At 46.2% G+C, this 70,906-nt stretch overlaps 4 protein-coding genes across 6 annotated transcripts; 1 reads left to right on the forward strand and 3 right to left on the reverse strand.

Moving 5' to 3' along the window:
- Positions 1-11,940: 11,940 nt before the first annotated feature.
- Positions 11,941-17,410, reverse strand: LOC123060142 (probable inactive receptor kinase At5g58300). 2 transcript variants are annotated; one of them, XM_044482718.1, is made up of 3 exons: positions 17,046-17,410; positions 13,572-14,924; positions 11,941-12,817 (listed from the first exon to the last, which is right to left on the reverse strand). In XM_044482718.1, the coding sequence occupies exons 2-3, from the start codon at positions 14,857-14,859 to the stop codon at positions 12,183-12,185; spliced, it is 1,923 nt and encodes a 640-aa protein (XP_044338653.1). In that variant the 5' UTR covers positions 14,860-14,924; positions 17,046-17,410; the 3' UTR covers positions 11,941-12,182. The 2 variants fall into 2 exon arrangements, with proteins under 2 accessions (XP_044338653.1, XP_044338660.1); XM_044482725.1 differs by having other exon boundaries at positions 13,572-14,927.
- Positions 17,411-24,919: 7,509 nt separating this feature from the next.
- LOC123060156 (uncharacterized) lies at positions 24,920-30,830 on the forward strand. 2 transcript variants are annotated; one of them, XM_044482736.1, is made up of 13 exons: positions 24,920-25,194; positions 26,256-26,480; positions 26,611-27,046; positions 27,163-27,330; positions 27,474-27,770; positions 27,919-28,723; positions 28,808-29,057; positions 29,175-29,352; positions 29,488-29,586; positions 29,692-29,814; positions 30,038-30,144; positions 30,253-30,325; positions 30,424-30,830. In XM_044482736.1, exons 2-11 carry the CDS (start codon positions 26,260-26,262, stop codon positions 30,134-30,136), a joined length of 2,676 nt encoding a protein of 891 aa, XP_044338671.1. In that variant the 5' UTR covers positions 24,920-25,194; positions 26,256-26,259; the 3' UTR covers positions 30,137-30,144; positions 30,253-30,325; positions 30,424-30,830. The 2 variants fall into 2 exon arrangements, with proteins under 2 accessions (XP_044338671.1, XP_044338678.1); XM_044482743.1 differs by having other exon boundaries at positions 26,611-27,019.
- Positions 30,831-39,198: 8,368 nt separating this feature from the next.
- Positions 39,199-43,548, reverse strand: LOC123060173 (translation initiation factor IF-2). The gene is made up of 4 exons (XM_044482754.1): positions 43,168-43,548; positions 42,185-42,308; positions 40,493-41,800; positions 39,199-39,908 (listed from the first exon to the last, which is right to left on the reverse strand). Exons 1-4 carry the CDS (start codon positions 43,212-43,214, stop codon positions 39,474-39,476), a joined length of 1,914 nt encoding a protein of 637 aa, XP_044338689.1. The 5' UTR covers positions 43,215-43,548; the 3' UTR covers positions 39,199-39,473.
- A 12,893-nt stretch (positions 43,549-56,441) lies between these two features.
- Positions 56,442-57,732, reverse strand: LOC123060182 (cytosolic sulfotransferase 13). The gene has a single exon (XM_044482766.1). The coding sequence runs from the start codon at positions 57,687-57,689 to the stop codon at positions 56,637-56,639; it is 1,053 nt and encodes a 350-aa protein (XP_044338701.1). The 5' UTR covers positions 57,690-57,732; the 3' UTR covers positions 56,442-56,636.
- Between the last annotated feature and the right edge of the window lie 13,174 nt (positions 57,733-70,906).

Here is a 70,906-nt window from a genome sequence, read left to right on the forward strand (position 1 = left end):
TCTGATGCTCGATACTGTAAAGATGATATGCTCCGTTGTGGAGAACTTTGGTGACGATGAAGGGGCCTTCCCAAGTTGGAGCGAGCTTGTGTGGTTTCTGCTGATCCACTCGAAGAACCAAGTCTCCTTCTTGAAAGGCCCGACCCCTCACATTCCTGGCGTGGAATCGACGCAAATCTTGCTGATAAATGGTCGAGCGGATCAAGGCCATCTCTCTTTCCTCCTCTAAGAGATCGACTGAATCTTGCCGGGCCTGCTCTGCTTCTGCTTCGGAGAAGAGTTCAACTCGGGGTGCGTTGTGGAGCAAGTCACTTGGCAGAACAACTTCGGCTCCATAGACTAAGAAGAAAGGGGTTCTTCCAGTCGACCGATTAGGAGTTGTCCTTAAACCCCACAGAACTGACGGAAGTTCATCAACCCAAGCACCTGCTGCGTGTTTAAGATCACGCATCAGTCGGGGCTACAGTCCTTTGAGAATTAGGCCATTGGCTCTTTCTGCTTGTCCGTTCGACTGCGGGTGAGCAACAGAAGCGTAGTCGACTCGAGTGCCCTGAGAGGCGCAGAAAATTCTGAACTCATCCCAATCGAAGTTTGATCCATTGTCCGTGATGATGCTGTGTGGGACTCCATATCTGAATGTCAATTCTCTGATAAAACTGACAGCGGTGCTAGCGTCAAGGTTCTTGATAGGTTTGGCTTCGATCCATTTGGTAAACTTGTCGACTGCAACGAGCACGTGAGTGAAGCCGCTTTTGCCGGTCCTCAGCGGTCCAACCATATCCAGTCCCCAAAAAGCGAAGGGCCAGACGAGGGGAATGGTCTTTAGGGCTGACGCTGGCTTGTGAGACATATCGGAGTAAAATTGACAGCCTTCACATCTGTCGACTATATCTTTCGCCATCTCATTTTCTCGTGGCCAATAGAATCCAGCTCGGTATGCTTTAGCCACGATGGCCTGAGAGGACGCATGGTGGTCACAGTTCCCCGAGTGGATGTCATTGAGGATCATTCGACCTTCTTCTGGTGTTATGCACTTCTGACCGACTCCAGTCACACTTTCTCTGAACAGCTGCCCTCTTATCACAGTAAAAGCTTTAGATCGGCGGACGATCTGTCGAGCTTCTTCTTCATCCTCTGGGAGCTCTTTCATGAGGATGTACGCAATGTAGGGCACCGTCCAGTCGGGAGTAATGGCCAGAACCTCCATGATTAGGTTGACCATAGCTGGGACCTCGACTTCAATCGGATCCGTGGCGCTCTTGGGTTGTGGGGGCTCTTCAGTGAAAGGGTCTTCCTGAACTGTCGGCGTGTGAATATGCTCCAAGAACACATTGCTGGGAATGGCTTCTCTCTTGGAACCTATCTTTGCCAATTCATCGGCTGCTTGATTTTTCAATCGGGGGATGTGGTGGAGTTCTAACCCCTCGAACTTCTTCTCAAGCTTTCTCACCGCGTTGCAGTAACCAGTCATGGCTGGGCTTCTAACGTCCCACTCCTTCATCACTTGATTAATTACCAAATCTAAGTCGCCATAGACCATGAGGCGACGGACGCCGAGTGAGATGGCCATGCGCAACCCATACATGAGTGCTTCATACTCTGCTTCATTGTTGGAGGAATCAAAGTGAATCTGGAGGACATATCTGAGCTTGTCTCCTCGGGGGGATACCAGAACTACTCCAGCACCAGAACCGTTCAACATCTTGGATCCGTCAAAGAACATGGTCCAGTGCTCAGAGTGAACTTGAGTCGGCAGTTGCTGTTCGATCCACTCGGCGAGGAAATCTGCTATTGCTTGGGACTTGATAGCTTTCTTTGCCTCAAACTTGATATCCAAGGGAAGGAGTTCAATCGCCCATTTTGCCACTCGACCAGTTGCATCCCTGTTGTGCAGAATCTCTGACAATGGAGCGTCGCTGACGACTATAACAGAGTGATCTGAGAAGTAGTGTGCAACCTTCTTCGTGGTCATGTAAATTCCATAGACAAGCTTCTGATAGTGAGGATATCTCTGCTTTGACAGGGTCAGGACTTCAGAAATATAATAAACTGGGCGTTGAACTTTGTACGCTTTTCCTTCTTCTTCCCGCTCGACCGTAAGTACTGTACTAACGACTTGTCCAGTGGCTGCTATATAAAGCAAAAGAGGCTCTTTGCTGATTGGAGTAGCAAGCACCGGCTGGGTGGAAAGCAGGGCTTTTAGCTCTACAAATGCTGTATCAGCTTCTGGAGTCCACTCGAACTTATCTGATTTCTTCATCAGTCCGTAAAGAGGCAGCGCCTTTTCACCGAGGCGAGAAATGAATCGACTTAGGGCGGCCAAGCAACCAGTAAGCTTCTGGACATCATGCACACGCACAGGGCGTTTCATTCAGAGTATAGCGCCTACTTTCTCTGGGTTAGCATCGATTCCTTGTTCGGAAACAAGAAAACCGAGCAACTTTCCGCCAGGAACTCCAAACGTGCACTTTGATAGATTGAGCTTGATATCATACCTTCTGAGGTTGGCAAAGGTTTCGGCGAGGTCGGTCAGCAGGTCGGAACCTTTACGTGACTTGACCACAATGTCATCCATGTATGCTTCCACATTCCGACTGATCTGAGTGAGCAGGCACTTCTGAATCATTCGCATAAATGTGGCTCCGGCGTTCTTCAAGCCGAATGGCATTGTGACATAACAGAAGCACCCGAACGGGGTGATAAAATCTATCTTTATTTCATCGGGTCCTTACAGACGGATCTAGTGGTACCCGGAGTAGGCATCCAAAAAGGACAAACGCTCGCATCCAGCAGTCGAGTCGACTATCTGATCGATGCGAGGGAGAGGGAAGTGATCTTTCGGGCAGGCCTGATTGATATGCTTGAAATCGATGCACATGCAGAGTGAGTCATCTTTCTTTGGGACCATGACAACATTGGCTAACCACTCGGAGTGGTAAATCTCTCGGATAAACTCAGCTGCCAAAAGCCGAGCCACCTCTTCGCCGATTGCTTTTCTTTTCTGGACGGCGGACCGTCGAAGATGCTCTTTGACTGGTTTCACTTTCGGGTCGACTCGCAAACGATGCTCAGCCAGTCCCCTGGGAACACCTGGCATGTCAGAAGGCTTCCATGCAAAGATGTCCCAGTTCTCACGGAGGAACTGGATGAGCGCTTCTTCCTATTTGGAGTCGAGTGTGGTCGAAATGTGGGTCGGAGCTGCATTGGGGTCCGTCGGGTGGATGTGAACAGACTTCGTCTCGCCAGACGACTGGAATGCTGAATCCGTGGCTGGCTTCTTGGCTCGCAACAAGGCACTCAGGTCTGCATTTTTCTGGTATTCTTGCAATTCTGCCATGGCCATCTGGGCATTGGCGATCTTTGAGCCCTTCTGGAAACACTCTTCCGCCTTTTTCCGGTTACCAGAGATAGTGATCACTCCTCTGGGACCAGGCATCTTCAGTTTGAGGTACACGTAACAAGGTCGAGCCATGAATCGTGCATAAGCCGGCCTGCCCAGAATTGCATGATATGCACTCTGAAAATCCACGACTTCAAGCGTCAACTTTTCTTTGCGGTAATTTTTGGCATCACCGAAAACCACGTCGAGTGCAATCTGACTGAGGGACGCAACCTTCTTGCCTGGGATGACCCCATGGAAACTCATATGGATTTCACTGAGTCTGGACATCGGAATGCCCATTCCTTTCAACGTTTCTGCATACAGAATGTTCAGGCCACTGCCACCGTCCATCGGGACCTTTGTTAGTCGAGTGCCTTCGACCACCGGGTCGACCACCAGCGCTTGCCTCCCAGGGGTGGCGATGTGCGCTGGATGATCAGACTGGTCGAATGTAATGGCAGTATGCGACCATTTCAAGTAACTGGGTGTCGTCGGAGCGACCATGTTCACTTCTCTGTTGATGACTTTCAATCGACTCTTGTTTTCAACATCAGCAAAAATCATCAGAGTGGAATTGACGTGAGGATAACCATCATCATCTTCCCCTTCACTCTCAGCCTTGTCTACCTCCTTCTCCTTTTCCTTGGGATGTTTCTCTCGGAACTGCTGGATCAGGAGCCGACACTGTCGAGGGGTATGCTTCGGGTAAATGAAATTACCTTCTTCGTCTTTTTTGGTGTGTATATGACACGGCAGATCCAACACGTCATTTCCATCCTGATATTTTACTTTCTTGGGGTTCCACGGCCCTTTGGGCTTCCCCTTGAACTTTCCTTGAACCACAGCCAAGGCCTCACCCGGAGCAGCTGGTTCGGCCTTGCATTTTTGTTTCCGACTGGAGTTTCCTCCTCCAGCTTCGTGGGCGACTGCTTTGTGCTTGCCGCTCCGCAGTTGCTCCTCCTCTTCACCATTGGCATACTTGGTGGCGATTTCCATCATCCGAGTCTGAGTCATGTTTCCTGTCCGACCGAATTTCAGGTTCAACTCCCGGTACCTGACGCCTTCCTTGAAAGCACAAATTTCCTGATGATCAGACACATCTTCCACCGTGTGGTGCAGGGTGATCCACCTCTGGATATAATCTCTCAAAGTTTCATTTGGTTTCTGGACGCAACACTGTAATTCTATCAAACCTGTTGGCCGCTTGCAAGTACCCTCAAAGATTCTGGCAAACACTCGGGCGAGATCTTCCCAAGTATAGATGCTGCCAGGTGCCAATTGATTCAGCCACGCCCTAGCCGAGCCCTCCAACATCAGAGGAAGGTGTTTCATGGTCACCTCATCATTGCCGCCACCAATCTGGACAGCCACTCGGTAGTCTTCGAGCCAGGTGTCAGGCTTGGACTCTCCGGTGAACTTACTCACTCCAGTCGCCAACCTGAAGTTGGGGGGAATCACTGCAGCTCTGATAGCTCTGCTGAAGCACTCTGGGCCAGAGACATGCACCCTATTGCTGGTTTGCGGGCCTCTGTCATGGCCATCTCGGTGAGCTCTGTTCCTGTCGACCAAGCCTTGTACGAGAATAGATCTCTTATCAAAGCCTGGCTCCCTGTGGTCGACTGGAATACCTCTTTCGACGCTGTTAGGGCGCCTGTACTCATGTGGCCGCGGCACGTATGACCCACTCCTTGGAGGAGGCGTGGGCACTCGACGGCGACCATCGCGATCGGCTCGACGATCATACTGCTCCTGGTTTCTGTACTAATCACGCCGCTCTCCACGTCCCTCACGCCTCGGGGGCAATCTCGGGCTATGGGCCGACTGGACCGTATCTGCGACCACAGATCTGCTATGGATCCTATCCCGTGACTGAGACACGGCCGTATTCTGCTCTCCTGCTGCCCGTAGTAAGGCCTTGATCTAGGCCAGACCTCGGCCAGCTTCTGACTGGGAAGGTTGAATCAACTCTACTATCCGGACAGCAGATGCTAGGTTTTGGATCAGTGTCTGGTATACCTGAGCCGAAGGTGGAAAAAGTTGGTGTCGGCTGGACTCAGGAGCACGTTGACGAGCGCGATCATCGAGTGCGCGCTGTAGGTTCTCCAGCCGAGTGCGCTCAGCCAGATTGGCCAAGCGAGCCTGTTCCAAGGCCTGGGCCTCGGGCGTTTCTCCATCTATAGGAGTATGCAGGGCATCCATGTTTCAGCGACGAAGTTCTTCTCTCTGCTGCGAGGAGAGAGGCTCGGGGCGGTACTCCTCGTGAACGCGCGACGGATCGCCGTTCCCGTCACCTCCGTCTTCACGATCGAAGCCAGGAGGACCGTGTGGTCCATTGACCATCAGGACTTCCACTGCCGAGTCATTGCTGCCGCACTCGGATGCAGTCTCTACAGAGCCAGTCGACAGATCGAACAGGCCGTAGAGAGACTCGTCAGGCTCGAGCGCCGCGACTTGAGGGGTGGCCGACTGGCGGGCCACCGCATGCTTCACCCACCGTTGAATCCTCGACCGGCCGGTGCGCTTGCTCCGGCGGGTCGCAGGGAGGGGGAAAGCCGTTGGAGTCTACTGGTACTGGGTCGACGGTTGCCGCAAGAGGACGCCACGGACGCACGCGTGAAAGTGCGTTACCCCGCGGGCGGGGAGCGCGTCGACGTCGAGTGGTGCCTCCTGAAGCCAAGCGGAGTCGTTGGCGACAAACACGAGCGCGCCGAGACGGATCTCGCGGCCCTTAGCCAAACCTCCGCCTGGAACCATGATGATGGGGATCGGAAAAATTGCAACTTCTCCAATAAGTCGCTAAGACACCTGCCCCACGGTGGGCGCCAACTGTCGTGGATCTAAGACTGACAGTAGAATGGGGGTAGGTATGAGGAGGCAAGATCCTAGCTATGGAGTAGTTGTACACACGAGTTTTACAAGTTCAGGCCCTTCTCGGAGGAAGTAACAGCCCTACGTCTCGGTGCCCTAAGGCGGTCGACTGGATTATGTGTGTGTGTGTGTGTGTGTGTGTGTGTGTGTGTGTGTGTGTGTGTGTGTGTGTGTGTGTGTGTGTTTACAAAGTGCGAACCCTTGTCCCAGAGGAGGGAGGTGGCTTATATAGAGTGCGCCAGGACCCCACCTCCCCTTTGTTACACAGGGTTCAATGCTCATAAAGGAAAGGCGTTACTGGTAACGTCTACAGTAAAATGTCATAAATGCTCATAATGCTATGGTTTAAGGCCTAACCGTTGCGGAGTGGAGGGTTCCTCATCTTCTGGTGGTCGAGTGTCTTCAAGGTGGTCGAGTGAGCGCATCTCCGCGGTCGAGTGGATGATGATTTCTCTTCGACTGCTTCTGATTCCTTGTAAAGATGTCCTTGGGGAGGGTATGCTGGACGGGTCCATGACCCTACCCTAGGTACATAGCTTCATCAGGCGGCGCCCCCTCCTTCCTTCTCTTCTCTTTTCCCTTTCCTTCTCTCCTACTCCTACTACATGGAAGGGGGGAATCCTTCTCCCGGTGGGAGTAGGACTCCCCAGGGCGCGCCATAGGAGGGCCGGCCCTCCCCCCTCCTCCACTCCTTTATATACGTGGCCAGGGACACCCCATAGACACACAAGTTGATCATTGATCCCTTAGCCATGTGCGGTGCCCCCTCCACCATAATTCACCTCGATCATATCGTAGTAGTGCTTAGGCGAAGCCCTGCGTCAGTAGAAACATCATCACCGTCATCACGCCGTCATGCTAACGGAACTCTCCCGTGAAGCTCTTCTGGATCGGAGTTCGTGGGACATCATCGAGCTGAACATGTGCTGAACTCGGAGCTGTCGTACATTCGGTACTTGGATCGGTCGGATCGTGAAGACGTTCGACTACATCAACCGCGTTCTCATAACGTTTCCGCTTAATGGTCTACAAGGGTACGTGGACGACACTCTCCCCTCTAGTTGCTATGCATCACCATGATCTTGCGTGTGCGTAGGAAATTTTGTGAAATTACTACGTTCCCCAACACCCACAAAGGATAATGAGACTACTCCCTATGAGCAATGGGAAAAGAAAAAAACTACACTCTCTTACCTACGCACTTGGGGCTGTTTGGTGAAAGTCAACGTGCCGATAACCAAAAAGCGCAAGTTGGGACCAAAGACCGTGGACTGCGTTTTTCTTAGCTATGCCAAGCATAGCGTTGGCTATAGATTTCTAGTGGTGAAATCTGATGTACACGACGTGAAGGTCGGTATGATCATGGAGTCTAGGGATGCTACATCCTTTGAGGATATTTTCCCCATGAGAGATATGCAAAGCAACTCTAGACTGGAATCTGGTGAGACTCCTGAACCTGCTATTCCAATGGAATATTATGAACATAAAAGTGATAAGGGTTCCACGGAGGATGGCGAGGAAGCTCCTGTTAGGAGCAAGAGACAAAGGACTGCAAAGTCTTTTGGTGATGATTTCCTTGTGTACCTCGTGGATGATGACACTCCCAGCTCCATTTCAGAAGCTTATGCATCTCCTGATGCTGACTACTGGAAGGATGCATCCCGTAGCGACATGGATTCCATCTTGGCTAATGGGACATGGGAAATCACTGATCGTCCTTATGGTTGTCAACCATTGGGATGTAAGTGGGTGTTCAAGAAGAAGCTTAGGCCCGATGGTACTGTTGAGAAGTACAAGGCTAGGCTTGTGGCCAAGGGTTATACTCAGAAAGAAGAAGATGATTTCTTCGACACTTATTCACATGTGGCTAGACTGACAACCATTCGAGTGTTACTCGCTTTGGCTGCCTCGCATGGTCTTCTCGTTCACCAGATGGACGTTAAGACGGCCTTCCTTAATGGAGAGCTAGACGAGGAAATTTACATGCAACGGCCAGATGGCTTTGTAGTAAATGGTCAGGAAAGAAAGGTGTGCAAGCTAGTGAAATCCTTGTATGGCCTGAAACAAGCGCCTAAGCAATGGCATGAGAAGTTCAACACTACTCTGACATCTGTTGGCTTTGTTGTGAACGAAGCCGACAAATGTGTCTACTATCGCTATGGTGGGGGCGAAGGAGTTATACTGTGTCTGTATGTCGATGACATACTGATATTTGGGACCCACCTCAAGGTCATAGAGGAGGTCAAGGCTTTTCTATCTCATAACTTTGAGATGAAAGACTTGGGAGTGGATGATGTTATCTTGAACATCAAGCTACTGAGAAATTCTGAGGGTGGAATTACACTTTTGCAATCCCACTGTGTTGAGAAGATTTTGAGCCATTTTGGATATTCAGAATGCAAACCTTCTGCAACACCATATGATCCTAGCGTGTGGATTCAAAAGTTCGAAGGCACGGCTGTAGATCAATTGAGATATTCTCAAGTGGTTGGTTCACTGATGTACCTAGCATGTGCTACTCATCCTGACATCTCATTTGTTGTATGCAAACTGAGCCGGTTTGTTTCCAATCCGGGAGATGTGCATTGGCATGCTGTTGAGTGAGTGATGTGTTACTTGCAAGGTACTGCGAACTATGGAATTCACTATTCTGGGTACCCGACGGTACTTGAGGGGTATAGTGATTCGAATTGGATATCTGATGCTGATGAGATGAAAGCCACAAGTGGACATGTCTTCACACTTGGTGGTGGTGCTGTTTCCTGGAAGTCTTGCAAGCAGACGATCTTAACCAGATTGACTATGGAAGCAGAACTCACAGCATTAGACACATCATGCGTCGAAGCAGAATGGCTTCGAGAGCTATTGATGGATTTGCCGGTGGTTTACAAACCAATGCCAGCTGTCCTTATGAACTGTGACAATCAAACGGTGATTGCCAAGGCTAAGAGTTCAAAGGACAACATGAAATCCACAAAGCACATAAGAAGAAGATTGAAATCTATCAGAAAATCAAGAAACTCCGGAGTAATAGCGTTGGATTATATCCAGACGGCTAAGAATCTGGCAGACCCTTTTATGAAAGGGCTATCACGGGTTGTGATAGAAAATGCATCGAGGGAGATGGGTATGAGACCCACGTAAGTTGCCATGGGGGTAACCCAACCTATGTGATCGGAAATCCCGTGAATTAGGACCTGGGAAAACAATCCAACGGTCAACTGAGGAGAGTATCCTTAATTAACCCACTCCGTTGGAGATGCATAATACTCTCAATTCTGTAAGGCAGGTTGACTTTTGTATTAATGTGTTCTAAAGCTTATGTAAGCAAGATGCTAATCTACAGAGCATTCTTCGGAGGAACACACCTATGTGAGCCCGACTGCTGGTCACAGTCTATGAGATTGGGTAATCTCTAGTAAGCTCATGAGAAGGTACGGAGTATGACTAATAAGCTCCACCCATGGGGTTTAGCCTTCGGCAACCACGTATCAGCTAACAACAGGTGAAACTTCTGCACGCCAAACTGACAATTCAAGGCATAGTCCATTGTTCAGTTATGAAGAAGTCGAATCCTGTTGCTCTAGGTGGAAGTTCAACTTAACAGTCTCCACTGAAAATTCTGGTATATCAAACATTGTTTGGAACAGTTGACAAACTTATGTGCCTCGAGATCTAGTGGGGGATTGTTGGATTATGGATGGGCTTAGGCCCATATAAGATACTAATCCCTGGTTAATCTTGAGGCACATGTATGAGATGGCAGGTGGTGGGAAGTTTAGTCCCACCTTGCTAGTTGAGGAGAGTTGAGACCCCTTTATATGGGTTGCTCCACCACTTGCCATTGGGAGCTTGGGAAGAGGAGTGGTACACGCACGCTCCTCCGCCGCCGCCGCCCGCCCCGTTCGCGGGTGTTTGACCCTTCCTAGGAACGACGATTCCCTTCCCGGGAGTGCATCGACTCGGTCGTGGGCCTCCGCCCAGGCCCACAACTTCCTACCCAACGGCCTATATAAGAAGGCTCTGCCCAATGGAATGACCTAGTTCAATTCACTCCCTCCCTCTCACATAACCTAGCTGTCATCTACTGTTCCTCACTCTGTGCTATCTCCGGCGACCCCATCCCGACGACTGCGTGCACGGCTGGTCGGGAGAGCAGGTGCCTCCGGAACCCTGTCGTTCGAGATCCTGCCCGGGAGAACGGCAATAAGGTTTTGGGGGAGCGTCTCGACGCGACTGCTCCCGATCCGTCCCCAACACCGTCCGCCTCTGCTTCCACTACTTCCCCTGCATCGACACCATGGCCGCCGCCGCCGCCAAGAAAGAGGCCACAGACGACGCCGAGGCTGCTGCTGCCGCCGCCGCGTTGGCGTGGCCAACCGGAGGGTATGATCTGTTCATCCCTCGTTTACTCATACTTGTACTAGCCGTATTTGTGCTGCTCATAGAAGGTTCGCGCTTCTATGTTCTATATGTGCTAGTATGCTTAGGTATATCTATGAGATGCATACCTTTTATGCCATGCTTACTGTTTACTCGTGGATTAGTCTAATCAAAAAAGTGCTAATATTTCCAGCAGGCTATGCGCGAGGGGCTAGTATTTGCTAATACCTTGGGTTTTTCTCGAGTTGAAGCATAGTCTGATTCCCTCATGGTGATTGATTCCTGCACTGGACAAACAAGATGGTAGGACACTGCAGCGGCAATTTTTGTGGAGTGTGTGGATGCGGCTATGTCTATTGGGAAGGTCACTTTTAATCATTGCTCTCGGTCATGTAATGATGCGGCACATGTGCTAGCTAAACATAGTTTCTGTAATAAGATTTCTAGTAGTTGGACGGACGAGCCCCCGGGCTGTCTTGTCTCCAGACTTGTGGATGACGTTTTACCTTTCTAAATTGCAATAAAGCTAGTCATGATGGTCTTTCCAAATAAACAAATTCCCTATAGAAATGGCTCTCCCGGATTACACCGCTGCCTCTATGCACCCTTTGCTCCTCCTGATAGCGTTTTAGATTGAAATCCCAAGGCGACGGCGCGACCGGCTTAACCTACAGACTGCACCCGTCAATTCTTCAATCAGAACAACGAAATAGCAGGGTTAGTAGTAGTACTATTGATTATTGTTTTATCTTTCTCAGTTCTCGTCTTATATATTTCGAAATTATACATTAGATTTTAATTTTTTAGATAAAGATTTTAGTTCTTTTTTTTTTTGAGGGGAAGATTTTAGTTCTTCTGGTTGCTTGTTATGTGATGCCAATTCTAAAACTTGCAGTTATGCTATTATGATGACAAAATCGGTAAACAAACACTATAAAGATTTATTCATCTTGATCATCGCTTTAATGGGAGATAACTTTGCTAGAGCATTGCGTGATAATCCACATTGAATCGAAATAAGCTGCTTAGTTCTCTTTGGAGGGAGTATTAAGATAGTTATATATCAACTTGGCTTGGTCCCTCCATTTCGAAATTTTGGCTCCCCTATCCCCCCGCGCCCGATGCCCACGTTTTGGTTCCGGAGACCACCTCCGTTAACAAAGGCAGCGGCAACATGACTCGACTTGCAGTATCAGTAACTGTCACCAGATCCTCTTTCTTTCTGCCTAAATAACAGCAGTGACTAACTGAACCAAGCATAGTTTCAGTCGGAGAAAATATCGGTAACAGGCAAGTGACATACCAGATTGCTCATTCAGTGAATCAATATCAACCATTCTCTAATGAAAAATATCAACCATACTCTAAAGAGTCACACCACAACACCCTACGATACGATCAGCAGAGCTACCACTGAGAATCTGAAACCAATAACGGGAAGCAAATTTACTTACTGCTAGTAAAAGAATGGTATCAGTAAACAAAATGGCCATCAACTTAGTTTGCAGGCAGACGGGACGCTATCAGTATCAGACCTATTGTTTTCGCCTCAGGTGATCTGGATGTGCTCTTCCCTCGGCTTGTCCTCGGGAGACGTCCTCGTCGTCGTCCCGGAGCCGGAGCTCCGGATCTCCTCGATCCTCCTGACGACCTGCTCCATCCTCGGCCGCTGGTCCGGATGAACGGCGACGCACGCCATGGCGACTTGGAGCAGCTGCACCATCTCGTCCTCGGTGTTGGGGTGCCTCTGCAGGTCGACGTCGAAAACCTCTGACGTCCACTCCTCCCGGACCACAGACTGCACCCACCTCGGGAGGTGCTCGATGGAGTCGTCGCGGCCGGGGGACCGGAGGGGGGCCTTCCCGGTAAGCATCTCCAAGAGCAGCACGCCGAAGCTGTACACGTCAGACTTTTGCGTCGGCTTCTTGGCCTCCAGGACCTCCGGCGCGCGGTACCCGACAAGCCGCGGGTGGAAGTGAGGGGTGGCCATGAGCTGCGCAAGGCCAAAGTCCGAGGCGCACGCGCTCAGCTCCCGCGAGAGGATGATGTTGTTCGACTTGATGTTGCCGTGGATGAACTTGCCGCCTGCTCCGGTGTGAAGATGAGCGATCGCTCGTGCGGCGCCGAGCGATATCTTCACTCTCGTCTCCCAGTCCAGTGGTGCTCTTCCAGCAGATTTGTTCCCTGTGTGTTCACAATGGATGGTAAGTCTGTGATCATGTAACTTCGGCGTTTCAATACATATGTGGTATTACAAAGATGCAAGTTAACTATACAGGTGAAGAAAATCGGCACCTATTCTTTTCTACACATTTCAGCATCCATAGAACAACAGTAGCTCAAAAGCATACAAATTTTAGCTACAAAACTACAACAGTAACTCCCGCAGAGTGTTCATCAGAACTTCAGAAAAGAAGTAAAAATTCTAAAATAAACAAATAAATTAGTGAGGAAGCAACTTGTTGACATCAGCTTGCACTGCCTTAATCTATCTTCCATTTTTCTTCCGCACGACTATGGCCGAGGGTCGAAAAGCAGTACATAAGGCATGTGTATAATTTTACTGTTTAATACATCTTGTATTTATCGAATTCATAATAACCAACTCGGAGTTTCATATATCTACGGAATTGTTCATCGTCCAGTTTGAGATTTCAAAAGATTAGCTTAAAGGCAACCTCAGTCCTCACCATGCCAGAATGCATAATTCGCACACTTACTTAGATTGCATTGAACAAACTGCAGGTTCCTAATTATTTCAGGAACAATTTCACAGTGCTACATGTTTAAAGGCAATTTCTACCATAGAATTGCATGTACTTGTCATCTAAGTAAGTGATGAAAAACTAGGTCAAAACAAGTTTCAAAATTCAAACAGGTAAATGAAATGCATACTTGCATAGTGGTTCAAATCAAAGACTTGAGATAAAGAGCATACCATGCAAAGCAGCTGAAAGGCTACCCGGTGTAACATAGTCATAGACCAAGAGCTTCTCGTCCTTGGAGTAATAGAAAGCACGCAAGGGAACAACACCCTGGTGCTGGCCAAGCCTGTCAATTATCTCCATTTGCTGTTCAAATTCCTTCTTTCCCGCCACCACCTCCTTCAGCCTCTTGACCACCACTGTCGTGCCATCCTCAAGAACAGCTTTGTAGGTCGTGCCGTAGCTTCCTTTTCCAAGGACTTCAGCTGAAGCCCTCAACAGATCCTCCAAGTCAAAATTATATGAACAGCCCTCAAAGAAAACTAATTTGTTCCTCTCTGCTTCTTGAACACCACTGCTGTATTCTGGCTTGGATTTGTCTCCTCTTCCACCCGCAACACCCTTCCCTTTGGATGAGGATGAGGCTGCGCGAGGCTCTCCATCTCTCTTTCTCTTGCAGATGCATATCACGAGTATGATAATCAAAATCAACAATATTGCCGCTCCTCCAGCAAGTATTGCAATTATGATAATTTTGTGATGCTTTCCCCAAAACTTTTCCAAATTACTTTCCTGGGAAGGTGGTGCATTCGGAGAAGGAGAAGGTGTGGTCCCTGGACATGGTTCCAGGGGAAACCCACATAGAAAAGCATTCCCCAAGAAAGAACTGGCTGGATACTTCTGCAGAGAAGCCGGAATGGGCCCACTGAGGTTATTATAGCTCAAGTTCAAATATCTCAGTTTGGGAAGGTGAAGATCAGGGATGGGTCCAGAAAGAGAGTTGTTCTGGAGAGACAACCCAGTAAGCTCAGTCATATTTTGCACTTTCAATGGGATTTCTCCAACAAATGTATTGTACGACAGGTCGAGGTATGCTAGATTTGAGGATAGTGATGTAGGTATTATGCCCGACAAGTTGTTGCGCTGAAGGTAAAGAGAGTGCAGAGAAGGAATGGATGCTACATCAGGGGGTAGGCTAACAGTAAGACGATTGGACCGAAGGCTTAACACCTCTAAGGCATCAAGCTTGCCAAGTATGTTCGAGGGCATAGGACCAAATAGTCCTACTGCAGGTAGTCGCAGCATACGCACACGCTTCCCATCTGGTGTGCATGTAACCCCAACCCAAGATGTGCAGACCTGCGTTGTGAGGGTCCAGTTGATCTTTCTTGCATGAGGCAGAGACGAAGCAAATGCAAGAAGGGCTTGCTTGTCAGAGTTCAGATCAGCCCCTTTGGCACAAGGAGGGTAAGGAAGGAACAGAGAAGCAGAAAGAAAAGCTATGAGCAAAAGATGTTGCATTGTTAGGATGGCTAGAGAACAAGGAGAAGAAGAATTATAATCGGACGGTCATCAACGCTTCACTCCTGCTACACAAAAGGAAAAAGAAAGCCATGAGTAAGTGAGATTGGTTCTTATAACATCAAGAGTCTAAATCATAGTGGGTGTATAATATGCAGTTCATAATTGGAAAAACATAGTAGAAGTGCAAGGGATTTTGGATACAAAAAATGAAGTGATGAAGCATAGGAGTTTCCCAATGTAGATAGTTACTTCATGATTAAGCAACCAACAAAACATCATTGCTTTAGAGACCATAAGAAAAGGCAAAAGAGAATTAACTATTTCCTTCTGTAATTGCAATAAAGGACCAATAATGTAGAACTGCCAAGAGAGTTGTGCAGTTGGATGGAAAAAATGCTTTCATCCATTAACAGTTTACAAGATGAATGTTCACTCATGTTTGCAATGGAAAATGTAATATCAGATTCCTAGTCTTGCCAAAGAATAACAAATTTGATGACCAGAAAGGAGCCTATTGTGAGATTAATAAGATTTGACACAAGGTGTGTCAGACTATCAATCAACCACAGTTTCTAATGGCAAAGGAGACTACTTACACAGACAGTAAAAATGCAACTATGTTCAATAGTGCCAACATTACTTAAGATCCAAGGAACCTAGATCCAGTATCTCCCAGTGTTACAAACACCAACACCTTTCCACGCTTTGCGTCATAATTGATCCTCGTTAGTGGCATCGAAAGCCGGAGGAAAGCTCATCATTGGAACAAAAACACAAACCCATAACAAAATGACAAAGTGCTACCACCCATCGACATGTACAGGGGTCCATCAGATTTTCTCAACTGCTACATACCAACCTCCCCTCCCAGAGGAACATTACAACGAATGACACCCTTGTCTTTCCTTTAGACTAACCAATCCAAAGCCCCACCCCCGTAGTTAATCAGTGCATGCAGCTCTGAGCTTTATATTTCTGAGATGGGGCAGGTCTGATCATGTGCTACAATAAAACGAAACCTACATAGGGCAGGTCTGATCTTTTAATAAAGCATCTCAGCGCTCCTCTTTAGCCTTTTCTGTACTGTACAGGACACCCCAGTTTCCTTAACGCCTAAACAAGGCGCTCGCTCGGTCCTTACCAGAGAGGAGGCAGGGATAGTGACAAGGCGGGGTTCCAATAGGACTTGCAATAGATAAAGGAAAGGCACAGCACACTGGTGAACTCCTTGCCTGCACTAATGGAACGGAACATGCACAAAAGCAACAACGCAGAGCACCTAACCACCGAGGCTTGATTACTGTCTACATGTAATTTTCTCAAGGACCAAGCTAGCGCTTTGAAAGAAAGCAGCAGCACCGAACCAAAAGTCCAGCACATAAAGCAGGTGGTCTCAGATGCGAGCGGGGATGAGGATTCCTTTTTTTTCATGGGTTCGGGGGGCGGCGTGGGGCTCCCTGCGGATTAATGGCCGGATGCGCCATGTGAGTGTGTGATCATGGGCAGCACGGCACACGAGCTGGCACGATGGTAGAGCAGGGCATCCATGGGACAAATGGGCAGGGCAAGAGATATCACTGTCTGCGCACTACGTACAAACAGTCTCCTAAAAAACGGTACATACAAACAATCCACAGTTGTAGCTGTAGACCTCTAGTAATGTAGTGCAGTGAAGTACTTTTCTCGCAGCAGTAAGATTGTAATTTATAGGAGAGTTCATGCTTCCATGTTGTCCTAGAGCATTTAAGCTTGGAAACTGTACAGGTAAATTTGCTCCTTGCACAGGCCTGGCTGGCTATTTTACAGTTTCAGGATTTTTTTACAGGTGCAGCAATGGTCAGTGGAAGCAAGATAAAAGATTAAAGCGCCCACCAAATCTGCACACCAAAGCAGAAATGGCATCGGTTGATCACGGTGAAACACTCCATGGCGGGTTGTTCAGCTCCTGAATTTAACACTTTTTTAAAAGCAAGCCCCCAAATTAATATCACTAGGAAACGAACGTTGCCCATACATTCTAGTAGTATCTTTGCTTTTACTTTCTTTTTAATGAAAAAAGTGCACGAAATCGCCTGATTAGCCGCAACAGAATTGAGGGGAATGAACCTTTTTTTCTTTTTTTGGCAGGAAATGAGAGGAACGAACTGCATTGTATGTGCTCAGGCACGAGGTCGAATACATACCTCGCGAAAATCCCAGCCTCGGCGTGCTCGTGAGCGCAGACCAGCGCAGCAAGAAGACCCAGCGCGCGCGAACGCCCGGCCCCGAAGGAAGAAAACTCCGGCCTCCTCCGCGGCCGCTCGAATCGACCAACCGCCGCCGCCCGCCGATTAGGGCCAAGAAGCGCGGAATCACGCGCCACGAATTCTGCTCCAGGGACAAACGACGGCCCGCAGCATTCCGCCGGCGCCTCCCCCTCCGGCCGGACCCGCCGTGAGCAGCCGACCTGCGTCGTCTCCCCCCTCCCTCCAATGAGTCTGAGGTAGTGCAGTACAGTGCGGTTGTGCGGGAGAAGTGTGCGGTCAGGTCAGGTGCGCGCGCCTGTGTGTGTGCAAACTCGCTGTGGATTTAAGAGAAGGGAGGCGTGCGTTGGCCAAGAGGCTGCCGAGGGCTTCTTCCTGCCTCTGACCCGTGGGCCCGGGCAACGCTTTTTCTTTGACGTACGGCCAGTATCCGAATCAAATATGAAAAAAAATTGAAGGGCCATGTAAAACATTTATATTTAAAACATACTCCTACATATTAATAAAAACATAATTAAACATATTAAAACATCCGCTAAAGTCCAATTCAAACATAATTAAATATAAAATGTTAATAAAAAGTAGAAAAAGAAAAGGCAGCCGCCTAGCCGTCCTAGCATGCAGACCTAGGCGTCAGCGTCGGCGGAGCGAGCGTGGTCGAAGAACTCCAGCCGCGCAGCCGGGTGCGTTTGGTTTGAGGGCTATCCCTCGTGTGGCTAGGGATAGCCACTTTTTAAATGGCTGCCAGGCGTTTGGTTTGAAGTTTAGCGTGGCTGAGGATAGCCAGATTCGCAGAATATTCCATCAAAATCGGGCTGAGCGGAGCCGCCGAAAAGTGGCGGACATGGCCAACCACTCTGTGCCTGCGCACTCGCCTCGCCGTTTTCCCCTCGTTCTCGCCTCTTCCACCCGCCCCTTGATAAGAAAAAAACCCTCTCCGTATCTCTTGCGAATTTGCGGCGGCGGCCGCCGCCGCCGAACCCCGCGGGGCGTGGTGCTGCAGCGGATTTAGGGGCGTGAAGGTGAGGGAAGCAGGCGCGGTAGTTCATGCCGACAAGGGGAAGCAGGGGATCTGGAGAGCTGCCGGTCGAGGTGGTCGGCGGCGGATCTGGAGAGCTGCCGATCGAGGTTGTCGGCGGCGGATCTGGATCGAGAACTGATGTACATGTGTGGGTCGTGTGGTTCGCGACTACCCATGCGTGGCTTGCGGCGAAGCGTCGTGTGCATGCGGCGGAGTGGTGTACGTGCTGGGCTCCGGCCGGCCGCGCGTGCGTTGATTGTTGTTGCTCTGGTCGGCTGCGCCATGTCCTGTTCCTTTCGTTGATTTTTTCTACTCAAATCTGATGTTATCACAACAGCATATATCCTCTTTCCATCCCTTCAAGCAAACACAACAATGGCTATCTTCAACCACCTGACTTTCTATCTAACCAAACAAAAAAAGTGGCTATCCCTAACCAGGTGGATGAGGATACCCATAACCACCTTAGCCCATCCCCTGAACCAAACGCACCCAAGGGAAGCCCGCTGGTAGGACACCAACGTCGCCTGCTCTGGCGTCTGCTGCTACGACGGCTCTGACTGACATAGTGCGCGCCTCCTCGTCCTCCTCATACTGCCACTCCTCCTTCTCCTCGCGCACACAACGCTGCCAGCGCTCCTCCTCCTCGCCCCCAGCTGCATGTGGTCCTCCTCGTCCTCTCACTCCTCCTCCGGCACGCGCCCCATCCACTGCTTGAGGTAGGCCGCCTCCTCCTCTGTCGTCGCGCCCAGCCAAATGAGCGGCGTAGACACCCACTCCCGCACGACAACCACCCAAGGACGGCATTGTCGGTGGTGGTGGCGGGTAGACGCAGTTGCCTGTCGCCGACAGCTGGAGCACCTCCTCAAGGCCAGGCTAGCGAGCGTCTTCCTCGCGCTTCAACTCCTCGATAGCACGTTCCAAGGCCTCCTCCGATGTCGTCTGGTACGTGGCCTCAGCCTCCTCGTCCTCCTGCCTCACCACCAGTGGCGACGGTGAAGAGTGTGCCTCGATCTGGACGGCGCCGCAACGGCGAATGTTGTGCTCGATGGCGAACCAGACATCCCGGTTCAGGGAGTCTAGTGCGTACGCCGGGTTGCGGCGCTGCTCTGGCGTGTGGAGTGTACGTTGCCTGCGGATCTCCTCCGCAAGCACCCGCTCAGACTGCGGCACGGCCGGCACCGAAACACGGTGGGGGTCGAGGTGTGAGCCGTGCGGGAGGTTGACATCGGCCACAGCAGCAGGATGTGGTAATCCCATTGGCATTGTGTGTTGTGCACCGGTCGCGTGGCTGGCGAGCACCACCCCCCCCCCCCCCCCCCCCCCCCCTGCCCTACCCCCCGGCACGAAAGTGAACATGGCTGGCCCGCGCGATGAGCCGGCCTCGTTGTCGTGGTTGGCCTTGCCCTTACCCTTCACTGCAAGTAGCATTACCACGTACAGTATATACCTGCATCTTTCTTTCCCGTTGCTGTATTATACTCGATCTCCAGTTGTACTTGATCCTAGTAATTATTGATCCATCACAGGTTGTAATAATTATCTTAGTGATGCGGCGGTACAACAACTGCTCTCTCCCTGGCTGGTAGTGTAGCATCATGTAGACTTAATAACACTAGCGATTGATTGATTAATCAAGCGGCCGGTGCGTGCATTGACTACTCATCAGCTCAAGTAGTGTACGTTGGTGCCCAACGTCTACAAGGTAAGCAAGGGGCAGATAAAATTGAAATACGGCGGGGCTGGTGCTCTAGTTTATCATTTCCTTTGGTTGTCCACGCAGAACATCCTCTCTGGTCTGCCATGGTGGAATCGTGTGGGCGTACGTGGTACGGACAGAAACCACTCTGGTCTGAGCGGTCCGGGACGCAAGAGCTTTACGATTCTGTTAAAGTAAAAGTAGATTGGAAGGAAGTGAACAAATGGTCCTTGATTGTATTGATCTCAAGAAGATACAGGGGGTGTTTGGTTTCAGGGACTTTTTTGTTGGGACTAGAAAAAGTTCCTGGTAAACCAAACAGGTGGGACTTTTTTGGATTTTTTGCTAAAAGTCCTTAGAAGCACCTCCTTGAAAGTCTTTTTTAAAAAGTCCCAGGATGCAACATATAATGATTACACATATTCACATATTCAGGGATGCCTTCAAAAGACAGCAGTTACAAGATTAAGAGAGAGAGAGAGGGGGAAGAATTACAAAAAGCCACCGTGCTCACTGTCGAGGGAGGAAGTTTTTTCACGGAGGAGGGGAGGTTTTGGTAAAAATACCATTACGCCGTGTCAGCAAATGGTGGGCTCCATCTGTCATAATCCTCATCAAATGGACCAAAACCGTCAACTAGTGTTTCTTGCAAAAAAAAATCAGGCCGAGAATTAGTGTTTTTTGGCAGAAATTCGTAAACCGGTGTTTTCTGCAAACCTAAACGTCATTGTGGTAGTTTTTTGCAATTCACTCCGTCTGTATGGACACATGGGCCGTACGAGACATCTACTCGGGGTTGGACACGCCCCTTTGCTAATGATGTTTTACTAATGATGGTTCACTAATTAACACATGTCAATTAGCTATACAGAAGTGAGAAACTATTCCTAACACTCCCCCTTGTACAACATTGCTTCTTGAATGGTTCATCTTTGAAGACTTATTGAATATTCATCATTATAGGCCTATTGTGCATTTATCTTGAAAAATCCTTTGTATAATCTTGAGAGTCTGCCCCAAAAATCACGTGGAAAAAATATGAGGAGAATAGTGCAGATATGCTGCTAAGACTTTTTAAAACCCTATGGAAAAAATAATAAGAAAAAAGTGATGCAACATATAATGATTATTGTCTCCTTGGTAACTCAAATGAGAAAAACCTTTGAGAAGGAAGAAAACTCATTGGTGAGTTTAGAGAACAATAAATATGTCTTACGTACTTTCTTTAAAACCCAATGGAAAAAATAGAAAATATGACATATGATCTATAAGAAGATATTACCTCATTAAAAACCGTTTTGAGAAACTTCAAGAGAAACTCATAAGGAAAAGAGTGTGATTTGATTGCCATCGAAAACTTCTTTAAAACCTAGTGAGAAAATATAAGAAGAAAATGATATGGCGTATACGCACACTTGTGTTTATATTGTCTCGTTAAAAACCTTTATGAGAAATCGTTAGAGAAAACTCATGAAGGAAAAAAGAGTATAACATGTGCAATCTGATGACTGTTAACAGGTTATAGGTTTGGGACATTACTCACCCTCCCATGAACTTTGCAAATGTGGATGATGTGGCATACCAATTCAATTGACATGATTATGACATTGTGAACAATCTATTGGATTTTCACAATATTTTGTTTGCAAATTGTTTTCTCACTCTTTATAATTTGTGAGGATAAGTAAATTCAGAGCAATGTGCTTTTGCTTTTAGGATTGAAAGGAAGTGGACGATTAGTCCTTTAATTGTATTGATCTCAAGATATATATACATGTTCAAGGGATGCCTCCAAAAGGCAGCAGTTACAAGATTAAAAGAGAGGGGGAAGAGTCGCGTCTGTATGGACACATTTTTTTGTTTTCAAAAAGGGGAAGAGTCATTTTATTAATTATTCACAAAGACATTACAAGGTAATACATTAATAAGTCTGAAGCCATTATCTTGACAACATCTGTCACTACTCATAACCACTTGACGACGGGTTGCCGATTGTCCAAGCCGAATACCAAATAGACCTCGCACCAAAGATTAACATCTAAAGCCGGAGGCCCCAGCCAAGCCTCATACCGGGTCTGGGACACATACCGGTCCGATGCACTCTTAGAGGTCGCCGCCGCCGACTTCCACCGATCCATCTTCATAGCAGGTACTGAAGCATCGACCTTGCTAGTCTGCCGTTGACGTCATCATGACGCCAGACAGCACCGCCACCCTGCCCTTGTCCATCACTACGCGTTCACCGTTGAGACCCCATTGCTTCATGCCGCCGAGAGACACCGCTGTCTGTATGGACACATGTGTCCGTACGAGACGTCTATTCGGGGTTGGACACACCGCTTCGCTAATGTTGTTTTACTAATGATGAATTGTTAGCTAGCACGTGTCAATTAAACTATTCCTAACGGATTTCATCCAAAGTTGGATCACAGTAACTCATGCATGTCGACTAACTACGACTAGATTAACCAGTCAATCTGTCCTCGGCTAACATGCGGGTAATCGAATTGAATATTATAGACGTTGCGCGTAAGTAACCGAGGAGCTCAACGGCACTACTACGTCCTACTACCCCGATGGAAAGGTCCACGGATCATGCGCCAATTATGATCTACTGTATGCCAGTACATCCACCTACAACAAGAGCTTCGCAATCACATCACCCAACTAAGTACGCGCAAAGCGACGCCGGTGATCACTTACAGCGGTGGCAAAATCGGTCGACCAGCGTGCACATGGACGCCATCACATCGGTCCCTGGATCCATCCGCTCCTTTTCCCGATTCAGTTTCCGGCACGGCTGGCTGCCTTTTGGAGTGGGCGCCCAGCGTACCGACCTCCTACCCGGGGTACGCAAATGGCCGATGCCCTGTACCGCGTACGTACAAGAGCAAAGTTCAGAGCGCGAGAGACATAAAAAAGACGAGACGATCCAGTGGCTCTGGCTTTTGTTTTGGCCTTTTGCTTCCGTGCTTTGCTAATGGCATGGGTAATGGCGACCCATACGGATGATGAGGATGCATGTGATGGATGGATCCGCCGAGTGGTTGCAACGCAAAGCTGCTGCATCCGTGGATGGACATGGACTCGGTCGGATCTGGTCGACGTCCGCGGGGCGGCACGCACCGATGCATGACCACGAGTGATGTGTTGAGCACATGCCATGGCGGTCGTGGCCTGCGTTTGCCAAGGCCCAAGGGGGTGAGGCGTAGGTAGGGTCCGATTGGGTGTGTATCCAACTGACGGGGAGCCATCAGTACGCATGCATACGTAGATCACAGCTTGCAATTCATCGAAAGAATTGCTTTTTCCCGCAAAAAGGAGGATAGCAGCATCCACGCACACACAATAATACAGATTATGCACACCTTGGCGGGGTCGGCGTCAATGGCCTTGGCAGCAGGCAGGAGGTGCTGCCGCGGCGAGGTCCGCGGCATCCGTCACCACCGGCCCTGGTATTGGCTGCTCGCCCCATCCCTGCTTGGCTGTATGGCAGATGCTGCAGATGCCTTGCTCCTGGGCATTGTGCGGCTGTTTGCAGAGATCCATTTAGATGCTCCCGATGTTTGCAGAATGGTTACCTTGCACGCGGGTGCCGTAACCCCTGGCGTCCTCTCAGCTAGCTGGCATGCCTTGCCATGCCGCGTCTCGGCATCGAGCATCGTCAAGCTCCAGCTTCCTGTGAAGGTTCAATGAAGTTCATGCTCCCCTCCGAGGCGCTTCGTCGTGGGTCCTAAGCGTCTATCGTCCCTGGTACTGCTGTCTCAGCTACCTTGTCTGATGTGGAGCTACAGTTCAAGATGCTGCAAGGCTTGATGGCACGTGTTGAGAGCTTTTTGGAGCGGGCGGAGGCTACTCTGACCAAGCTCTCCCTTGTGCCGGCTATGTTGCCGACTGCTCCGATGTCGCGACCTCCTGTTGTTTCTGGTGTTTGTTCCGTGGGAGACAAGGGGACGGAGCTCTTCGGTTGTTTCTCCCCTCGTACTGGGGTCAGTTCTTCGCCAGTGTCTGTCTTGCCCCTTGTGTCAGGTATTGTTGAGGGTGAGGCCTTCGCCGGGGTCGTCACCCCTGTGCTGCAGGTCATGCCCGAGCTTCAACAACTATGTGTGAGACCAGCTTCGCCTCCGTCTGTGGAGCATATGGAGGTCGACGCGCCAGCGACCTCTTGTGAGGGACATGATTCTCCTTTGTCATGTGAGCAACTGGAGGCACCTGAGTCCTTTGTGTCGGTGGTGCCTGAGTCCATTATGTCAGGGGTACCTGTGGCTGATGATGTTGAGGTGGTTAGTATGTTGGCGCCTGATCCTTCAGCGCCCAGCCAGCCGCTCGCCTCTGTGGACCGTGGAGGTTCCGACGTTGCAGTCACCGACTCGCATGTGGCCGTGAGGTACGAGGCGTCTGTGCGGGACAAGGTTGATGAGATTCTCTTCGAGATTGAGATTCACAGTTTGCTCAAATGTTTGGAGAGGGCTAGCCCCGGATCTGACAAGACAATTGTGGAGGAGGCTCTCAGGAGCAAAGCAAAGAAGAGTGGCGCCACAGGAAAGGCGTCCGCAGCAGCTTGATGATTCGGTGCATTTTGGTGAAAAGCATGGTCTTTAGCGAGGTTCTCTTGTTGGGGTCTTCTTTGCGATGTAACAGTGTGAGGGTTGATGGACCTTGCGTGTTCGGTTTGGTTGTCGGGTTGATCGTGTGGTTATGGGGTTGCATGCTCTGTGAGTAGTCCACATGTGGTAAGTTTATATCGGTTTTCGCCCGGTTTTCTTCTAATTAACCGGGCAATTCTCTTTTGCTTAATTAATCGATGAGGCAAATCTTTTGCCTCCGTTTTAAAAAAAAATACAGATTATTCAACAATGCTAAGTAAAGTCAAAACATTGATGCCAAATGAAACACGTACAAGAAAAAGAAAACGAGGCCAACTGCCTCGAGGTGGAATCTACATTGACCTATCACAAAAACCTAGTACCATGCGACGGAACAACGAAATTTTTTAGGAAAACGCTTATTCGCAGCCGGATGCACGCAGCCATCTGAGCGACCGTCTCGCGCGCCGTCGGATCGCGTGGCATAGGACGGTGCGGACGCGTTCTTTCCAGGTGTGTGGACGCGCGTGCCTCAGGTGATTTTTTTTGCTTCCATCCCCGTTAGCTCGGCGTCCCTGTCTGCTTCCATCGTTTTCCATCCCCATCCCCCTCTCTAGCTCTGACGACGGTGCAGTCGAGTCCGAGATCTAGGATCGTGGCAGTGGCGGGGGGACTGGATGCTGCCGGGACGACCGGCGGCGAGCATCATCGGGCGGCGCCGAGCATCGTCGGCCATGGCGCCGAGCTACACGACCCCCTTGTTTTTGCGGCGGCGGACGACAGGTATGGTGGCCTGCAATTCGCAGCATTTTTTCTCCCCCGCCTGATTGATCTCCCTTCAGAGCTTAATTCCCAGTAGTTCCCAACGCTGGACGAGTAGATCCGGGCCGAATGCATGGTAGAGATTAATTTGGTTTCAGTTGAGCCGTTGCTCCCTCCAGGTCGCCAAATTCGTCCCCATTTCACCTAGGGTTTTTTGTGTACATCAGATTAATTTGGTTCCATGCTGTAGCTAGGGTTTATAGTTGAGATTTTAGAGGTAGGGGACAAGGTTGTAGTGGTAGGTGATGAGATTTTTAGAGTTGGACATGGAGCTTCGTCTGGCAGCCAGTTCAAGAGTTTGTCCCAAGGCGAATGAGAGAGCGAACATGCAAGCAATATTCATCACATTTTTCTCTGGTGAATGAAGTCTGTTCTCTACAACTTACTTGCTGCAGACCACCTTTTTTAACAATAAACTTCCAAAATGTGATGAATATTGCTGCAAACCACCTATTTAACTATAAACTTCCAAAATACCAGCATACTTTACGGTGTAAATATGATTTTTTTTGAACATTATATGTGTGTCATGTAAGAGTGGCATAAGCTTACAGACTTAGTGCTAGCATTTATGTCTGGATAATAATCATCTGCAAAAACATGGAATATGCCAATATACATACTTGAGAATTGAAATAATAATATGGATAATAATCTGTAGATGGGTCTAGCTAAAAGAGGAGGGTGTACCTAGCTTTTGTAGATGGGTCTATCTGAAAGTGGAGTTTTTATAGTTGAGATTTTAGATGTAGGGGTCAGGGTTGTAGTCGTAGGTGTTTAGATTTTCAGAGTTGGATGACTAGATTTCTCAGTGGTCTAATTTTGTGATGATGCTATCTGCTCAGTAAAGATTAGGTTTATGCTGCATTTTTTTTGTTTGTTTAGATGCATTTTGTTGTTTAAATTAGGTTGTTTTAGATGAAAGTCAGTGCAGCCAGTGTCTTATTGTTTGTTTTATTTCTACATATATACAAGATTTTTTTCCATCTTATAGTGTTTTTGCTTCATGTAATTTTTTGCAGCTACATGTCAGACGAAGAAGTAATGGAGTCTGGTACTGCATTCAGCCAACGTTTTGCAGCAAAACGCTTGCGCGGAGTTGCGAAGACAAAACTCAATCCCACCAAGAGGCACTACATTAATGAAACTGGCTTTGGTGATCTGATGACCATTTCACATTTCAAAGCGCCACCTGATCTGATGGAGTGGTTAACTATGAACATTGACACTGAAAAGCGTGAGCTCAGGTATTGCACCCACCTCATTTCTTCTTTTTTCTCCTACATCATGCATGTCTGCAACATATACTTTCTTTTCTTTCTTAGGTTATGTTTTTGTTAGTAACCAATGAATACATTTTTATTTGTGGGTTTTCAGGCTGAGTCGGACTAAGGTGATTGTGTTTACTAGAGACATGGTGAAGAAGGTTTTCAATATCCCATCAGGCAACAGACCAGTTGAGCTTTTCAAGAGACACGAGCAGTGTGAGCTACGCAACATTTATCATAAGAATGGCAGGGCTCCAATTGCGCATACAGTGACTGTGCTTCACCGAGCAAGGAATGATGATGGCGATACTACGAAGAGATCATGGGTGCTCTTGGCGCTTGCAACCGTTTTAACTCCAAGCACTGGAAACATGGTGCCTCTAGAGTACTTGAAAAGCCTTGTAGAAATGGACAAGGTTGCTGAATTCGCTTGGGATGAGCATGTTTTAAGTGTTGCAATGAGAGAGGTCAAGAAGTGTCAGGACAAGATAAAATCACAAGCTACTTCTTCATTCTGGGTTGGGGGCTGTTTCCCTATGCTTGCAGTATACTTGCTTTTCTTGTTAGATTGTTTCTATCTATCGCAGCATGTCTTTGTTTGTCATAATCACATTTTTTCTTTTTTGTGTCTGGGAAATTATTTCTTGTCTTTCTTATTCAGGTTATTTACATGGACCATTTGATATTTCCCCAAGCTGCCATCAATGAGCACCAGCTGAATTATTCTCTTCCAAGGGCTTGCTTCGTACATCAAACGGACTTTGATCTTGTATTGGAATTTGACAAGAACAAGCTATCTTTGGGCAAAGCTTCATTCGGGAAGTGTCGTGTAAGTTTTGTGTGGTTTTACCTTCCTCATCCATTGCATTATTTGTTTCTTCCCATTTTTGTGTTTTCCTTATTTTATTTCTGTTGTTTGTGTACTAATGGTTTCAATTCTTTTTGTTTTCTTTTTTACTTTGTGTCATGTAGTTTCGCCCTCTATCGGAGACACCGTACATAGCATTGCCTGCCGAAGGCCCGGTAGGCAACATGACTAAAGTTGATCAAGATCAGCAGGTTCCGGACAGCCCGGATTGTGTTGATACTGAAGATTGTGGGGCTGAAAATGTCAACATTAATGACAACCAAGCTGATGTGGCTGAGGAAGAGAATCCTACGGAAGGTGGTAGCAATCCAACGGAACATGGCAAAAGTAGAGACGAAGATGTGTGTGGTTCACTGGATGATTGGCTTCAGAACCCAGCACCATTCGGTGCAGAGCTTGAGGTGAGGTTATTCCTTATTCTTTTTGTGTTTTTATTTCTGTTCTTTATTTTTTATTAAATACCTTTCTATTTGCTTTGTTTTTCTAGTTCCATTATATGTTAAGTTGCTTTAATACTGATGACCATCATTTTTTCCATACATTTTTCAGCTACCATCACATCTGGCTGCAATCTACGACAAGCACACAAAACTATATTCTTTAGAGTTAAAAGGGGCTCTAAGCTCTTTTGGGCAAGTGTTGCAAGCAATACATTGCAAGAGAATGGGGCAGCTCCTCAAAGATGTGGACGCTGCTTCATCAAGTTATCAGGGAGCAACGGATGTTAGTTTTGATGTGCCACCCCCTCGCAGCAATGATGTAGACAAGTCAGATCGTCATGGTTGTGTCAAGGAAAGCTATAGCAAGAAAGCCGCAGATGAGCCAACAACAGACAAGGTGGTTGAGCCGGGTGAAGGAGCTCGAAGCAACCATGCAAGCGGCATTGATCATGAGTCTAATGGCGGCAATGTGGTTGAGATGGGCACACGAACTAGTGGTGAAGATATTGAGCATGGTGACCAACTCATCGAGCGCAATGACTCTGTTGTCAGTGAGCCCCCTGCACAGTCTTTTGAGAATGCAAGGGAGAAAGTGTCTAGTGGTGAAGATATTGAGCATGGTGACCAATTCATCGAGCGCAATGACTCTGTGCACACTAGCGTGACTGGACATTGGAGTGATGCGCCATCAATGTGCCTGTTCCAAGAGGGCACCGAGGAGTACGATTGGTGGATTAGTGTCCAAAGTCAAGATCCGAACTCCAATGCTCCAACTCATGGCAACACTGCTACAACACCAAAGTCTTGTGGTGTTTTTGATGTCACTCCTCAGGCTGCAATATCAAGAGAAGTAGAAGCTCCTGTGTATGATGTCACACCAATCTCCATGGCTCCATTATCAAGTGGGGCTGCAGGTATGCTCTGCCATGTATATCTTTGAGCAAATATCTCATCGCAACATTTTTCTGTAAAATCATTTTTCTACTGGCTTTTTTCAGATGGACCATCAAAGCCACAAGAAGAGACAGTTGTTCTAGTTAGCAGCAGGGAACCAAGCCCCAACCTTGACGAGGAGAAGTTGAAGAGCAAGGATGAGAACAAACTCAAGAGTAAGAAAAGAGTAGGGAGTCCACTGTCAGCCGGATCGAAGTACAAGAAAATAAAGACAGATTCGAACACGGAAGCAATGTACCAGCACTATGTCATGAAGAGGTACAAGATGAAGAAGATGAAGAGAGGGGAAGTTGAGTAAGTGGCATCTTTTTCTGAATTTTGCTTCCAACATTTTTGTTATATTGTATTATTACATTTTTCATCTTTGTCAAACGGTCCTCACTACTATGGTTTTATCCTTATTCTTTGCAGGCCTCCTTTCATTAGGATTGATGATTTCCACATTACGTACACGAACTTCCAGAAGTCGTTGAAGCCACGTGCTCATATTTGTAGTGAAGTCATGTCATTATTCATTGAAAGCTTCAACATTGAACAATTGTCGTCTTCAAATATGCAGAAGAAATTTGCTTTCTCTGTTTTAATGAGTGTTAGTTCCCATCTACTTTTTATCCCTTTTATTGCTATCACTTTTTCTAGATTTTTTTTGTGTATACCCTACTGCAGCAGATCTCTATTCATCCTTTTCTTAATTTTGTGTTTGTTGTGTCCACATGTGTTATAGCTTCAACTCTCTGTCCACCCAGAAGTATTTGATCCAAGTGTTTGTGCAAAAGAGCTGAGGAGGGCATGCCAAAATTTTCAGATTTCTGTTTTTGACCTAGTAAGACTGCTCCCAACACTTTTTTATATCAATTTATGTGTTTCCTTCCGTTTTTGCTGCTTTCAAGTTTATTCACTTCTATATTGTCTTTACTGCTTTTTCTAGCTTTACTTCACCATCGTCTACGATGGCCACTGGATTGTTTGTGTCATTAACCTATTGCACAAGGAGTTTAACTTGTTTGACTCATGGGATAATGGAAAGTTGGATATTGCTGCAAGGAATCTGGCAAGTGACATCTCATCCTTTTATATGTAGTTTTCTTTGTTTCATTAATGAAAAAAACAAGATCCACAATGAGCATTATCTGTAGTTTTCAATGTTTCATTTAATGTAAAAAGAGAGCAATAACCTGAAGTTTTAGTGGTGGTAGCATTTTTCTTCCATTTTTACTTGTGTGTCTTACAAAGCACCTGTAACTTTTTTGCTAATGTTTTGCTACTTGTTCTAGTTTACCAATTTCAAGAGGATTGCTTCAGAAGAGCCAGCTTTCACAGTGGACCTATCTTCTTTCAAATCCGACTGGCCGCTGCTTGACTACCCACAATAGGCAACTCAGTAAGCTTTGATGAACATCACCCTCCATAATAGTAGTTCTTTCATGTCCTTTTTTGTACCCATCTTAACCATCTTCTACACTTTTTTCTGCATGGCATCACAAAACAGCTTTGATTGTGGACTTTTTGCAACTTTGTACTTGGAAATTTTCGATGGCATTAGGATGAAAGATTTTAAGAAGGTAAAAATTCATAATCATGCTTTTTTGGGGGTACTTTTTGCACGTGTTGTGTGTCTGATATACTTTTGCACTCTTTTTTACCATTTTTTCTTATGCAGCAAAATATGCTTGATGTGCGGAAGACGATTGCTTCGAAGCTGTTTTCCCATCCGCTGAACAAGATCTGCCCTGCTGATGTGCACAGGGAAATCACAGTGTGTTGAAGTAGGTGAATCGTAGTGCATTCAAGAAGGCGACCGCAGCAGCGTTTTGAAGATGCAACTTGATAATCCTAGGAATATAGCTTGCCAGTAGTGTGTTATGTTATCTTTTATGTCAAATGAAACTTCATGTAAAGCAAATCTTTTTGTTTCATGTGTGTTTTCTAGCATCTGCTGGCATCAAAATTTGTATGACAATCATACGTTTGAGGAATTACTGGAAAGAAAACTACTCATGAAACATTGTCTTTTTTCGGAAGGATCAGCTTGTGATAATTGCTGGAAGAAGTATTTTTCGGCTTGTATGTCCTACTACTTGAAGCAAGCAACCTATTTTTTTAGCCGAATGCTTCTGAGCAATCAATACATTTTGAGAAACACACTTTTTCCCTTTTTTTAATAACTGAAAATTGTGTATTTTTCTTTTTTCCCAATCCTGGGAGAGGCTCTGCAACAATGCCTAATGAACATTTTTGCTCATTAGTAAGTGGTAGTTTTCTGTTGCCTGGCAACATTCTTTGACGCTGCCGTTAGACAAGCTTCGGCTGATCCATCTTTCGAGCTTTCCAGTTTGTGTACTGCTGGTGATACTTGTAATCTATATAAGTTGTATCTATTCCTCTTTAGTCAGCAAGCATGGTGAACTTTTCTTCATGAAAACATGGCCAAATATTGCTGTAAATTAAAGACTGCATTCGATGAATTCGTGATGAAATCAGGGAGCTGAGCCTTGCTCATGGTGAACATATGAGAAGCTAACATACATACATTCCGATTACAATGCGAGAAGGCCCAAAAAATCAATAAATATCAATGTCAGTGTTACGAACGCGCACAAGTGGCATTGCTAGAAGATCAGCAATGTTGTACCCTCCATGACCGCGATGATTTTTTAGTGCAAACATAATATCAATGTTTTCATTTCTTTTCACTCCCACTTTTGCAGCAGCAATATAAACTTTTTTAGCACAATGATCCATGTAAAGTTAAATTTTTTGTATTGCTCCCACTCCAAAATATAAACATAATAACTGGAAATTCTATATAAAGATAATATCAAACATAATATCAATATTTCATTTCTCTTCACTCACCACTCCAAAATGATCCATTTAAAGTTCAAACAAAATTCAGTAGGTGCACAGAGTACAAATATGTCTTCTTCAAAAACAAGCTTTTCAAGTTACTGCTACTGTTTTTCTTGTACCTTGAATTCAACTACAGAAGTAAAATCTAACTATTGAGCATGTTGCTCCACTTTCGCCATCGCAGCTTGAAACTGAATGCAAGACTGCATTGTATGGCCTTCCTCGGAGCAAAACTGACATTTTGTTGTAAGGTTAGCAGCCATCATAGCCTTGTACTCGGGGAATGATTTGCAGGTTTTGATAGTGTGTTCTTCTTCACTACAAAATGAACAAGTAACTTTCCTCCTAGGTTTTGGCTTGCTTGATGACTCCACATTGTCTTCTTTCTTGGTTTTTTTCTTGCTTTCTTTCTTGGCTTCTTTCTGAAGCTTCTTCTTATGCTCATCTTCTTGCTGCTCCAACAATGTCTTTTTTCTTTTTGCTCGCTCTATTGGCCGACCTTGCTTCGGCACACGAGCAGGATTTTGCAGCGGTGCTGATGATTGTTGGTTTGCTCCAGTTGCAACATTAAGTGCACTTGCTTAAGGGGGTTGATGCTGCTGCACCACCTCTTCCCTGGACATTTGATCTTTTTTCATCGAAGCAACTATGGGCCAGAGCTGCTTTATTACATCTGTCAGCAAGTTGTAAGCTGGATCAACGGAGCATGCTTCTGCTGCCAATGCATTCATATCTCTGCATAGCGAGTTGTACTTGAGAGTGTTTGTTTCTGGTAGTCCAAACTCGAGGAACCTCCCAGAGGTGTCCATGTTTGTCGTAGCTGCTTCGGACCACCTTTCCAGCATGTATCTACTTGGAATTTCTTGCACATTAATTTGTATCATCACCCTTATGATATGTGAGCAAAGCACACCATTCATCTCAAAGTAATGGCAGCTACATGAGTATAGCTCCTCCTCTACCACAGCATGCACATGGTACAACTTTGGATTATCATACAAGTTTGAGTAAAGCTCAAACATGATACCTTCCTGCTCAAGATTCGGCACTTGGTTGATTATATAAGCTGTCGATGCTGCCACTTGCTCTTGGAACTTGCCAAAGACGCTGCGTGTGTAGAAGTTAACAGCTTGACGCTCTATCTTGTATTTTCCCCATAGTGGTGATGTTGTCGTTTCTCCGGTGAAAGCAGCATTATCTTCACGGTCTAGCATTGTTTCTTGTAGTAGTTCATACTGCCTTACAAATGTAAAAACCGAGTTTTGTGGATGCACTAATGTCTTGAAATAAGAATTCAGCCCTTCTGATCGCCCGGTTGTGCTTGTGAAAGGGAAGAAATCATTCTTGAAGTACGCAGGAGCCCATGTCCGACGGCATTCCCACATGTTTTGTAAGTGCCTATTCTCTGTGTACTCAAAGCAATGCAGCATGTGCTGCCATGTTTCTTCAAATTCATCCACTGTCTCGGATTCATTGATGCATTCGTAGAAAGATTTCTCAAAAATTGGATCCCTTGTAAGCATCCTCCCAAGTTTCTCACGCGCCTTCCGCTGTACATGCCACTTGCAACACCTATGGACTGTGTGAGGGAACACATCAGAAATTGCAGTTTCCATTGCTCTGCACTGGTCGGTCATAAGGTTTGTTGGGTACTCGTTGTTCATCGCAAGTAACCACTGCCGAAAGACCCACTTGAAGGTTTCAATTTGCTCATTTGGAAGCAATGCACGGCCTAGGACAATAGTCTGAAGATGGTTGTTGATGCCAACGATCGGAGCAAAAGGCATGTTGTATTTGTTTGTGCAAAAGGTTGTATCAAAAAAGACACAGTCCTTGTACTTTGGGTATAGTGCTCTTGTCCTTCCATCCACCCAAAACAATGCTTCTACCGCATTTGTCTCCTTATTCACTTGTGTTGCATAGAAGAACTGTGGGCTTTCAGCTTGCCGCCTCTCAAAGTATTCAATTGTCATGGCCATGTCCTGAAACGCCATGGTTTGCCGCATCTCAGACCGTGCATTTGAAACATCCCTTTTGACATAACCAAGGCGCCTCTGATCACCTCCGTGACAATCTCCTAGGATTCCCATGCAATCTGAGGTTGACAAGTTGCGTTCATGCAACGTCCTTATCATTTGGAGGTCTTCTCGTGGGATCTTTCGATGAGACCGGTAAAACCTAACCTTCTCTTCCTGTTGCATCAGAGCATGTGTATGGTCTTCTGTAAAGCACGTGACAGTCCATCGGTTATCTCGGAGTCCAATGATCATGTGAGCCTTGCAATCGTGACGTTGCAACCTATTCCTTTTTCTTGTGTCTGCCATGTTCATCCAAAGTCCAGGGCGTTTGCTATTGTTGCTTGACTCTGTTGCAATACTATCTGTAGTGCTATCAGATTCACTTTTGCTTCCACCAGGTCGTGCATGAACACACGTGAAAGTCCTGCTAATTAGCTTTGTGGGTCCTCTGGCCTGGCTATTTTTTGAAGCAGATGTTCTGATTCCAAACCCATGCCTGAAAGCATATGCGTTGTAGAATTGTCTTGCGTCATCAACTGAATCAAAGGTCATGCCCACATATGGAACAAGTGGTTGCGATGATATTGCATCATCATCTGCATCATCCATAACTTGTTGGACATCACCAGCATTAATCATCCCTTCCATACTAACTCCATTCGCAACAGAAATTTGCCCCATGATGTAGCTCTCATCATCATCACCTCCAGCACCAGCAGCCTATGTTTGTTGTTGCAGAAAAAAGTTATCACAATGTCAGTAAAAAAGGGTATAACATGCAGGAAACTAGTGCTTCTATGTTTTGACCTCACAATACTAAATAAAATGCTTCCATATCTTCTACTACCATGATCACAGTGCTACAAGCAAAGTAATCAAGTTGATTTTCCGGTTTTGTAATACAAATTGATTTTTCCTAATAGATGCAACATCTTCTATCTAACATTTTTTCTAGTGTATGAACTCTGTCCAACAGGATTACTGCTTAAAGCATGCAACATAGTCAAATAGAACCAGTGCTTCATATTTTTGTAACAAGATATGCAGCATTAGCCTTAAAAATAAGCTCATATTGAGGAATTTTTTCAGCTTTCATTTTGTACTTTGTTAGGAGCATTCACCACACATGTTGCACATTTTTTGTTTTTTGCAAATCTTAAACTGAAACTGCAAGGAGCAAATTATACATGGGTTTCAGTTGACTTCCTCCTGAACATTTTTTTTGCTGCATTTTTTTAAAAAATGGTGAAAGTGTAAGGGCAAGTATACACAGGTTTCAGTTGACATCACCCTGCACATTGCTAGAGCAGTTATTAAGCTGAAATTGGAAAGGGGTTTATTTGTACATAGTTTCAGTTAACATAAGGAGACATGCTGCAATTGATTCTGCATTTTTTCTGAGGACAGTGATCAGAGAGACACAAAATTATGAACATGGCAGAATCAAAAACAACATGATGCTTCATGCCTGCAAGGAGCTTGCAACTTACCCAAGCTTCTGAGGACCTTGCCCGGGATGCTTCAGCAGAGAACACAGGAGGATTGCAGAGCTCCCTTGCAGCTGTAGACCGGCGAATCGGCTCGCCGGCGAGAATCGGAGCCGATCTGGCTTGCCTGCTGCTCGATGGAGCACCGGAGCTTTGATCCATGGCGGCCGACAGCATAGATCGAACTATGTGGTGTGCTGCCATGGCGCTGGAAGGTGTACGGGGGCGTTGCTGCGTCGACGGCGGCGAGGTAGAGGCGATGTTGCGTCGGTTGCGGCGGTGGTAGAGCCGGTGCGGTGTTGGCGGCGGTTGTGGTAGAGGTAAGGCGGCGTCGGCGGCGTGGATCTCCTCCTCGCCCTGGCCTCGGGCGGGTGCAGAGGAGCTGCAGAGGAGGTGGGGATTTTGCTTCCACGAAACCGTTGCAGAAACGCTGGGAAGGACAACGGGATCTTGTCGGGAGGGTTTACACATGGCTTGAATCCGACGACAGCGTATAATTAAATCCAACGGCTGTCTTGCGGGATGCTAATTGAGAGATTAGCAGGCGGATGACGCCTAGCAGCCGCACCAACACCTCGAGGTCTAACCTAGCGGCCGTGTACCGCCTGCCCTCACCGCGCTCCACGTCGGCCCAACATCCAGGACCCACCAGTCAGCGTGGCCGCTTTCATGAGCTAATTCGTGAATTGGTGCAATTTATTACCTCGCATGCCTAAAAATGGTGGTGCCATGGGATTTTTCTCCAAATATGGTGGCAAGTTCTTGCACCGGCCCCAAATGTGGTGGTTTTGTGTAATTACCTCACGCCTGAATAAAACTTTCAAGAAGAAATTATCGCACTGCATTAATGTGACAGGTTCAATCAAAAGTCAAACATGATATTTTAATCCTTGAAACAAAGCTAGAGCCAACACATTCAATAAGGTCATGACGCACGTGTGTCGACGATGCCTCATCTACTTGAAGTGGCGAGATCGTGGGTTTCACCCGAAGAGAATGCATACTTGTGGTCGAACCGTTACTTAACAACCTTGCTACTAGTTGACGACTCATTGCTAGTCGGATCCCGATGTTGAGAGAGGCCAAGGACCCCCCCCCCCCCCCCGCTAGAGAAAATTCCACTCGCGAGGGTCGTCGCTACACCTCCATATAATCCCAGCTCATCCATGCCCAGCTAAGAACTGAATAAGGTGCACCAGTATGAAAAAACATTGAAACGAGTTAAAGGATATGATCACACCAAAAGCTTGAATTGGATCCACCGTAGAAGAAAAGAGAACGAAGAATGATAAACTAGAAGCTCCGTTAGAATCTTCTTCCGAATCACCGGATAAGAACATTGACGGAAAGAAAGGAGAGGCTTCCCATCAATAAAAGGATACTTGAATAAGAAATCTGAGTCCTTGAAGAAATAAGGGTGGGAGGGCGGGAAAAACAAAGACAACTTGAGGATGGATGAAACAGACAACGTTGAGAAGAACTGATAATTGATCTTGCGAATGTTGAAGTGATCGGATCCACTTGAAGAGAAACACACGGTGAAAAGGATTAACATGACAATCTCGATTATCACGAAGGATTAGTATTCACATCGGAGTATGGGAACACCGCTTAGACAAGGGATGGAATCAACATTTGACTTCGAAGCAACTCGAATACCACAACTCAAAAACAAAAACAAAGGATTGACTTGCGGAATAAGCCGGAACAAATATATGATAGAGATTTCGTCCGAAGTTTTTGTGGTGGGGCCTACACGGGCTCGATCGTACAGCACCATCATGTACAAGGCAGTGTACATGACATACGAAGCGTCCCCAAGTCGGCATAGCCAAGGACTCTTTAAGACACAATGAGACCACTGTAAAACCAACCGTGAATAGGCGGACCACTAGACGTCGAACCCCAATTTCATATCATACATTTGTGAGAAAGACATCCTACGAGCTACTTGAATTCCCACTTATAAACTCCCGAAATTTTTCGGTTATGCAATCAGGTGTTGGGGATATAGGGAAAGCATAATATCTCACCCAAAACTAACAAATCCTACATCCAGCTGTATCCATCCTTCAACACATAACCAAGAAACCTTCGGAAATCATCTACCTCAACCTTCGAAAAGCATCTGTTATACGAGTTATGGCAATACTCCCAAACTCCCGCCCCAGTACTAGGTGGCGTCGAGGTTATCTCACCAACAACTGCATAGAAGAGATTTTCGATGTCGGCGAAACTAAACTCAGGTATTCCAGAACTGCAACGATAAAATTGTGACGACAACACCTCGGAGCTCAACTCCCGGACACTGCCACAACCCCTAAATGACAGGAGGCACGAAGAACAATGTTCTCATCACAAAACCATCAGAACGATTCCAAGATACCCGCGTGATCCTAAATTTTTTTTAGTGAAATTTGAGGAGAAAAGAGTCAAAACTCTACGTTAGGATGCCTCACCAGAGCGACGAAGGGACTGAGGAGTAAAAAGAATTTCTAACTCTCCGATATATATAATCCTAAAAGACTCAAAACATTTCTAGACTCAATAACGCCAGCGATTCGATCAAGCAGGGGGCTCCTAAGGTCGGGGAAGGCTCTGATTACCAACTTGTAACACCCTCGATGCGGCTATATCTCCCACGTGTCGAAGCACGACTTAGAGGCATAACCGCATTGAAAGCAATGTCGCAAGTGAGGTAATCTTCACAGTACCCATGTAATACATAAGGGAAAGAGATACATAGTTGACTTACAATCGCCACTTCACACAATTATATGAATAAAGCATTACATCATCCAAATACAATCAAGGTCCGACTACGGAACCAAAATAAAAGAAGACTACCCCAAAAGCTACACAGATCCCCGATCGACCCCAACTGGGCTCCACTACTGATCAACTAGAACGAAACAACACAAAGGATAAGGTCTTCAACGAGCTCCTCCTTGAGCTTGGTTGCGTCACCTGCACGGTATCATCGGCACCTGCAAACTGGTTTTGGAAGTATCTGTGAGTCACGGGGACTCAGCAATCTCACACCCTCGCGATCAAGACTATTTAAGCTTATAGGTAAGGTAAAAGGTATGAGGTGGAGCTGCAGCAAGCGACTAGCATATATGGTGGCTAACATACGCAAATGAGAGCGAGAAGAGAAGGCAAAAACACGGTCGATCAACTATGATCAAGAAGTGATCCTAAAACAACCTACGTTAAGCATTACTCCAACACCGTGTTCACTTCCCGGACACCGTCGAGAAGAGACAATCATGGTAACACACGCGGTTGATGTATTTTAAATAAGATCAGCTTCAAGTTTTCTACAACCAGACATTAACTAAGACAAGAATTTTGGGACGGAAGGAGTACTTTACATCTCTAGTTACCTCGATCGATGCAAAGACACCATGGCCCATGGTCATGCAAAGACACCATGGCCCATGGTCAGGTCGCGGTTCCTCTGGCCCGTAGATGCCTGGAGATCAAAAGGTCAAAGCACCCGAGGAAGAAAGTGAAAAGTCACACACACACACACACACACACACACCACAAGTATTGTGCGTGAAGCAGTCAGGCTCCCTGACTGACACCGAGAGCGGTTGGGCGTGGGTTGCCTTCGGAGAGCGACCACCCTTGTCTCACTCGTCCCCGTTGCGACTCGCCACAGAAACCGGTGCTGCACGGCAGCCCGGTCCGGTCCAGGGCGCCGGCGCCCACGCGACAGCGGGCGCGAGGCGCGGCGGATGCACGCCACCCGTTGCCTTGCCGTGCCGGGGCCGTCCGGTCTCGCGGGACCGCGCAGACAGGCTCCTCGTGGGCCACTTGCCGCGGCCGGATCCGGCCAGCATAGCGCTCTGCGCACGGCATGAGCACTCTGCCAGTGCCACCCGCCGCCGCTGCTGCTGCTACCGCCAACCATCCTTCTCTCCTCCACCAGCAGCATCTACCATCAGGATGGGATTGTTTACGGCTCTGGTTAACCAGACTACGCTTCCGACTTGTGTGATCAAGAGGCGTCGATTGGGAGTGCAGCGGCTGCGTGAGATGGTCCAACGTCGACGTCGTCGTCGTCACACATGATTACAACAACTCACAAATGCTCTTTACTGTTCATCAAGTATCTATCTGTACTTTTTCGATTTTCAGTACAACAACAATCTTCTGTGAAGAAAAACCAACTCTCCGGCCTCTAGGCAACAACAAATTGAGTTACACAAACCCGGAGCCCTATCCATTTCGGCCCAACAAGGGCATACATACTACACATCTTGCAACACAACACGAAGGAACGTGGGGAATCAGGTGATCACCGGGGACAGACTTTACATACAGAGGCAGGGAGGCGGCCGTCGGCGTCAGAAGGGGCTGAAGGGCTCCGGGAGCGGCTCGAACCGGTGGTCGAACAGGGGGCTCTGGTCGGGCTTGTCGTCGTCGAACCCGCCGTGCAGCCAGCTCGTGTTCCTCACGTCCTCCCCGCGCAGCAGCATCGCCTCGTACCGCGAGCTCCCGTAGATGTCCAGCTCGCTCAGGGACGTCTCCTTGGTCCCGAAGCTTCCCCGATCCGGCGAGTCCGTCGAGCTGCCTCCGTTGCGCGACAGGGCCCCGTACGAGTCGCCCGAGAAGAAGTGCCCGTTGGTGCTGCCGTTGTCGGCGTAGTGCCGGTGGTCACCGTTCGAGGTGGGATGCCCGGGGTCAGACATTCGGACCGGGCGGGCCTTGCCGGCGCTCGAGCGGATGCTGTGGGGAAACAGGGATGCGCCACGGATGCCACCCAAGTTCTGCCGAATGTCCTATCAAAAGGAAGTACACTGGTGTGATTAGCTTCTTCAACAGAATAAAACAATCAAAGGCTTGAAATAGATCTAACAAGGAGCCAGTCAATAACATTTTTTGAGTTTCACTTTACCTGACAGGATATTCAAATGCAAAATGCAGTTTACCAACTCTGGTTTATCTGGAATGTTGGTATTACATGATTTTGGTACACACCACATGCTTAATGCAGTTTCCCAGCAATGCTTATGTGTATTTTCAATTTTACATCACTAAAAGATGACTTTGCTACTCAGATGTGAAATAGTCAACTTTTCAACTCCGGTCCGTATTCTGGACCATATGACTAATTCACTTGCAGCGATGACTTTTCCACCTTGAAAATCAAAATATATTGGCCTTGTAATGTTGCATAAAGAGGCTCAGATATGACTACTTCACCACTGTAACTTAAATGCTAAAAGGAAAAAAAAAACTTGACAGATGCTAAGATGTGAAGAATGTTTTTTTAAGGAATTCAGTCAGTAACAAAACCGTAATGCAACATAAACTAAGACACAGGATGTTATTTATTATGATGTGAATACAATAAGAAACATACCATGTGCTTGATTGCCATGTCAAGTGAATTCTTTGAAATTGTCCTCCCGAATCCATTATCGCCTGCAACTGCACCAGTCCGTGCAGTCCTAGTAGCTTGACTGTCAACAACGGGCCTTTCAGACTGCCTATTTTGGTGTCCATTGGAGCGAGAAGGCGCCTTTGATGGTGGATCTGAAAACTTATTACGACTTGCAGCAGGCACGGAGAGCTTTTTTGCAGGAGCCGAGGCAGCTAACTGTTCAGCATGTGGGTTTGATCTTATTCCTGAAGCCATTCCAGGGCGTGATCTACCAGCAGATAGTGGTCGCTCAGGTAGCTTTGTCCTTAGGTTTGGTGGTGTTTCATTTGGGAAATCAGGGATATCAAGTGGCCGCACCGGAGCTCGGGGTCGTGGACTTGGGGAGCTTGGACGAGATGAAGGAGCTGATGAAGGGGTATCATGTGGCCGCACTGGAGCTCGGGGTCGTGCACCTGGGGAACTTGGACGAGATGCTGGAGCCGATGAAGGAATGTCATGTGAGCGCACTGGAGCTCGGGGTCGTGGACCTGGGGAACTTGGACGGGATGATGGAGCTGATGACGGTGCTGAACTTCGGCCACTACTAGCTGCAGGTCGGTTCATAGATGTCGTCAAGCTATTGCTACTAGAAGTGCGTCCAAAAGAAGGCGAACGGCCCATAGCTGGGGTCGATGAACGCACTGCAGGCTGACGTGTAGGTGTAGATGATCGTGAGCTGGAGCGACTGACTGAAGGAACTGTACCAGAAGACAATGAGGTGGGATGGCTTGTCCCATGACCATTACTTGAGGAAGCGCCTGGGCGGCTCGTTGCAGGAATGATACCTACGGATGGACTTGGGCGGCTCATTGCAGGAATAGAACCTGAAGAGGAATTCAACATAATTCGAGACCGAGAATTTGGAGTCGATGGCCTTGAACTTTGGGTGGCTGTGGTCCTGCCAGCAGCTGCGTCAGTTGCAGAGTTAGATGTTGCTTGATGAGTTTTCACAGGAGTAGACGGGCGAGTTTTGGATGGTGTAGATGGACGAGGTTTAACAGGAGTAGATGACCTTGCTGGAACTGGACGTGAAGCTGGCACCAATTGTTTTGGCGCAGCAATGGTGCTGCTTCGCCTACTTGGGGTTGTAGGTCTTGAACTGACAGATGAAATACTTGCGCTGAGAACTGATGTCCTGTTATTGCTTGACATGAGAGTTGATTGGATAGAAGGGCGGGTTACAGAGTTACTTCTTGCTGGTCTAGTGGGAACTGCAGAATGTCCATTCTCTGTTTGAGACACCGAAAGCTGCACATGCAATGCTTATTGCCATTAGAAAGCTATGATTATGGTTGACAGAATTTAGATGAGAAAATAATCCATTCCAAGAAACCAGGCAATTCAAAAGAGTGCGTCTAGACTAGATAACAATTGTTTACCATACATGCATGTCTCCAGAAGATACATTCAATCATGTTCTCTGATTCTAAATACGTGCAATGCAACTTAGAAAAATTAGGTGAGGCCGATCACCATATTACCGAATTCCAATAGTACAGAGCATGGTTCCTAGAATTTACTGAAATCATTTGCGCAGAAAAACATGTCCTGGACTAGTTTACAAACGAAAATCTTCAAGCAGTGGCATATTTATTATGATTATTTTCCACACAGATAGCACATTCTACGTACCCTTGATGCTCTTGTAGTTGAGGAAGATCTAGTGAGGGTGCGCTTAGGCAATATATTTGAGGATGGTATTTTCTGAGCAACCTCCAGAGCAGGAACACGGGGCGTCCCAGGCGGTGTAAGAAGCCTGAGGAGTGCATCACAAAACATGTTACATAAGAGTAGAAACACATGCTGACATGCATTAACAAGAGGAAACAAACAAGTACACCCTCTGTTCACTAATGTAGGACATTTTGGTAGTTTATATTGAACTGCCAAAACGTCCTTCAGTAGTGAACAGAGGTACTACTGAATAGCACACTGCAATAACAGAAAACAAATCAATGATCACTCTTCGCTACTAAAGCTCACAAATGTGCACATATGATTATGTGGGAGAAGCACTAAAATTATATTCTCTTCATTTGCAGAATGTCATGCTAATGCCTCCAAATTGACCTGGTCACCTCACACGCGTCTTAGTCTCATGTCACCAACATTATAATTTTCCTTTCCCATATAGAGAATAAACTGGATCCAGATAATAAAGGTCTATTAGGTATACATTCCGCTCCACCCACAGTGTTTATTTGTTTCTTTCTATGGTCTACAAATTGAGTATGTATGTACTGAAGCCAAATAATGAGATCCCAAACTTGGCCTTAAAAGGATTACATCCAACATCCACCGCAGCCACTAGTGAAGCAGACAGCCCACAAATGAAAATCTGACGTATTTTTGGTACCCTCTCTGCGGAACAGAGCACACATGGCACCCCAAAATCAAGCTTACCGAGGCAAAAAAGTACGGGGGTCAGGTACAAATCGACCCAAAATACAGCCGACTGAAGGCAGTGCAGAAAAAAAATGTTCAACAGCCTTCATAAGCACGCTGCATTAATCACTCAATTCCAGCTTTTAAGATGACACACAGACGGGTGATTCGCCTCCCAGAAACCCGGGAAATTAATGAATAAGAAAAGGATTCGTGGGAGCGACGCTCACCAGTCGTAGTCGTTCTTGCCGATCTCGGCGTCCAGCAGGTCCTCCATCTCAGACCGCCCCGCGGCGAACCCCTTTCCGCCCCGCACAAGGGGTCACCGGAGCACTGGCCAAACCGATGCCGCCGCAGCGCCGACGGGGATCCGGCTGGGCGGCCGGGGACGGGCCCGCGGGGTCGGATCTGGATCGGGAAGCTTCGATTGGAGCCAATGCCGGTCCTCTCTCGTCGCTCCTGTGCGTGTGGTGTGCTCGCTGGCCGAGTGGTGGCTCTCGTGTGTGGCGTGGGTGCGGCTCTGTCGCTTTTCCCCTCGAGGGAGGAGGATGCGCGATGCGGTGAGATGAGCTGTGCGGGATCGCGGGGAGGAGATGGTGGGGGCCGGAGGGAGGGGGGGTGCGTGAGCGTGAGCTCTCTCTCTCTCTCTCTCTGGGGCTCTGCGCTGGGAAAGCTTTGTTTTGTTTAGCCGTAAAGGTTTCGCCACCCTGTCCCTCCGACGATGGCGCGTTGGGGCCCGGCGGGAGGCTTGCGGGGCTGTTGCGGGGCCGTAAATAAAGGATGGCCATATCCGGCGGACGTTCGCCATAGGAAATGGCATCTGTGAACGTTCATCACGCAGTTTTCAACGCATTCGGAGAACCTGGATGGCTTTTTTTTTTGGTTGCAAAACTGACATGGCATTTGTTTAACTTTGCGTGTTAAAAATCATCCAAAACTGCACCGATCAAGATCGTGTGGCAACTAGGGCGTGTTCGCTGGCAGTTTCCCCTTGACGAATGTTCGCCCATTACTATTTCCGTAAGTAAAACCTGTGCGATAGCGGAATTGCTAATGCCGCCCACCCAATTTTTAAAATAATGCAATAATTGAAATTCACGCTTTTTATGTTCTAAAAAACAATAAGTATATGATGATGTATACTACATTTAGTAAAGTTTCATAATGAAATACGTTTTAATGTGAGCTACACGCAAAAAAATCATGTATTTCTGACACATCCACTAATTCATCATATATGATTTTACCTTTTTTTAAATCAGATGAAAACGCATTTCATCATAAAAAATTACTGCAATGTGGTAAACATCAACATGCCATATTTTTTCTCTAAACAAAACTTTAAAAAAGTGACATTTGATTATTAATTTGGAATTTTTGGGCTTCATGGAGCCTGGGAGCCAAAATCCTCAATAGTGTGACAACAACAAAATTAATGTTAGTACAATTTCTCTTACTATATGTCTCTTTATTTTCCGTTATACTTGTGGAGGTGTCCCAAGTGTTTTTATTTTCCTCTGCTCCGGCGACCTAGGCAAGGCGGTGGATAATCTATCGCTTTCCCCATGACACCATGCCCCCTCCCCCTCTCCCTCTATTTGCCGCTCCGACATGTAGAGTGGCGGGGACCTAGTGCTTTTCGACCGGTGGTGCTACGATTACGCACTTTTGGGTTTTATCTTCAAGCTGCGTTGGCAAGACGTTGGCGACGACGTGGAATAAGGTCCCTGCCCCACCTTGGTTTGGTTGGTACCATTCTAATCAGCGAAGGCGTGTGGAGTATGGCATGTCCCAAGATTTGGTTCTCCGGCTCTAGCATTTTCTTCTGCAAGCTTGTCTCAGTTGTATTGACACTCCCAAGGACTTAGATATATTTTTCAATTTATATAAGAGTGTGTTTGTAAGGGCATCTGCTCCTAACAACCATACTTGGATTCAAATCAAATTATGTTCGGAGTCAAATATCTCTTACAATCAAATTACTTGGATAGTGGAGTGAAAGTTGTGTCGGTTTGTATCCCTTGTAAGACATCAGAAGCTTGGAAAAACCTAGCCGCCGCCTCCACCATAGATAGGTTCCCCCTCCTCCGGTCCACCTCGCTGGAGTTGGGAGGGGTGGGGAACCCGATCTATGAGTGGAGTTCTTCGTAATAGTAGTGTTTTCATTAGATTGGTTTAGGGTTTTGGTAGTCTTCTTCTTCTTTGAAGATGGAACTATCTACAATAAGTAATCGTTGCCCTTCGTTCGACGACGAGATCTCCTTCCCGACGTCAATGCTGGTGTCGAAACATTAAATTTTTCTTGGTATGGTCCTTCAGATCTTGCTTCACCAGATCGGTTTTGGATTTCTTCTCATGGTTGCCGCGAGGATGGTTGTCCTCGCAATATCTGCCTCGGCCGCTACATCCTCGATAATGGTGATTCGTACTCTCGTCTCCCATCGATGTCGACATGGCTGTTCTGTTTTTGTCCCTGAAATACCGGTGTTGATGCTCTTGCCGATGTTGGTTGATTACTTTAATGATTGCGTGCATGCATCCAGCCTTGGCATTGCGGTTCAAATTATAACCGAGAACCCTCGTCGGTATTTACAGGCATCCCAACCTTGGCATTGTTTGATACCTTTATTATTTTTCTGTGGCTACCTTCAGAAAAGTAAACCTTGTGGCATGGAAGAAGAAAGAGTTTGAAGATCTCGAAGATTTGCTTGTTTCTTTTAGACTTTATTTTGTAATCATTGTAGTCAGCTCATGTATCTCTGTCATGTACAATTCGCTACTACTCCCTTCGTTCTCAAATATTTGTCTTTCTAGAGATTTCAACAAGTGACTACATATGAAGCAAAATGAACGAATCTACACTCTAAAATATGTCTACATACATCTGTATATTGTGTCCATTTGAAATGCCTAGAAAGACAAGTATTTGGGAACGGAGGGAGTATAAATATATCATGGTATGTCAAAAGAAATTACGGTTCTGATAGAAAATCATCCTAATCAATTTGTTTTGACCCGAACATCCTACTCCCTCCTTCCATCTATATAGGGACTAATACGTTTTTTAAGACTGCCTTTGACTATTGATAAGATTAATAGTACATGACATGCACAATGTGAAAATTATATCACTGAAAGCTCCTTTCACACACGAATTTAACGGTGTGCTTTGTGTAAGTTGCATGTCATATATTATTGGTCTAATATTTGGTTAAAGTTAGCCTCGAAAAACGCATTAGGCCCTATATAGATGGAAGGAGAGAGTAATCAATTTCATCCTCACAACCATGTTTCATGAAAAAACATGTTTAATGAAGGTTAATGAAACTCCAGAAAGAAAAATAATGTTGCTGGCATGTGGGACCGTGGCCAATTAGGGTCCGCTGCGGCCACTGCGATAGATGCCGATAAGGCTCTAGTTAAGATACTGTACGTGGCATGTGCTGGTGGTGGGGATCAGAATAATCAGCTGGCCTGTCTGGTCGGTGGATGATTTGCTGCCCGATGAGATGAGATGAGACGATAATCATTCATTCCGTTTGCCAAGGAAAAAGATGATCATTCTCAACTCGAGGCGACGGTATGGATATGTAATAAGTGTGAGTGAGGCAGCCGGCAGCCTGTCAAAGTCCCTCTTCTGACAAATCGTGTAGTCAAATGCCGGCAACATGCGCCTGCAGCTCAGCTCATGAACGAGAGACCCTAGAGCGTGCACGTGCATCCACCTTGCTTTCGAGGTACGTCGTCGCTCGATCCAAAGCGCGGGATGAGATGAGATCGTACCCGGGTTGCTCGGCTCCCCTGGAATTACTTGGATAGATGCACATCCTCTCCGGCGAGTACTTGTTGCTGTGCCAAGATATAAATCTTGTGGCATCTGTACTATTTTGTGCCAGAAAAACCCAAACATTCAGGTGAGCCGGACGAGCAGGGGATCTGGAACAGCTGCGTGAGTAGGAGCATCTATAGGCAGGCGTTTCAAACCCGTCTTATACGTCTGGGAAGGTCGTCCGGTCATTGACTGGTCATGATTTTTCGACCCGGACGGGCTCCATAAACGGGTCTCAAATGTTCGAGCTGACAAGCACCCCTCATATCCAGCTCCTAAATATGAGACATCCGGGCGCGACCTAGCACGCCCGTCACGTCGGACCCGACAGCCTGACTTCACCGCAAATTGCACCGAATCCATCAAACCCTTCTTCCTCCTCCTCCTCCCACCGCCCTCCAACCTTTCCCGCACCCGGACCCTCGCCATCCTCCACGCTTGCTCCCAATCCTCATCACCGGCCCTGATCCACCGTCGAAGATGTCGTCCAGCCCGGCCCAGACCGCCGCGACAGAGACGCAGTCCGCCTTGTTCGTCAGCTGCGACTTGCAAGGCGGAGAACGTCGCCCGAAAGTTGCGGTGACGCAGACAGCAAGAGAGGGAGACGGCGACAGCGTCACAAGGAGGTACGGACATGGTGGATCAGTTGTCTCCTCCGTCGCGACGAAACCCTCTTGGATGAGCATGCGAAGAAGTGATTTGCGAACAAGAAGAAAGAGATCAACGACCGTAGAGAGTACGAGGCGGCGAGGGCGGCTACGACACGGATGCAAGCGAAGAAGGCAACCCGGATGCAGGTAGAGCAGGACGAGCATGACACATTCCGTCTGGAGCACGACGCATTCTGCTCGGAGCAGGCGCCCGGCCGGTGGTCCGAGGCCACTAATCATGTTCGGACATTGATTTTATTTTGGCATGTCTGGTTTGTTGAACTATGATTTGCTTTACTTTGTTTCAAATTTTGAAATTTAGGCAATTTGTATCATATGATCGACGTGCATGGATTGCATGAATTTAAAAATTAAAATATAAGGTATATGAATCTAGGGAACAATATTTGAAAGATGTCCGGTCAATGCCTGTGGACGCGTTCGTGGACATTTGAGGGGCTGAATTTGCCGAGCCCGGCGGTGGTGTTCTAGGATAAGAAAAGGAGAGCGCCATCCAAACCACAACTACCCCGTCATGTCGATCCCAGTCCAGGATCTCTGTATTAGATAGAATAGATCCCAGTCGAGTGATGATCAGGAGTCTACCGCGGCGTGCGTAGGCTGGTGGCGGCGTCTCGGGGACGGCAGGGCACGGACGATTGGACGGACGAGTGGTCGACGGCTCCCGCCCGCGCGCGTCGGTTGGGTGGGCGACGGACGGCGACAGGTGGTTGCCGCGTCTCCATCGGCCGGGAACCGGACACCGCGGCACTGTGCCGTGATCTGGGCACGGCCCGACTTGCCTCCGTGCGCCGGAACTTTCCTCGCCGTCTCGCTGGCGCCGCTGGCCACGCACGTACGCACGCACGCCGGGCCGATCTTGTTAGTTCCAGCCGTGCAAGGCCCCCATCTTGCTTTGCTGTGACCTGTGAATCCGAAGATGATGCTCCGTTCCGCGGTAAAATTTGTATTGGTGCTGCAGTTTACGAAATATACCAACAGAGATTCCATGCTACCCGCCGATGCAGATGCGGGAATCCCCGACGGTTGGTGGCGCGACACGGAGAAACTGCTGGCCGCCTCGTGCCCGGGACCGGACCGATCGACCGGATACATGCTACATGCTACATGCCCATAGCGCACATGCACATGCCATGCCATTCGTCGCCGGATGACCCCATCTGTACTAGTGTTGCACAATGCGCGGCCCTGCTCCTGCAGAACTGTCTGTACCGGACGACAGTGCAATCAACGTATGATTTGTCCCTCCAGCTACAGCCACAGGGGAGGAGAAAGAGATAACACAAATGGTGGACCGGTGGCAGTGCCCATTGTTGATGATGCACCAGAAATTTCCCAGTGATATCAGGCTCTGGCAGTTTCTTTTTCAGGCACAGTAGCAGATAAGGTCCGGTCCAGGAGGTCTGCTGGTATGTATCTATGCTCATCACTTCACCAGTCACCAGATCGAGTGTGGCATGTTAGTACTATGATGATAGATCGAGCCTTGCCAATCCAAAGCATCATCAGATTACCGCGACTGCACTTGTTATCGTGCTTTGTGTCCGAGGGCATAATGATGCATGATTTGCTTGTATATCTGTTTTCAGATGTTAAACTGACTGGCAAATGATAGAACGCAATGCATCCGGGGTTGCTTGCACTTCCTCCCAACTCTTGGAAACTTGCCGCTTGATGGTAAATCACGAGCTCAATCATAGGGCGTAAAGATGGCACCAGTAGTGCAGCTTAAAGATCCATGTCAAACTCCACAAGGTTTTATGAGGGAGGCCATCTGTTTTCACCCGAAAGCAAAAGCAAAAGCGACGTCTTAGCTGTGGGTTGATGAGGAGGATTAATTTGGTCTCAAGGGCAAGAATGATGGCGCCTGCACGTACGCGCGTACCAGTTGCCTTCAACTCGGACATTAATCATTTGTGCTTGGGGTACCATTTCACTTTGCCAACGCTTCATCTCCAGCCTTCTTGGTGCCGATCCTTCGGCTGCAATAAACCTTGCAATCGGCCCACTCTTGAGCAGTTGCCGAGCCTGGCCCCATTGAGCTTTTCTTGGCTGTAAAGAGCTTTGGTACCTTAAGCATGTACGAGATCCAATCTAACAAATGAAAAGGGAGCAATAAGTTTAACCATTTTACCTAATAAAGAACAGTTTCTGATGTAAACTCACACAATCAACACTAATAAAGGGGGGGGGGGGGGGGGGGGGGGGGGGCAAAGCTGAAAAGAAGCTATATGCAGAAGTGCGCAACAGTAAACCGTGTTGAGACAGCAGCAGGTTTTACTTGGTCCTTGAATTTTAACCATGGACATCTTTTGTTAGTCAGTGTGAAAACCATCTAGTTTTGATTTCTTGCATGGAGACAATTTTGGCATGTGGCTTCCCAGTTACAGAAATTTGAGAAAAAAATTAAGCAAATTTGAAAACTATGTTTTCCCAAAGAAGTGATTAAATATTCTAGCATAAAATATATGTGCGTGAAAGACCCATGTGTTATGTTCAACATGATTCATTTTTTCATTTCCCTTTTCTCAAGCCTCATATCTTCAAAAACTTTTCCAGATATTTTATTATTTTATTAAATATTTCAATTATATTTTCGATCATTTGGTCATAATTAGTTTAAAATTGGAGTGTTCAATAATTTTTTGTTTTCATAACTAAATAGGTTTTTATTGAATATTTGTTCCTGTTTTCCCAAATCCTCAAATTCTTTCGATTTTCTGAAAGAATATTCTTTTTTGTTTCCTTTTTTTCATTTTTTCATGATAACATGGGTTGCCACTATCTTAAAATTAGAGGGCACTAAACTTACACCGCAGCGACAAATCATGGTTCAAAGTGTCGGCTTCTTGCCGGTTTGGCTTTGCTATATATAATATTAGATATCGGACGATATATTAGACAATATGTAGTTATATATTTTTTTTCATTATTCTTGTCCAAACCATGTCCTTTTAGTACAAAAAATATACTATGTGAGTGCTTGTGCAGAAAAAATTACGATTCGATGTTTGTCAAGAAATAATTAAAGAAAGATTCAAAAAAATCCCTACTCTATTTTTTATTTATTTATGAACATTTACAAAGAATTATGCATGATTTTGTTAATTTGATGAATTCTTAAATAATAATCTTATTTTCAACATTTTAGAAAGGAAATTCTCATATGTGTATTAATTGGTCCATATAGGTGGACGTAAAGTGTCAAATAATCGGTCATATGTTTAAATATACTGGTTTGCATCGGCTGATATCAGTACAAGTGATATTTACAAGATAACAAAATGCTATATGCCCCAGGGATAATTCCTGGCCCAACAGGCGCCAAAGAGGAGCTCTCACCCAAGACCTCCTATATGGTCCGGTGAACAATTATTAAATTTGATGAACAAACTTTGAATTCGATGAACATTTTTTGAACTTGATGCAAAAAATTGTATTCGAAAACAACTTTGTTGAAAAATTGTTTGAACAAATTTTGAATTCAATGAGATTTTTTGAATTTGATGAATATTTTTAGAAAACGATGAACAAAATTTGAGTTCAATGATTTTTTTACATCGATGAACAAAAAAAATGTTCGTGAATTTGAAAATATAATTCAAAACAAAAGTGAAAAAGTAGAGATGAAAAAAGTGGAAAAAAGAGAAAAGAATAGGGAAAAAGGAAAAAAAGAAACGAAAAATGAACCAACCCATGAGAACGCCAAGCGCGCGAGGGGGTGCACGCGGTACGAGCGGTATAGGTTCCCCAAGGGCTCTTATTTCTCGCAATATGCGCTTGGAGGCCGACGCGCGCGCACCCCACGCCACCCCCCCCCCCCACGCGCACATTTGGGCCTGCCCAATATTTTCTTGTTTTCTTCTTTAAATAGTCTAGGATTTCGAAAATGTTCCAAAATTCAAAAATTGTGAATTTGGAAAAAGTTTGTGGAGCCAAAAAATGTCCCTGAATTCGAATAATGTTCACGAATTTGAAAAATGTCCATGATTTCAAAATATGTTGAATTTGGATATTGATGAACATTTTTTGTCAGATGAACAAATTTGAATTTGATGAACATTTTTTGAACTTGATGAACAAATTGTCAATTCAAAGAACAATTTTTGGAAATAGGGTGAACTTTTAAAAAAATGTATGAACATTCTTGAATTTGATGAACCTTTTGAAAAAATATGGCGAACATTTTTTGAATTAGATGAAAAAAATTCATTTTTTGAACTTGATGAACAAATTCTATATTCAAGAACACTTTTTTGAAAATGGGTGAACTTATTGAAAAGTGAATGAACATTTTTAAAATTATGGTGAACACATTTTTATTACGAAGAGCAAATTTCGAATTTCATGAACATTTTTTAAATCAGATGAGCATTTTTTGAATTTAGTGAACAAACAAAAAATTGGAGGTGGGGAGGAGGGGGGTGGGGGTGGGGTGGGGGGGGGGGACGCGCGCGGTCGCTTCGCGACGTCCTACGCGCCGAATAGGAGGTGCCCTCTCACCCACAGATGTCAGAAAGTTGGCGCGACGCCTGCGGGCGCTCACTCATGGGCCTTGTTTATTAGCTTCGTAGCGATTTTATTGCACTTTTTTGCGGTTTAGTTTGGTTTTTGTCATTGTTAATCTCATTTTTAGTGGTTCTGTTCTTTCTTTTATTCAGTTTCTTTGTTTTGATCATCTTTCCTTTATTTTCTATTTTTCTTTATTATGTTTCTTTTTTCCCCTTCTGCCTTTTGTGTACTATACAAAACTGTTCATGGTATATTAAGAAAATGTTCACCGTATATTACAAATTAGTTTATATTTCATTATAATAATGTTCATCCTATATTTAAAAAATATTTAACATATATTGAAAAAATATCTATTGTGCATTTTTTTCAGCGTATATTACAAAAATCTCAATGTACTTAAAATATGTTCATTTTAAGTTAAAAAAAGTTTAGCGCCAATTATAAAAAAATGTTTATTGATATTCAGAAATGTTTAATGTGTATTTGAAAATAAGAATAGAACGGAAAACATGATTGGTATAGTGAATCGGATGTGTACATGGTGCTCTCCACCTCCAATCAAAACATCTGCCACAGGTCGGTTTGCAACTTGTCGTCGCGTATCAAGGTCTTGAGGAAGCCGTGATGTGTTGTTGGTGTAGTGACGCTTGGATATATTTAGGTGTCGTGAAGTGCTTTCTCCACCCAGCGAGCCTTTCCATGTTGTCAAAGTAAGACACCGGGCCTTGGATCTTGCTCCTTCTTGCGATGTTGATGAGCTCTTCTTGGCATCAACCTCTGCACCCCTGAACCATATGCATACGTTGCCAAGGCGCGGTAGGAAAATCCTCTGGCAGTTCTCCTTCGTGTCGACATGATCTCTTCCTCCAAAGGATAGTTGAACTTCTCGGTGATGGGGAGAAGGTCGCCATTCATTGCTTTAACCTTTCACTCGACTACACTCCAAGAGTACCACACACAAGGCAATGTTCTTCTCGGTTGATTCATTCACCTTTGCTTGGCTACTTCAACACCATCCATCGGTGTGGTCGTCGTTGTCGGCGTCTTCTGGTCCGCCAATGAGGGTGGTGTTCTGGTTGCCTTCACGTGAATGCCACTCTTCTTGGGAGATGATGAAAGTGGCACCGCCTTGTTCCTTTGTTCCATATTGGCTTGTGTGGTGGCACTAAGCGGCTGAGTAGGTCCGCTCATGGCACTCCAAGTCACGGGAGACGCAAAACTTGATCCTGTCATTTTCTTGAACGACGCCATCATCGGGTCGTAAACGTACCTGAGTGTGCTGAAGCACTAAATCCTCGAGTTTGTACAGAACTTGACGATTTCTTCAACGTCTCTCGCGCTTGCGTTGGTTCTCCGTTGGAAAACCTCTAGTCCTCAATGGCACCGGTGGCACAGATAGAAGTGTTGGTGTAGGGCGTCGTGTGGGTGATGAAGTCATGTCCATCGTCGCCTGCAGCTGTGGCCAATCTCCTAGCCTGGGAGGGGACAAAGGTCATGGTGGAAGCGTCGGCCACGGAGGCTCCCGTGGTCGCCACTACTGAGTGGGCTTAGGGTTCCTCTCATTGCGTTGATGTCTTAACCGTCAGTTCCAACGTTGCGGCATGTTGGGATGGCCCCGTTGGTGGAAGTGTCGGGTTGGTGAAGATTATCGTCGAGGCACCAAAGTTCGGTGCTCATGTTGGCCCTGAGCTTGGCACCTCGTCCTCCCTGCAACTTGTGTTGAGAATGTACTTGGCGTCGTTGGTGAAGGAAATATGCCCTAGAGGCAATAATAATGTTATTATTTTACTTCCTTATATCATGATAAATGTTTATTATTCATGCTAGAATTGTATTATCCAGAAACATAATACTTGTCTGAATACATAGAGAAACTAAACGTCACTAGTATGCCTCTACTTCACTAGCTCGTTAATCAAAGATGGTTATGTTTCCTAACCATAGACATGTGTTGTCATTTGATTGACGGGATCACATTATTAGGAGAATGATGTGATTGACATGACACATTCCATTAGCTTAGCACCCGATCGTTTAGTGTGTTGCTATTGCTTTCTTCATGACTTATACATGTTCCTATGACTATGAGATTATGCAACTCCCGTTTGCCGGAGGAACACTTTGTGTGCTACCAAACGTCACAACGTAACTGGGTGATTATAAAGGAGCTCTACAGGTGTCTCCAAAGGTAAATGTTGGGTTGGCGTATTTCGAGATTAGGATTTGTCACTCCGATTGTCGGAAAGGTATCTCTGGGCCCTCTCGGTAATGCACATCACATAAGCCTTGCAAGCATTGCAGCTAATGAGTTAGTTGTGAGATGATGTATTACGGAACGAGTAAAGAGACTTGCCGGTAACGAGATTGAACTAGGTATTAAGATACCGACGATCGAATCTCGGGCAAGTAACATACCGATGACAAAGGGAACAACGTATGTTGTTATGCGGTCTGACCGATAAAGATCTTCGTAGAATATGTGGGAGCCAATATGAGCATCCAGGTTCCGCTATTGGTTATTGACCGGAGACATGTCTCAGTCATGTCTACATTGTTCTCGAACCCGTAGGGTCCGCACGCTTAAGGTTTCGATGACAGTTATATTATGAGTTTATGAGTTTTGATGTACCGAAGTTAGTTAGGAGTCTCGGATGTGATCACGGGCATGACGAGGAGTCTCGAAATGGTCGAGACATAAATATTGATATATTGGACGACTATATTCGGACACCGGAAGTGTTCCGGGTGATTTCGGAGAAAACCGGAGTGCCGGAGGGTTACCGGAACCCCCCCGGGAGAAGTAATGGGCCTTATGGGCCTTAGTGGAGAGAGAGAGAGAGAGGGGCGGCCAGGGTGGGCCGCGCGCCCCCTCCCCCTCTGGTCCGAATTGGACTAGGAGAGGGGGGGGGGGGCGGCGCCCCCCTTTCCTTCTCCCTCTCCCCCTTCCTTTCCCCCTCCTAGTAGGAGTAGGAAAGAGGGGAGTCCTACTCCTACTAGGAGGAGGACTCCTCCTCCTTGGCACGCCATAGGGCCGGCCGGCCTCCTCCCCTTGCTCCTTTATATACAGGGGCAGGGGGCACCCCTAGACACACAAGTTGATCCACGTGATCGTTTTCTTAGCCGTGTGCGGTGCCCCCTTCCACCATACTCCTCGATAATATTGTAGTGGTGCTTAGGCGAAGCCCTGCGACGGTAGAACATCAAGATCGTCACCACGCCGTCGTGCTGACGGAACTCTTTCCCGACACTTTGCTGGATCGGAGTCCGGGGATCGTCATCGAGCTGAACGTGTGCTAAAACTCGGAGGTGTAGTAGTTTCGGTGCTTGATCGATCGGGCCGTGAAGACGTACGACTACATCAACCGCGTTGTCATAACGCTTCCGCCGTCGGTCTACGATGGTACGTAGATCACACTCTCCCCTCTCGTTGCTATGCATCACCATGATCTTGCGTGTGCGTAGGAAAATTTTGAAATTACTACGTTCCCCAACAGTTGGGTCATGGATCCTTCTCTGAATATTGTTCATCTTCTTTGAAAGGTTGATGCGCAACTATTTTGGTACTCCAGCAGTTTTCCTAGACAACTATTCGGTCATCATTCAGGATGTCCAAGGATTTGTTTATTGACATTTGCAATTTTGTGATGCAACATGATCGAGCCTTCGAGCAGAGGAGGAATGGCGCCAGTTTGCTTGGACATAGCACTGAGGACTGGCTAGATATTGGGATCAGAAGAACCTTTGTACATCATGACTGCTTGTGTGATCAAGCACAACATGATCGTTGAGAATGACCGTGATTTTTTTGGATTAGACCTTCTATGACCTCATGGAAAGACACCTTCGGCTGAGTAGAAGGGAAGATCAAATCAAGCGCTTCATTATGGTGTACCATGACATCAGAGAGTCCGATACGCACGATGATCTTCAAAAAGATATCATGGAGGAGTGGTGGCATGGTTTGGGGAGCAAGCCTCCTAATTTCATCTCAATGTTTGTTGTATTGCGCATGAACTATGTTATATTGTTTGCTGAGCCTTGTTGTATTTGTGTTGCATTTCATGTTGTGGATTTCATGAATTATGTAATAATTTGATGTTGTGAATTGATGAAATTGTTGTTATATTTGTTTAAGTATTAAATTTGAGATGATTTTGCTTCACATATGTTTGAAGTTGTTGCGCTGCTGGCCTTTTCTACATCATTCATTGGAGGCCCTATTTTACACCATCTGTTGGAGTTGAACATTTCTGATAATTTTAAAAGAGCATTTTGGTGATGTAAATTTACTTGAATCATTTTTTGATGATGTATTTTACGTGATGTATTGGAGATGCTCTTAAAGGCAACATTTATTGTAAAAAAACATGTACCATATATTTGCTGGAGATGAAACAACACAGGCACACATACAGAGAGCAAATGTTTCTTTTCCACGACAAACCACAGATGTTTTACTTTTTCATTGAGAAAGAGGACACCAACAGCATGCACACACTCATACATTATTGATTATTGAATGACAATGCCAAGCAAGCCAAACATTGATGCCGATGAATTGGCTTACAAAAAGGAAAATAAAAACCCCAAGATGATGCACATTGGATATGCCTCGTGACGGTATAGAATGCCTTCACAGTTCCCTCGGGGCTACCAGGAGATATGTGTAGGAATACACGATTGATTACTGTGGCATGGAGATGCCGAAGTCAAATCCGGTGCCTTGCAGCGCCTGTTCGACGATTGCATCGAGCCTTGCCGCCATCTCTGGCGTCATGTGGTTGATCCAGTCACCGGCCACCCCCTTCCTGAAGAAGGAATCGTTCATCATGGGTTCGTCATTAATCCGGTTGCCGCTCTGGTTCACCTCCAGCTTCTTTAGCTTGCCAAGGCTGCACAACTCCAAGATGGCCTCTAGGACGCCGGCCTTCTCCTCCGCCTCGGAGAATGCGCACCCCAAAAACTCCGCCAGCCTCCTAAGATTGCATTGCGGGTCTCGTAGCATCTCCTCGTACCTGAGGAACAACACCTTGTGGGGCCTTCTCCGGCTCTCCTCCCAATGCTCGAGGGCGTGGCGCCAATAAGGGCCCGCACCTGTGCGGCCCTCGCAAAACAAATCGAAGACCTCCTCGAACTGGACCTGCTCGGGGTTTGGGAGGTAGGTGCGCATGAACCACCACCACGAGACGACCACGTCCTTGGGATCCCGACAGATGTATACGATCCGGCACCCGCAATCATCATCATTGATGCGCTCCGGCAACAAGGACAATGGGAAGTGGGAGCCGAAGATACGCGGGGAAGGGTACGCCTCGATGATGCCCTGCACAACATCGACCGGTTGCCGATAGATTGCGTGGATGAATTTGACGCAGCCATGCGGGTTTTGGTGGAGCAGAGGGTGCTCCTGGCTGGATGGCGGGTGGACGTGCCGGTGCACAGTGGCGAAGGCTAGAGATTTAAGCCATGTGGTGCCAGACTTGGGGCAGCTCACGAGGAAGATGTCCGTTGGCTTGGGCTCGAAGTGATCGCGGACTGCCGCCAGGGCCGACAGGTGCCACTCGGGGAACCAGTACCCACGGTACTGTCGCCTCTGCATGTCGGCGGGCGGCGGCACTAGCCGCTTCTCGACGGGCAGCGACGGGATGAGCTCGGTGAGGTTGTCGGCATCGTTCCTCGCCGTCAGCGCGTCACCGAGGCAACTAGGCTGGAGTTTTTGCTCCGCTACACGGGCCATCTCGTGCCTATTACAAACCTCGTAGGAGTAAGTGCAAGTCTGATGAGCAAGCGCCAAGGAGCAAGCTGCACATAAATACTCAGTTGAAGGCGGACAGTTGCGGAGTCACTTTCATTCATGGTTGTTGGGACAAACTACAAAGTGAAGGCATCTCTCTTTCTCGTGTTGGGCGTGGGAATTTTCTATCACTCCCTCCGTCCCACTAACAAGTGGTTGCCGCGTCCGCGTCCATATCCACCGGACACCGGGGCGCTGTGCTGGGATCTGGCCACGCCCGAGTTGCTTCCGTGCAACAGAACGGAACTTTCCCGGTCGTCTCGCTGGGCAGGGCGCTGCTGATCACGCACGCACGCACGTACGCCGGGTCGATCTTGTTAGATGCAGCCCTGCAAGGGGCAAAAATGGAGCTGGAGATAGCCCGGCGGATGCTAGCTTGTTCCGCCTTAGCGTAACCTGCAAATCCAACTAATCCGGAGATGGGATGAGCTTCACTTCTGCAGTACACATTCTCTTCTATGAAATACTCCCTTCATTCTAAATTACTCGTTGCAAAAATAAATGTATCTACTATCACTATAAAAAAAGGCAGATCCAAACAATCTAATTCATTCATCTATCAAATCTAATGGTCTATAATCTTTTCATGTTTAACACTACAAGCCACGCATTAAGCCACCACTAATCCATGCATCGCTAAGCCCGCCGTGCCAAAAAGAAAAAAAACTGCCACAACCCACGCACGCACGCACGCCCGCCCGCACACCCCACTCCTCCCATCGCGCATCGCCGCACGCCGCCTCCCACTCCTCCCACGCCGCGCCGCGCCGCACGCCGCCTACGTCGGCGGCAGCGGCGGCAAGGTCCATCTCCTCCCTCAAGCTGCGGCGGGCTTGAGACACAGCGGGCTCGACCACGAAGATGGATTTCTCCGACGGGGCATTCGATTCCTGGCCTCTGTTCCTCGACCTCGCGTTAGGCACATATGCCCCAGCGGTCGTTCCTCCTCGTGGCCAGCGACGCAGATGCCCCTGCTGTCGTTCCTCGCACAACCGAGGATGAGGAACTCCTCTACGGTGAGACGCATTGCGTAGCCTCTGCCCTCCGGCATCATGGCAGCATGCCGATGCCCACCAAATGTTCGATGAGTTCCCCTAATTGACCTCTCTATATAGCTAGCCCTCTTTTTTTTGAACACAAGAAAACTTTATTGATGAGCAGGTGCATTTTATAGAAAGAAGCATGAAGGGACTCATGCTAGAACCAGAAACTATGTCCTTTCCGGGACATTGACCTTGATCTGCTTGTGTACATAAGCAACGAAGAGCTAAGGACCTTGACTGAATCCGCAAAGCTAATCGAGCTTGATGATCAGCTTTTACATTGTTGCTTCTGTTGATGTGAGTGATCTTGTTACGACTAAAAGAGGGAGAGGCTTGGATCTCTGCAAGGAGAGGTCTGTTCTCCCAACATCCTGGAGCAGCAAATACCGTTGATGACCTTGCCGCCGAAACTAACACCGAGCAGTCGGTGCAAAAGTGAGGGTTCTGAACCTGCAGAAGATCTGCTAACTTAGTAGCTAGTAGCAGCCCATAAGTCTCAGCCTGGAGGGGTGATGAAACTGGAGGCGAAAGCGCGGAGACGTGTAGACGTTGGAGGTGCCGATTGTCTTGCATGGTGATGATTACTCCTTAGCCAGCATGGCCCAGCTCTGAATCTGTGCGTCTCTCCCAAGCTGCGTCGCAAAAGATGACATTCCCTGTAAGGTTATTACAGTCATGTGTATGCGTGGTTGTTGAAGAAGCCTGCAACTGCTCCTGAGCTTTATCGCTTTCTTGTTGCTGAGCGAAGTTCTTATCTTTTAAATTGGTTGCTTCAATTATTGCATTTGCTGAAGCATACACCTGGGAAGGCTTGCATAATTTGCTGCAAAATAGACACTCGTTCCGAGCTTTCCAAAGACACCATAGAAAAGTATAGAGAGTTTATTTTTGGATGTTGAGATGTAATCAAAGTACGAATCATATCAGGAATAGAATGATAATTTTCAGCCAGAGATTCCGTTTCAATAAACCAGGGATAGCAAAACCATGCAGCTTTAGAAAAAGGACAGAGAAACAACATATGCATTTCATCTTCTAATAGTCCACATCTAGAGCAGTTTTCATTGATATGTTTGGAGTACCTACCTGCCCTCTTACCTGTAGGAAGTGCTTTCCTAAGAAGCCTCCAAGCAAATGTCTAAACTCTTGGTGCCATTTGCTTATCCTCACACACCTGATTAAGAAGGGAAATGACCTGCATAGGGACAATTTTGGGCCTTTGCCTTGGTGGAAGCTGAAGATTGTTGAAGCAGTGCTTGTAAGCACTTTTGGAAGAGAATTCACCCGCAGGAGTTAGTTTCCAAACCAACATATCCTTACCATTTGCCTTAATAATAGGAGTTTGTAGAATGGTATTAGCCAATTCAGGAGTGAAAAGAGAATTAATCAAGTTTGCATTCCAGTTCTTTTGACCCGGTATCCAAAGATCTTTAACTTGTGCAGGGTAAGAAAAAGATTGCTGCTGAATGATAAAATGATCATAAATAGTTTCCCATCCGGAAAACCAAGGAGAGCTCCAAATAGAACTAGCACCATCAACAATTTGGCAAATTGTGGCTGAGATTAGAAGAGGCTTTACCTTTAGAATTGCAGACCAAAAGGCAGATTTAGGTTTGTTCGGCCGGGCTCTCCAAATGGATGTATCATGATGATACTTTGCCTTGAGAATCAATGCTAGCTGACTTTGCGGCTCTTTTGCCAATCTCCATGTCGTCGAGAGAACAAGTCCTTGGTTGATTGCCTGCAAATTTCTAACACCAAGACCACCAATTTTCTTCTCAATACATACATCAGCCCATGCCCTAAGGCACAAGCTTCTAGTAGTCTGATCATCTTGAATACCTGTCCACCAAAAGTTCCTAATGATTGTTGTTAGTTTAGCAAGGAACTTTTTTGAAAAAAGTATGTTGGACATGTAATATACAGGAATGGAAGAGAAAACGGATTTTATGAGAGTTAATCTTGCCGCATGAGAGAGTCTGTTGGCTTTATATGTGCTAAGTTTGGACTTGAATTTATCGTAAACAAAGTTATAAGCAGCTGATCTATCTTTAGAAGGTAAAACAAGTGGATGGCCTAAATGGACGAAAGAACTGTCAATGTCTGGAGCTGGAAAGATTCTCTTAATATCTTGTTTAACCTGCATCGTAACATTATTGCTGAATAAGATACCAGATTTACTCCAGTTTGGAGTTTGCCCTGAATCACAACAAAAATGGTCTAAAAGCTGTAAAATAGTATTAGCTTCCTGCACATTAGCTTTGCCACAAATAATCAGGTCATCTGCAAACATCAAAGAGTGAATAGGAGGGCAATTTGGTCCAAGCGAAATACCTGTCAGGTGATTAGCTTGCAAGGCATCCTGTAACATAAGAGATAACTCATTTACTGCAAGGACGAAAAGATACGGTGACAAAGGACATCCCTGTCTAATGCCTCTGGAACTATTGAATTTTGCAAAAGATTGACCATTAATGATCACTGAAAACGTTGGGGATGAAATGCATGCATGAACAAGTTTTATGAAATGGCCATGGAGACCTTTACGAGCAAGAGCCGAGACAATGAAGTGCCACTCAATTCTATCAAAAGCTTTGGCAAGGTCAATTTTCAGTATAAAATCAAGGCTCTTCCAAGAAGCAAGAGAGAATGAGTGGGCAATTTCTTGGGCGACAATAATATTATTGCTTATGCGCCTACCTTCAATGAAAGCTTGCTGAGAGGGGTGAATGTAATCAGGCAAATGTCCTTTCAACCTATTGGCTAAAGATTTAGCAATGATTTTGTAAACAACATGAGTATCATTGAGATGAGGCGGAACAATACCCGTGGTGTAGAAATTTCTTACCAAATTGGTCACATCATCTCCTATCCAACTCCAAGCCGAAAGGTAGAAACCCACATTGAATCCATCAGGTCCAGGAGAGGCATTCTTCTTCATGCCTTTGAGAATTTCCCATATCTCATGTTTATCAGGGATCGAGTAGGTGAAGTCGTTTGTATCTTGCGGCAAAGTAGTATCCAAACTGGGCCTGTCATTATTAGTAGAAGATGAGAGAAAAATAGTTCTAAAATAATTAACAAACTCCTTGGCAATATCATCTGGATCAAACAAATTATTACCATGAGTGTCCTTAATAGAAACTATGCGATTTCGACGCTTACGCTTTTGAACAGCATTGTGAAAGAAGGATGTGTTCCTGTCACCTTTGGTCGCCCAGTGTTTTTTTGCACATTGCCTATAAAATTCAATGAGCTTGGTCAAATTACCTTCATATTGGGCAACTAGGCTTGCCTGAAGGGAATAGTCTTGGAGATGCACCGGCTTCATTTGAATCTCATTGATCTGATCCTGAATACAATCAAGTTGATGCTGTAAAGGTTTTTTCTTTTTGCACCACCTTTTCAAAGTCCCTGCAAGGTTATTGGTTCTGACATGGAATGGTCTATTAACCGAGGAGTCCCAAGCATTTTTAGCAATGCCCTGGAAATCTTCCTCAAAAGTCCACCAATTTCAAATTTAAAGTGTAGTTTAGGCCTACGAAACTGAGAATCAGTGGATATCAGAATAGGTGCATGATCACTCAGTGAATGAATGATTGGTAAATTAAAAATATTAGTATTAGGAAACATAACACACCAATCTGCATTGGCAAGACAACGATCAAGCCTTTCAAAGATAGGTCTTGAGGAGAACCGCATATTTGTCCAAGTATAAGCCGGCCCACTAAACCCCAGATCAAACAGACCACATTGCTTGACATAGTTATTGACAGCATGCATACGGTTCTTATTCACATTGAGAGAAGTAGTTTCCGTATCACACATGATATCATTCAGATCACCGAATTAAACAATTGGCTTCCCTATGTTATCATTAACAAAATTTAGAACATGATCCCAAATTAGGTTAGTGTGGCCATGATGGGGATCTCCATAAACACAAGCCAGAACAAATTCCACATTGGTAATTTTATTGACAACAAGGGCTAAAATCATATAGTGATTAGAGAACTTGACAGAGACACAAACTTCATCAGACCAAAGTATCCAAAGACCACCAGAACGACCAACAGATGGAACTACGAAGCTATCGTTATTATTAAATCGAGAGTTAAGATGAGAAGAACTGTACCTTGATGTTCTAATTTCAGATACGAAAGTTACCCGAGCACAGGTGGAATTCATCAATTTTGCGAGGTACTCCATCTTAGTAGAGCTGCTGAGGTCCTTGCCCATGCCACGACAGTTCCAGCCAATGAGCTTCATGGCAATCACAACTCCAGTTCAGCTTCTCCACAGACATAAATTTCAGAAAGTGTTGCTCCTATTCGAAGCAGCCGTGCTCTCTGTCCAATTCAGAAACTGGTTCCTTTAGCTTTCCTAGCCAAGCGAGAAGGACGAGGCCAAGGCGCTCCAGCAGCACTTGGCTGATAGTCTGACGGATCTGAGGGATGGGGAGGATTTCCTATTCGACACGGGAATCCGGCGGCACCACAAGGAAATCCTGTTGAGGCAGTAGGAGTCTCGGACGGTGGTGACGGAGGCGCGATGCCATAGCGGTGGAAGGGCGCAGGCAGAGAGGCTGGTGAGCGAGAATCGATCAAGGAATCCGTTGATATAGATGATACGGAGAGAGATCGGTTGATGGGTTGGATAGAAAGGATCTAGCCTCACTAGTTGGAGCAGGGGAATTGATGAGATCTGGAAGGAACAAGATAAAAGGATAAGGAAAATTAGAGAAGGGAATTGTTGAGATCTGGAAGGAACAAGAGAAAAGGATATGGAAGATTAGAGAAGCAGTTGGGGATCAGAAAAGGAAGAAGAAGAATCAAGAGGAGAAATCAGGAGGAGGAAGGACGGCATGACGCCAATCTCTTTATTTCAGTCTCTCACTGCTATCCGTGTCATCCATATATGATCTTATTTTGTTTTAGTTTTCTGCTAGATTTAACACTGGCATTTGTTTAAATCCTATCCATGTTGAACCATTGAAAGGGAGCACACAAAGCTGCAGAGGCAACAACTCCAAAGGAATCAGCATGGTGATGCATTTCTATATGTTCAGTGTGACTAGAAACCAACATGCTGACTACTAAACCATATGCACAGGATGGTAAAAAATTATTATTCTATATGCACAGGATCGTAGAACATTATTATTAATGTCTACATTAGAAAGGATGCAAACTCTAAACAAGTGATTGGTGAATAATTTTTTATCTAGGTTCAGAAGTTGATAATCCATTACAGTTCTTTCATTGTGCAGGCAACCTCAGGTATGACGAAATGGCTTTGTTTTGCTTCTGTCATCACATTGCTGAATACGACTTTGAATCTCAACTGCACTTGACTGCACCTTCTATCTTGATCTGCTTGACAACTTATAATTTGCACAAGCATTCCCCTGCATAGTTTGTCCTTGGTCTAAAAGAACAATTCCTGATGATATATTCCAAATCAGGTTGTTGCCTGGATCCTATGAACAATATGTACAGTCACGCTGTCGTTATCCGTTTACCATCAAGTAAGTTTTCACTACATTTTTTTCCAGTTCCATTTCAGAATCCCTAAACCATATAGATTGCAGAGCAAAGCTAGATGATGGACATCTTCACTAATAAGTAGGTCTGCTTACCACATTCCTCTTGTTTTCTACAGTTGAGGATTTCAAATTATTCAAGAATGCGTGACGCACAAGGCTGTAAGGTTTCTCCACTTGCATCCATAGAAATCTGGGTGTTGGTAAATTCTGTTTTGGATGGATTTTGAAGGGAACTTTGTTTTTATCGAGGATCAGACAATACTAAGAGACTAACAAGAATACAGTAAATTACTGGATCATTCATAGTTCCCTAGCGTAGAATAGAACCCGTTGTGGTAACTATCTTGGGGCTCTAGAAATAATTCCTCTGAAACTGAATCATTCAGTCATACCTTCACTTTAGTAAATAATGGCTCTGGATGCTGGGATCTCTCATCTTGGTTATTTTTTATATACTGCATTGCAAAACCAGAAGCTCAAGCTAGGTTAGGCTAAGGCTAGGCTCACAAAATAATGATGATGATTACTTAGATAAAATTGTTCTGGGACTTTCCGTGATCTAATATTTTTTCCTGAGGCTGAATTAATGGGTATGGAATTCTATTTGGTCGAGTTGCTTATCTGAATGCAACCTTTGAATAGTTAATGAAATTCCTGGGATTTGGTGTTGCCAGATTGTTCATGTGAACATGGCAGGAGCCTTCATTTGTGGCCTAACATTTTTTTACCAGTTATTATCTTCTCATGTAATAGTTGTAAATTTGCAGTCTAGATTAGCACATATAGTGACTACTCATGCTTGTCATCACTGTACCTAAATGATGTCTTCCTTGCGTACTTGTCATCACTGCACCTTCAATCGACACTGTTATTTATGTTGAATGTCAAGACCTTCAGTATTGTACACCATTTTTATGAATGCTTAGCCTAAACGTCATGGTTGTTTATGTTAGCCTTGCTTTATAAGTTAGAATGATGGGCCAAGAGCTTCCGTTTCTTTTGGGTTGGGTTTTATTTACTACGAATATACCTAGCGATACAAAGAGCACATGAATTATTCCTACAATATTTTTAGTGTTCAGATAGAGTTAAGAAAATTATGGTGTTACCAAATCTATTTAGTTCATGATTTTTGGTAATTAATATTCTAGCCCGGTGATGGATTAGGTTGATGGGTCAACATCTTCAGTCATCTTCACTTTGCAAGTTGAACTATTAATGCTTAGTTTTATTGTAGAGGGGCTTACTTCAGTTTGCAGAACTACCATGATAAATAGACAAACTGTTTATTGACAAAGGGGATTTGTTTTTATGCATTCATAGTTATTCATGTTATAGGCTGGTCCTCTTTTGAGGCTACTGATTGCATTAGGAAGAGGATGTTTTCTTTCGAAAAGGTTAGAAAGAGGATGTTGAACTAAACTTCCCTTAGTTCATTCCTTGTATTTTTCTCATGTTTCCTCGCAATGGAAGGAGCACGATAGCTTGTGGATGGTGCTATGGTGCAAGCGTGTAGTGGACTTGGAGGCCAGGATTTTAGCTACAAGAAAAGAATGAGGCTACAACTGGTGGACAAGTGACATGACCACGATAAGGTTAGTTTCATGTTGGGGTATTATTTTGATTATATCATGGTAGTGAAGGAAATATGCCCTAGAGGCAATAATAAAGTTATTATTTATTTCCTTATATCATGATAAATGTTTATTATTCATGCTAAAATTGTATTAACCGGAAACATAATACTTGTGTGAATACATAGACAAACAAAGTGTCACTAGTATGCCTCTACTTGACTAGCTCGTTAATCGAAGATGGTTATGTTTCCTAACCATAGACATGAGTTGTCATTTGATTAACGGGATCACATCATTAGGAGAATGATGTGATTGACACGACCCATTCCATTAGCTTAGCACCCGATCGTTTTGTATGTTGCTATTGCTTTCTTCATGACTTATACATGTTCCTATGACTATGAGATTATGCAACTCCCGTTTACCAGAGGAACACTTTGTGTGCTACCAAACGTCACAACGTAACTGGGTGATTATAAAGGTGCTCTACAGGTGTCTCCAAAGGTACATGTTGGGTTGGCGTATTTCGAGATTAGGATTTGTCACTCCGATTGTCGGAGAGGTATCTCTGGGCCCTCTCGATAATGCACATCACTTAAGCCTTGAAAGCAATGCAACTAATAAGTTAGTTGCAAGATGATGTATTACAGAACGAGTAAAGAGACTTGCCGGTAACGAGATTGAACTAGGTATTGAGATACCGACGATCGAATCTCGGGCAAGTAACATACCGATGACAAAGGGAACAAACGTATGTTGTTATGCGGTCTGACCGATAAAGATCTTCGTAGAATATGTAGGAGCCAATATGAGCATCCAAGTTCCGCTATTGGTTATTGACCAGAGACGTGTCTCGGTCATGTCTACATTGTTCTCGAACCCATAGGGTCCGCACGCTTAACGTTACGATGACAATTTCGTTATGAGTTTATATATTTTGATGTACCGAAGGTTGTTCGGAGTCCCGGATGTGATCACGGACTTGACGAGGAGTCTCGAAATGGTCGAGACATAAAGATTGATATATTGGACGACTATATTTGGACACCGGAAAGGTTCCGGGTGAGATTAGGACAATACCGGATCACCGGGAGGTTATCGGAACCCCCCGGGAGGTATATGGACCTTATTGGGCCTTAGTGGAAAGGAGGGGAAAGGAGCAAGGGAGGGGGCGCCCCCCAAGCCCAATCCGAATTGGGAGGGGGGCCGTCCCCCCTTTCCTTCCTCCCTCCTTCCTCTTCCTTCCCTCTCCTACTCCTAATAGGAAAAAGGGGAGTCCTACTCCCGGTGGGAGTTGGACTCCCCCCTAGGGCGCGCCACCCTCCTTGGTCGGCCCCCTCATCCACTCCTTTATATACGGGGGCAGGGGGCACCCCATAGACACAATAGTTGATCATTGATCTCTTAGCCGTGTGCGGTGCCCCCCTCCACCATAGTCCTCGATAATATTGTAGCGGTGCTTAGGCGAAGCCCTGCGACGGTAAAACATCAAGATCGTCACCACGCCATCGTCCTGACGGAACTCATCCCCGACACTTTGCTGGATCAGAGTCCGGGGATCGTCATCCACGTAGTTTCGGTGCTTGATCGGTCGGGCCGTGAAGACGTACGACTACATCAACCGCGTTGTGCTAACGCTTCCGCTTCCGGTCTACGAGGGTACGTAGACAACACTCTCCCCTCTCGTTGCTATGCATCACCATGATCTTGCGTGTGCGTAGGATTTTTTTTGAAATTACTACGTTCCCCAACAGGTAGAATGTCATTATCATGTGCACCAAATTATGATCATCTATCTCATTATGCGTTGATCATCAATTCAAAAGAACTAAGGGAAGTGGAAAGAACCAAGGCTTTTGGAGTGATGATGATGAAAAATAGTTAATTGGCTTAGTCTTGGTACATTTTGTTTGTCCTATGATTTTACGGTTTTCAAAACTTCTATTTTCACATGAATAGTTGCAATTTTTTTTATTTTTTGAGCAGGATTGCACTGACATAAATTATTGTGTCTTCATAAATTATCTCGCAAAATTTTAGAACTAAGCTCTCCAAATCTCTATGTTTACTTATTTCCCTCATATTTTCTTTTTAGTTTCCTCCATACAGGGTTTGAGTTGCTTTTAATTATTTCGATCGGATTAAGTTTCTTTAGTGTACCGTGATCTTGCATGGTTCATCTGCCCATAATTCACATTCGTGTTCTCATTTGAGAATTCAAGCTGAATCTTTATGTATGAGTTGGATCTTGACTAGCCATATTTAGATGACCAAAACATCTCCCCCTGCGTCGCTCCCGCATCGGGCGACTCGGGCAGGCAACGACCCTAGCCGCCACCGAGCCCCGATCTACTCCCTCCTCTCCTCCCATTGCCACCGGCTAAGCCCGGGGGCAGATGGCGGTGGCGGGGGTCTCCTTCTCTCCCGCGGCTTGGGGTGGGGTTGGGCCCCTAACGTGTGGAGGCGCGACTGGTCGGGTCTTGCGGCACGGCGGCCGGCCTTGCCTCGTAGAGGCGGTGGGCGGCTCTACTGCCAGTCGGATCTCGAATTGGTGGCGGCATGGAGGGTCTAGTGGATGGAACGACTATATGTGTGGATTGTCCTCCAGTCAGATCTGATCTGGCCTGTGCGGCCTGCTCCATGCGCGGCGGCGGTGATGGCGGTCCCGTGCACACAAGGCTGGATGGAGGTTCCTCGAGCGGATCCGGGTGGAAACCCTAATCTTCGCTCATTGCCAAAACCGACGATGGCGGCGTTTTCTGCGTCGTCCCTTTCTTGAAGGCATCTTAGTGGAGAAGCTCTAGACACCTATCCGCCACCTCCGAGGGAAACCCTAGATCGGTCGATTGGATGACTGTAAGTGCATCTAATGCCCCTTAGTGATTTTGGTGTATTGAAGACTTATAGGTTAAGGGACTAATGCGTGTGTGAGTGTACGCATGTCTATAAGTCTATGAGGAGTTTGATATTTACAGGAAAAGTCGACCCCTAAAAATGAGTATCTTTGACTGAAGACTTTGGTATTCTGAAGACTTTCTGAAGACTTTGAAAGTGGAGAAATTGGTGTGACCTTGAAGACTTGGTATTCTTTCGAGGAACATGAAGCGAGAAGACTTTTGTTTTCGTAGTTTCATTTTCTCTTTCTTGAGTCATAGGAAACACCGTACTGTTAAAGGGGGTCGAGGAAATACTAAGGAAAAATTTCCATGTGATGCTCAACTCAAAATCCTACACCTACCAATCCCTTCGAGTGAAGCCATTGGAAATCTCTTACAGATCAGTCAATTTCTTCAGTGACAGAGACGAAGTTCTTCTGGTCTATGAGGAATTTGTCCTGACTGAGGAGTTAGGATTTCGCCAGTTCGGATTGCCTACACAGTGAGGAACATGATAGCCCTGAGGATTTTTCTACTCAAAATTCCGACCGTTGTTGTGCTATGCGCGAGCTGTCCCAAAATATCTATCCACCTAACGGTCATTTCATTGAAGGGCATTTATCTCTTATCATGTCGGGCTGCTCCCTAGGCTATAAATAGCCGCCCCCTACAACCACTAGCTGGTTGGCTACTCCGAGAGAAACTGACACTTATCATTTGAGAGCAACCCATCCTCCGAGGACTTTGAGCGAAAATCATCAAGTGAGGAAAAACCAAAAACCCAAAACCCAAACACCTACAAACCCCAAGTGATTGAGCATCACTGAAGAGATTGATCCTGAGTGGATCCGACGCTTGTTACCTTTGAAGACTGTGCTTCTTCCAGATGGTTAGGCGTCATGGTCTAGAGCATCCAAGAGGAATTGTGGATCACCGAGTGACCAAGTTTGTGAAGGTTTGGAAGTCGCCTGAAGACTTACCACGAGTGATTGGATGAGGTCTGTGTGACCTTAGTTCAAGGAGAATACAGTGAGGACTGGGTGTCTTGGACTAAGTGTCCTTGACTGGGTGTCCGGGACTGTGTGTCCTCGAGTTTAAATACTCAGCCGCTCCAACCAGACGTACAACTGAGACAGCAGTTGGAACTGGTCTACCAAATCATTGTCTTCACCGAGCTTACTGGTTCTATTTTCTCAACTCTTTCATTTCCTCATAACTGTGCCGTGTGTTTGTTCATATCTGTGTTTGAAGACTTTGACTGAAGACTTTCTCAATTTCCTCAGTTCAATTTCTTCAGTCTGTTTGTCTTCGTCCTGTGTTATCCTGTGATTACACTTCCTATACTCTGTGCCTGTCTTCATTTCATCATGATGACTATGCTTGTATTCTGTTTATTTACTTTTGAGTACTTATTCCGCTGCTAGTAGTTCTTCGCTAAGGAATTTCCTCACCGGCAAATTCCTCAGTGAAGAATTTCGTAAAAATCGCCTATTCACCCCCCTCTAGTCGATATAACGCACTTTCAATTGGTATCAGAGCAAGGTACTTCCTTGTTCTGTGTGATTTTGGTTTAACCGCCTGGAGTTTTAGTTATGTCGACCGCAAGTATGATCAAGGTCTCTGCTGGGTGTCCTACCTACGATGGGACGGACTACCCCTACTGGAAGAATAAGATGCGAATGCATCTTGAAGCAATTGATAACGATCTCTGGTATGTTGTGGAAAATGGTGTTCCCTCAGTCACACCTTCTCTGAATGCTGCCGATGTGAAGAGATTCAAGCAACTCGACTCTCAAGCGAAGAATATCATATGTGGCCATCTGAGCAAAGGACAGTATGGCAGAGTGAGTGCTTTGGAAACAACGAAACTTATCTGGGATAGGTTGTCCAAAGTGAATGAAGGAGTATCAACTCAGCGTGACTCTCGAGTTGATGTTCTTCGCAATCTCTTCAACCGCTTCAAAAGACTCGACAATGAAAATGTTCAACAAACCTTCGATCGCCTCACTGACATCTTAAATGAGCTTCAAGCACTTGGTGCCACTGACATCACTGACCATGAGGTGATGAAGAAATTGCTGAGATCGCTTGATTCCTCATTTGACACTCTGGCATTGAT

Source organism: Triticum aestivum, chromosome 1A (genome assembly GCF_018294505.1).
Source record: "Triticum aestivum cultivar Chinese Spring chromosome 1A, IWGSC CS RefSeq v2.1, whole genome shotgun sequence".
NCBI lineage: Eukaryota > Viridiplantae > Streptophyta > Magnoliopsida > Poales > Poaceae > Triticum > Triticum aestivum.

What these genes read in the sequence shown, in the direction of transcription:
- LOC123060142 (XM_044482718.1), bottom strand. Translation starts at nt 14,859, where the DNA reads ATGCAACATCTTTTGCTCATAGCTTTTCTTTCTGCTTCTCTGTTCCTT. An exon ending in CCTTTCAGCTGCTTTGCATG is followed by an intron (nt 12,818 to 13,571) that starts GTATGCTCTTTA and finishes GTGAACACACAG; the next exon opens with GGAACAAATCTGCTGGAAGA.
- LOC123060156 (XM_044482736.1), top strand. Translation starts at nt 26,260, where the DNA reads ATGTCAGACGAAGAAGTAATGGAGTCTGGTACTGCATTCAGCCAACGT. An exon ending in CTTCATTCGGGAAGTGTCGT is followed by an intron (nt 27,331 to 27,473) that starts GTAAGTTTTGTG and finishes TGTGTCATGTAG; the next exon opens with TTTCGCCCTCTATCGGAGAC. An exon ending in ATTATCAAGTGGGGCTGCAG is followed by an intron (nt 28,724 to 28,807) that starts GTATGCTCTGCC and finishes GGCTTTTTTCAG; the next exon opens with ATGGACCATCAAAGCCACAA.
- LOC123060173 (XM_044482754.1), bottom strand. Translation starts at nt 43,214, where the DNA reads ATGGAGGACCTGCTGGACGCCGAGATCGGCAAGAACGACTACGACTG. An exon ending in CAACTACAAGAGCATCAAGG is followed by an intron (nt 41,801 to 42,184) that starts GTACGTAGAATG and finishes TTGCATGTGCAG; the next exon opens with CTTTCGGTGTCTCAAACAGA. An exon ending in ACATGGCAATCAAGCACATG is followed by an intron (nt 39,909 to 40,492) that starts GTATGTTTCTTA and finishes TCCTTTTGATAG; the next exon opens with GACATTCGGCAGAACTTGGG.
- LOC123060182 (XM_044482766.1), bottom strand. Translation starts at nt 57,689, where the DNA reads ATGGCCCGTGTAGCGGAGCAAAAACTCCAGCCTAGTTGCCTCGGTGAC.